This window comes from Euprymna scolopes, chromosome 8 (assembly GCF_053919585.1).
Source record: "Euprymna scolopes isolate OS-2025 chromosome 8, ASM5391958v1, whole genome shotgun sequence".
Lineage (NCBI taxonomy): Eukaryota > Metazoa > Mollusca > Cephalopoda > Sepiida > Sepiolidae > Euprymna > Euprymna scolopes.
The window spans coordinates 86,192,144-86,264,232 of record NC_136489.1 but is presented as its reverse complement, the minus strand read 5'-3'; positions in this window follow the sequence as shown (position 1 = coordinate 86,264,232).

The window sequence follows — 72,089 nt, the reverse complement described above, 5'->3', positions numbered from 1 at the left end:
ATGCTCCTGATTTTTAAGATGCATCAAAAGAGACTGGCAAGTTTCCATTGAGAATGGTGATAACTATGTAGAAAGCCAAACTCTGGAACACAAAAGGTCGCTCGTTTAAATGACACAACAGGTTTTAAATTAAAAAAAAAACAAAAAAACTGGAGATCTTATATTTGGACCAACTCTCGTATCCTGTCAAACAAATTATTTTTTTTAATTCTCTCGGGCGGTTCCGATACAAATAGAATGTTGTTCTTGGTAATGGTAGGCATTCTTTTCGAAGACGAAAAGGTTTAGGACTCATGTCAATTCATTGAATTTGGCTTCAATCAAAAGCACCGATTGTATATGCTCATTTGCCTGGTATTCAATACACTTAGCTCAGAAGAGGATTGGAAAATCGGACCATAGGAGACTATCTATTTATTAAAAGGATAATCAGTGTTTGTTGTTGATGTTTATTCTTGTGATTGATTCCTTACAGTATTTGCATACAAACGTAACAATCAGTAACGAGATTACCCCCCCCGCACTATTGGGGCAGCACATTACATACTGTTCTCTTTTTGTTTGCCCATCTAGTAAGTTCTCTACAAATGTTTTGCATCAAATATGGGGAACGAATACTTTATGCTGATCTCATGGTTGACTCTAAATTGGGCGTGATATGAATTCTTTCCAAAATCTGTGACATATGTGATAGCGTTAATAAAACCTATAAATCTTTTCTAAACCTGAAAAGAGAAATATAGATTATTATTGAATGTTACCTACGGTCTAGTTTTGCACACCGATAGACGCTATTATTGTGATGTTTTAGAAAAATATGCTGGAAAAGAAATAAATTATATCTTAAGAAAAAATAAACGATATGCTTGAATTCAGCATAGGAAAGGGGTTCTAAATCAATTGATAATCTATCGACTTTTTAGAAAGGTTAAGAAAAAATAAAAACGTTTAAACTGTCAAGATGTTTAAGCTTTTTTTGCAGATTCGCTGTTATTTTATTCGAGCAAATAATTAAAAATAACAGAAAAATGCATTTTAATTTCACAACATTAAAGTATATTACTTACTCAATTTTAATGCACTATAATTCGATGGCAACTTTCTGTCTAATGAGCCACTGGCGTTCGGAATCCAGTCTAGTGCAGTCCAGCGTCTACTGTGGCTATAAATGTTGCATAGGGGTGTTATTTTCGATGTATCAAATCTGAGACTATGTTTCGTTGTTCTTATTTAAGTGTCTTAGTGCCTTCCTGTCTGTGATCATGTGTCTTAGAATGTTCATGTTGTAAGAGATAGCATATTAGAGACATTGGTGAGATATAGACAGGTATATATAAAGAGAGAGACAGTTTTTCTATATAATAACAGGATACATATAATACAGGAGAGCTGACGGCTTGTAATACACAATGAGAGGAGATTTGATATATATAGACCGAGGGTTTCACATTTATACTTTTGACAGTTCTGGGGTGTATTTTAATGAGGTACAAAATATATGAGCGTATGTTATATACTGGTGGTATGACGTACATTCTGTATTGTTGTTGTGTTTCGTTTTAGTGTTTTATCTAGAGACAGTATTAGGAATGTTCATATCGTTGGGAGATGGAGACATTGGTGAGATACAGACAGGTATATATAAAGAGAGCTGACACTTCTGTATATATATAATCGACAGTGTACATGTTACTACACAATGAGAGGAGATTTGATATATATATATAGATAGATAGATCGAGGGTTTGACATTTAAAGTTTTGACAGTTCTGTGAACGGGAGTATCTCTATAACATTTATACTTTGACACATATACTTTATAACACATATTTTTTAGATGATGATTTTATCAAGGTTCTTATAGCATAAATGGGCTATACCTTTTCTGTTGAATAACAACACGGAAACGCAGATACAAAAACACATGTTGATGTCCTTTATTTCATGACCGGTCCTGATTTCGCTCGAGGAATTCAAAGTTTCTTTACATGGCTCTTCTTCTCTAACCATCGCTTCCAAGGTTTGGCGTCAGTAACTGTCTTTGACCTCTCTCTCTCTCTCGGCTCTCTCTCCCCACTTTTTCTCAGACTGCATCTAAAACTCTACATATATTGAGAACTCGTCACCTCATCGTATGATTAAACATGTGCTGATCGAACACGTTGCCTTGACATGCGTCACGTTGTTTAATTTGACATGACCCCGAGTTCAGTAACCTATTTTTCGAATAATCTCTTTACAAAATATGTTCATAATTGCAATTGACGATTAAATTCCTTATTTTGATTTTCACAGAAACAAATTTCATCATTACATTCCTTTCCCAATAAACAAATATCTAACTATTTTGTGTAAGCTAAACAATTGCGATTTCACAATCCTTATTTTCAATAACATTCTGTATTTATTTTAACTTACGATTGGAATTCTCAATTCCAAATCTAGCTTCGCAAGTTCGAATCCTTGACTATCCTATTTCATATTTACTCACTTACAAAAACAGGCTTCTGTTATTGTAACATAAAGTCGAAACTAAAGTTGTCTCTCTGGACGGCTGATAAGGAAACTGGGTTATCAAGATCCCCTTCTCAGCGTTGCAGACAAAGTTGGGCGGAATAGCTAGCCAATAACGGTCGGAAACAGCGCAGTTATAGGAGTTGCCGGAAAAGTGTTGCAGTTCTTCATCATCCACCTCTGGGGACTCCAAAGCAGATATTCTGTCAGGAGTTACTCTCTTAGCCTTTGCCTTTTCCAAGGCATCCACAAGGTTGTTTAGCTTTTTTCCCCCATAGCGGGTGATAATTTGCAAATATTTCTAATTTTGACGAGAAGAACGAAAATAAACCAATAAAATAATAGTTTTTTTTCTGATTTTGGGGGAATTTGTCTTTATTCTCATTGGTCAAAAAGAAAAAAAAATGAACAAATATACATGTTTTTTGTTTTTTTAACAAATGTTTGCCAAAAAAAAAGATAGAATTATTTGACAAATAGGAAATTTACAAAGAAAATGTTTTAACAAGTGACTTTTATTTTATTTTTTTAACAAAAACTGGAAACATTAAGTTAGGTATTAGTTGGTTAATATGGTTAGTAAGGTAGAGATGGTCGCAGTTTAACATCGTGCCCGGGACAATTTACAATTTTTTTGGGGGGAGGGTATTTTGACTGTTCATGCTTCTCCTTTTGGGTTTCTGAAAAGATATTTATTCATAATTAGATTCGAAAAAGTTCGGTTATAAAATATCTTAATTTTATTCCTTTTATAGGTTTAGTGAAAATGTCGGCTATATTATTTTCAGACGTCACATAAGTAAGAGTAATAGATTTTTTCCTAATTTCATCCCTTATAAAATGATATCTGATATCAATATGCTTCGACCTTGAAAACCTAGCGTGAAGAAATTATATTTTATCTGTTGGTTTTGCCACTGTTTCTTTAGTGTTATTTTCAGATATAGCTTTCAATTCGGATACCATAGCTTGTTCCCATTCTTGGTGATCATTATAACTTTCCGGTGCGCTGTTCAACGAGTAACAGTAATCCACGGCGTAATCTTGTATCTTTTCAATTTGTAAGAAGTGTGGCCTTTTTCGCTCCCTTATTGGGTATCGACGTGCCTGGTTAATATTTTCGTCAGAAGTTCTACTGTAATTGTCGTCGTTATTAATATTTTCATTGTGATCGATTAAGATGCTAGGTAATATTTCACGTTTTTCATCCAGTGGATCGCCATTTTAAAAATTTAATGTATCATTAAATTTTACACATCTAACCCTTTTTATGGCATTTTGGGTTGGAAAGTAGATTAAGTATGCCGGACTGTTTTTATCGTAACCTACGAAAATACCTTTTTCGCTTTTAGTATTTAGTTTACTGTTTTTTTCTATAAATGCAAAACAATCAGAACCAAATAGATGCATTCAGCTAATTTTAGGTTTTACACCGCAAAACGCTTCATACGGCGTTTTTCCTAGTCTCTTATTGAACGATCTATTTCTGATATATGCTGCTGCCATTAAAGCGTACGTCCAGAAATTATGCGCTAATTTCGATTCGATAAGTAGGATTCTTGTCATCTCAAAAACGGTTCGCCATGTCCTTTCAGCGGTGCCATTTTGGAAGGGGGAATACGGCGCAGATTTCTCGTGTTTAATACGGTGGTTAATCAATAGAAGTTCAAAGTCTTTACTAGTAAATTCAGTTCCATTGTCTGAGCGAATACATTTTACTGAACCGTACGGAGCAATATCAGCTAAATATTTCTTAGTGGCGAGGAGAGTGTCGGATTTGTTTTTTAGAAAATAAACTATAATTAAACCGGGAAAATCATCAATAAAGTTCAAAACGTACCTTAGATTATTTCTCTCCATCGAGCTGATCGGACCTGCTAAGTCACAATGCACAAGTGAGAGAATTGTCGTATCTTTTTTGTCTGGCGTTCGGCTTATATATTTTCTCATTTTCCCCTGTGCACACACATCACAATTTGGGAGATCGTCTGAAAGTATTATTTTTATACCTTTGATTACATTTGGTAATTTTTTAATATCAGCTGTATTGCAGTGTCCTAGAATTTTATGCCAGGTTTCCAAGTCGTGACAGGCAGTTTTTGAGGGAACCATACTTTTTAAATAATATAGTCAGCCATTTTCTTTAATGTCAACTACAGTTCCATTTGGGTATATCAATTTTGACTGTTTTTGTCAGATGTTATATTCGCGCCTTGCTTAATTGCAGCCTGCACGGAAAATATGTCTTGATCGAATGTAGGTATGAACAGATCATTTTTTAGAACACAGTTACAGATTTCGCCTTTATTATTTTTTAGGGATATTTTAGCATCGCCTATTTCAAGACTATATCATTTATTTGACTACCGTCGGCAAGATCGACAAAATGACTTTATGGATTAAAGTTTGAATCAAAATTAATAAAATCAGATTCCTTGGTGATAACGTGCGCTGTAGCACCACAGTCTACAAGGAGATTTTTACCGTTTGTGGTATTGTCAAAGTTACATTTGAATAGAAATGTATGTTCTTCCTCAAAGTTCTCAAAGTTTTTTACGGAGTCAGTTTTAGAGCGCTTATAACGACATTGGAAACTTTTGTGGTTGGTCGTCCACAATTATAGCAGAATTTTTTTTTTCTTGGGAAAATTACTTTTGGAGAATATGTTGCGGTGAGGTGTGTAATTTGGTGGTGTCTGCTTTCGAGAAGCATTTTTGAACTTCATAATATTGCTGGAATTATTATTGTCCACGAGCGTACGAGTAGTCTCTACGTAACTGCGCAATGGCACTTTAAATTCGTTGAAATTTATGGGTTTGTCTTTCTGAGTTATAACAGTTGTAAATGATTTAAAATCGGCTGAGAGTCCCTTGAGGGTCATTGATATCAACAAGCTATCGCTTATTATTTCACCTGAGAGTTTTAAGGCATTTGCGGTTGTTTCTGCCCTTATAACATAGTCGGTAATAGTTGCATCCACGTTACATTTCAGAGACGTTACTTCTGTATATAGTGATATAATTTTCGGTTTCCCTTTTGATAAATAATGTTCTCTTAATATGTTCAATGCTTTTTGTCCGTCATCCAATGCGTCTCTTATAATCAGAGACAGACTTCTATCGTCTAAGCATTGAATCAGTTCTGCAAAAACAGTCGCGTTCTTTTCGAGAAATTCAAGGTCGTTAGGATTGTATCACTTTGTGTAGTTTTCGAATCCTTAGATATCCCAGAAATTTTACCTGCCACAATTCGAATTTAGATTCCGATCTGTCAAAGAAAAGACGATGGTTGGGCGCATAACCTGTTAAGTTTTGAGACATTATGTTGAACAAAGATGGCGGCGTAATTCAGATCAGTAATTGGCAGTAACCAATGTGGCGGCAAAGAATCAAATGCGGTCCATGGCTTACTAAACAGCGAACTGATTGAATACAAAATTCGACAATTTTTATAATAATTTTTAAAGATTTGCATTGGTTGTTTAGCACAGCCAGTGGTTATAAAAATGATTGGCGAATCCATTCGTCACAGACCACATTACTCGTGATGGGGAAGGTCTCCTAGCGACTTCGGCTGCAGGGAGACAGGGTAGTCGTACCCCTCAAGAATCCGTTCTTGAATCTCAGCCCGACAGGTAAGTGGCCGAGATTCGGCCCAGCACCTGTCGGACTGAGGTACACCGCTTGGGTACTACCTAGGAGGTCCACTCTCCCAGGCCTTGCCACCGGGCTTTCCGGTGGCGCAAGTTAATTGCTTGTCGCCTGAGGCGCCCTTACCGGGGAATGCCGACGGGGGTGCCCAGGCAATTTTTGATGAGGCAAGAGTAGGGGAGCTTGCCTATTTCCACCTTCCGCCCTTGTGACATATTTTGGTGTGGTGGACACCAAATAAATAATTACCCCCATTACTTCGTCTTTTAAGACTGGGTACGTTCTTCGACTCTTGGCGAGAATCAAAGTCGAGTGTCTGTCTCACAGTACGAAACTTTTATTCTAAGCCGGTATTCAAGTGACGGGCTTTTGTTTTTTTCTTGTCCCCGCAAGGACCGGCCTCTTCTTTGGGGTTCGGACCAGAAAGGACTATTGTTTTTTGTTACCTGTATATTGTTTTCGTTATTGCCCATCCTGGGCAACTACTAATTGTTTTTTTGTTATTTTACAGATAGTCCGGGGCCCAGCTAAGACTTAAGCAGTTGGCAGGGCCAGGGGATACTCACGTGCTTTTTTAGGCGACGATACCCTTGGTTTCCGAATCGACGGGTCTTGGTTAGACTCTGGGCCACCAAATACATGGAGCAGGCCTCTGCTCCTGAAACCTTGGGGAACACCCCAGGTGTTGTGATCGGTACCCAGTCCTTGTCTGTGGAAGGGGTTGCTAAAGCGAAAGGCACACCAAGATTCGATGGTCCTGTTGAGGGGGTTGCCACCCCAGAAGGTACCCCAAGTACCGTGTCGGTCGGTCCCGTCTTAGGGATTGGCACCCAGGAAATCGCCCCAAGATTGAGCGAGTTTATTTTTGGCTCCCCAGTGCCAGAGGATCAGATGACCACATGGAGGGAACCTGGAGCTGTGGTGAGGATGAATAAGGAGGACCAGAAGAAGGTGTGTAAAAAATAAGAAGGAAGTATCTTTAAGAAAGAAGAAGGAAGTATATTTAGGAAAAACGAGGTCATTGGAGGTGATAGTCGTGGATGGGTGCTCCCCGGGGTGGAGGGTGTTACCAGAGCAATGCAAGCAGTGCCAGCGAGTGCGGAGGAATGGCCAGGCTTTACAACCGGCGACTCTCCAATATCAGCGGCACAGAAGCCAGCGGAATGTCCATCAACCCAGACCAGCAGTGAAGAGAGACAGAAGGCGGTAACAGAGACCTGGGGTCCGAAGGAAAAGAAAACACCACAATACTATAAGGACCTATTCACTTCGAAGTACCAGGAGTATGTGGACGGAAGCAATTTGAAGGTGGTCCCCGGGAGTATGGAAAGAATTAAGGAGTGGTCGTGCAGGAGACCCATTTTGTTGGGGATGAGGATTGCGATGTGCTGGTGGACGATTTTGACGTTTACTCAGCATATGCCAATTTCCGTAGTTGTGGGGTTTCTGTGCTAGTGAGTCGCACCCTATCTGCGACGGTTACCGTTGTTCACTGGGACGCTCATGGAAGGTTCGTCGTGGTCGATGTTACCGTTAAAAGCGGCGAGTTCCAGATCGTGGCAGTTTATGCGCCTAATGTTCGCAGCGAGAGGGTTTCCTTTTTTCGGCGGGTGAAGGTGTTTCTATCTTCGGATCCGGAGCGGGTAGTGTTGATGAGGGACTGGAATACCATCCTGGACCCCAACATAGATAAGATCGGGGGGTTAGCGGGTTTGAGTGGTGTGAAAGCAGCCTGTGTGATCTGATGGCCTCGTGCGATCTGGTCGACTTTCCGGGGAGGGAGATGTGCACGTGGCAGGGTAATTCGGCCGTCTATCCAAGCACATACTTGGACAGAATGTTAATTAGAAGAGGCGACATAGAATACTTATCATGTCCCACGTTCCACTGGCTAGGTCATTCGGACCACAAACTCGTGTTGGCCAGTTTGAAGTTAGGTAATAGGCCTAGGTTGGCTGACTACTGGAAGATGAATGTCTCTTTGTTGGAGTCGGACGACTTCCGGCAGCAGCTGACAACACTAATTCAGCCGGAGTTAGTGGGGGCGGTTACCGGGAGTAGCTGGTGGGTAAGGCTAGCATTAGGCACTTTTGCGTTCAATACAGCCAAAGCCTCGCGCTAACTAGGGCTCGGACCAAAAGATGATAGGCTGACCCGGGGGTGGCAGGGGTGATCCCCTTGAGCTAGCCTTAGTTAAGGATGACCTGAATCGCTTGGCTAGCGAGCGATACGAGAGTCAAGTAGTTAGAGCTAGGTTAAAAAGAGTCTCTAAAGAAGCCGTGAATGTTGACGCTGTTGAGCGTACGGCCGCCTTAAGACGCGGCTCGGATGAGTACATTCGGGAGGTGAAAAACCTGGAAGGACATACGCTCGTATTGGCTCGAGAGATTTGCAACAGGTTTCGACAACATTTGGAGGAGCGCTTCACCCAACTACCCAGACTCTGCGGCCAGGAGTTTGGCAAATATTTAGCTGGCTCGCCACGCCTTACTGCGGCCCGAGTGGATGGCTGCGAAGGGATGGTTACGGAGCGTGAGATCATTACTACGTTGAAGCAGGTTGGCTGTAACAAATCTTCGGGTCTGGATGGTCTGCCCTACGAACTCTACTTGAGGCTGTCGCCAATGTTTGTTCAGGGATCCATCCCTGGGCAGGTTACCAAAGGAGTGGTCACACTACCGAAGAAGGGAGAACGCCATGGAGGGTGGAACTTTGATGACTATAGGCCCATCACTCTGCTAAACACAGAGTTGAAGATTTTGTCCCGCGTTGTTGCAAACCGACTGCAGGTTGTTATCGATGACTTGGTAGAGCCGGATCAGAACTACGCTGTGAAGGGTCGATCGATTCAAAACAACTTGCACTTGGTGCGCATGATCATAGAGGGGTTAAAATACGACAAGGAAACCGCACTGATCAATTTAGATCAGTCCAAGGCGTTCGATAGGGTCGACCATGGTTCCTTGAAATCTGTTATAGAAACCGTCAGCTTTGGTTCGGACTTCAGCAAGTGGGTCTCTGTTCTGCATCGTGATCCCGCGGTAGTGGTGCAAGTAAATGATAGGTTGTCGGAGTCCTTTGGGGTCTCTCGGTCAGTGCGCCAGGGTTGTCCGCTGTCGCCTCTGTTATATGTCCTGGCGTTGGAGCTCTTCCTTCGCAAATTAAGGGACGAGGCGACGAGACCAATCCTGCACGGCATAGCTCTACCTGGCGGCAAATTTGGCAGGGTGTCCGCGTATGCTGATGATGTCACCGTGTTCGTTGCACGAGGTAGCGATATTATAGCGGTGAAGGAGGCGATCTCTCAGTACGAAGTTGTCACAGGGGCCGAACTCAATAGCAGCAAGTTCGTTGGCCTGCGGTTGGGTGCCTGGGGTGAGTAAACTCGCTTCCAGGTGAGTTCGGCTGGACAAATGGCCCGGCAAAGATTCTTGGTGTGTTGTTCGGGCCTGGACTCCAGCTGGACAAAAATTGGTCGGAGGTACATACGAAGGTCGAGTCGTCAGTTCAGACTTGGATTCGGAGGAAATTGTCCTTGAAGGGTCGTGCGGAGGCATGTTCAACATTTGTGTTTCCGCTGATCCTTTACCAATTGTCTGTTCTTCCCCTGCCTGCGGATCGCTGTAAGGCTTTAGAGCGACTCCTTTTCAAACTTCTTTGGAAGGGAGGAAAGTCGTTCGTCCGTAGACAGGTCTGTACGCAGAAACTTTGCGAGGGAGGCTTGGGGATGCCTGACCTATTAAGTCACAAATACGCAGAAAGGAGTCGGACACTGCTTGAGGATTTGCACTGGGTACCAGCCGTAAACCGAGCTTTTCCACAGCTCATATCCGGCCCTGCAGAAGACGTGCGGGGGAATCGCTTTTCCTCGCCGAATGCCGAGCCGCCCTTAGGGCATTGCCTGGGTCCAGTGACCTTGCACGGTCTAGGAAGAGACTATATCAGGATTTAGTGGTGGGGGAAAATGATCCGCTGGTAGAGCGGCTGCACATGTCGAGGGGGGGGAAGTTCTCTCGCTGTGGAATTGGGCGCCTGCCAGTAGCTATTTGAATAATTCTCGTTAACGTGACCGCTAGTCCGAGACGCGCTGCCACTTTTCGACAGGCTTGCAAAGGATAGCAGGAGCAAGGAGTTTTACTTTCCCTTCTGTCCGCACTGCAACGAGGAGGACGAAGATGAGACGAGGGCGCACGCGTTTTTTCTTTGCAGTGGATTATGGAACCTTTGAGAGTATGTCGGAGAGGTAACGGCTCGCATCGACCCCGAGCAGTCGGTGCCACTTAATTTGGCGTACGTTGTCGACAATGTGAACCCGCCATTTACATGGGGAGAAACGGTTGGTGTTTCTAGCGATCCTAGCAGTAGCTAAGCTATTGACGTGGGTTTCGCGTCTTAATATTGTCTATGGGTTTGGATCTGCTTCGGATCGGGATCTGGCTGTTTATTTTAAGCATCAACTTAAAATAAAGATCAGATGAGATTGGAAAAGATTACATCACATAGACTTTAATAGGAGGTGGGTGCACAACACTATGTTGTGCATCCGATGAGGCGCTAGGTTCGAGGTCGCTAGCTTCGGGGTCGGCAAAAACTATACGCAGCGGGTTTTACTGAGACACCTAATTGTGTCTGATGCGGAGAGTGGGAGGAAGACCTTGATCATGCTTTCTTCCACTGCGCAATCGTTCGACCGTTGTGTGAGTTAGTTGAAGGCTTCACGGTTCGCATGCTGAATTGGTAGGTTTTTGTGCTGGATTCGGTTTCCCCGTGCTGCAACTGGATACCGACCATGAAGAAAGAAGAACGCTACGTTTTTCTGTGTTTACTAGCAGTTATGAGAGGCGGGATTTGGACGACCCCACAGAAGGAAGTTTACGGAGGTGAGACCTTCACTGCTCCCCAGCTTGTTCACATTTTCAAATATCGACTGAAAATGCGAATTAATCTGGAGAAGGTGAAACTCGCTCCGGCAAATTTCAACGACAGGTCGGTGAAAGTTTCGCGACTGTGTAGAGTGTATGCGGCTGATCTTTTAATTTACTTAGGTTTCAAGGTTTGGGTGACCTGAAAAAAACATAGACATACATCGGACCACCTAGAATAGGATAGTTAGGCAGGTTTGTTCGATATTTAACTTAGCTAGAGTATGCATGTTGTCATCGTCCCAATCCCTTTTTAGTTTGCCCCTGTCCCATCGCCCCCGTTTCTCTCCCTCTTTTGGTTTGATAATCCCCATTAGGTAACGGATAGACTGTTTTGTCAGTGATGTAGGCCATTTTTTTGTGTTTATTCAATAAAGTCAGTTTTCAGGGGACCTACATCTTTTCGACTGAAAAAACTTTCTACCTGCCACAATTATTAGTCAGAGGGTTCTTTTTACTAACCACCATTTTGGGCATTGTAAATTTCTTTCATTCGCTATTGTATATAAGATTTTTTATCCCCAATCCCACACATCATGTATATATTTGTGTTTTCGGGTCTTAATTAGAACGCCCACAGAGTGATTCTGGTATTTTGGTGAAAGAGTCTAGTTAAGTTAACGTTATATTAGTTAGGTCAACATCAACCCCCACCCCCTTTTCGGCCTTGTGCCACATTTTTATTGTCAATTTTTATTTTTCAATAAAATAAATATTTACCCCCATTAGGAGTCAAAAATCTTTACATAAACAAACTCCAATAAAACGATAATTAAAGTATCGTTTTTGGCATCGGAAAATAGGAACACATTTTTTTCGATTCCGATATCCCCAAAAGTCCTGCTTTTTCCGATCTCAATTTTCAATTCTGACCAATCGTCCGAACACTAATATTTATATATATATATATATATATATATATATATATATATATATATATATATATATATATATATATATATATATATATATATATATATCGCGTTCAGAGCGTAGATCTGCTCTTGTATCTTAGGAACTTCAGCTTTATGACATAGACATAGTGGCGCCATCTGAGATTTGGCTGGCTGATGAGGAACCATTTTCTGAGTTCGTTGAACGCTACACCCCTTTTCTGGAGTGATAGAGCAGATGGATGTAAGAGGGAATCAGGTGTGGTTTTTGTTGTAAAGACATCAATTATTTCAAGTCTGGAAGAATTTTCCTGTGAAGTACGTGACCGAATCATGACTATGAGGTTACCTCTGATAAGTGGTCGTTTTACAACTCTGTTGATTGTCTATGCACCCACTATGGATGTAGTAGACGATAAAATAGTTGCTTTCTACCTTGCAATGTGCAGGGTAGTTAGATGCATTCCCCTGCTGACAGTATTGTCATTCTTGGAGATTTTAATTCTAGGGTGGAATGAGATTTTGAAACCTGGAGTGTGTTGGGTAAACACGGAGTTGGCAAGTATAATAGCAATGTCTGATGTTGTTGTAGTTTTGTTTAGAGATGGGTTTTAAAATCGGTAACACCATGTTTTAGCAGGAGGACAAATTCAAGACGACTTGGACGCATCCTGGTTCCAAGCAATGGTATTTGATAAACTATGTGTTCGTCAGAAAACGTGAGATGATGGACATCTGCAATGTTCGTGCCATGCTTGGTGCAGAGTACTGGACTGAGCATCGATTAATCCGTACAAAGGTTAGGTTTGTTGTGAAGCCCAAGAAAAGAGAACTTGGTGTGGCTTTTCCAAAGCGACACTGTTGATCGTCTAAAGGATAATATTGTGAGGGAGAAACTAGTCAAGGAGATGGAAGAGGTTAACTGTGAAAACTCTTGACCTGCTTTTAGTTTATGAGGTATGTGATAATGTATTAGGTTATTGTGAATGTACACATTAGAAGCTATTGAATGAGAATGATACTGAAATTCAGGTTCTGCTTGACTCAAAAGCCAAGGTACTGCATACTTATCTAGAAGAGGTTTGACGAATGGTGAACAAGATCGACTGAGGACCAATTTTAAATCAATCAAAGTTGAGATGCATAGGAGGTTACGAAACATGTAGGATGCAGAAAGCTGAGGAAATACAGTTTGCCTCAGCTTTTAACAACACCAAGGTTATATTCAGCCTACTGCGTGCGGTTTATGGACCATACAGATCACATATCACTCTATTTCGCTCAGGAAATTGTCGGGATCTTTTTCGAGACCCTACCGATATTCTTCATAGATGGAGGGAGCATTTTGATGACTTCCTGAATAGGCCTTCTTACGCTGATCAGGAGTTTGTTAGGCCCATTCCTAGCAATCCGGTCATAGATATCTTGGCAGAGGTTCCCTCTCTCCAGGAGGTTGAAGCGGCTGTCTATAAGTTGAAAAATGGAAAGTTCCCTGATATGAATCGGTTGCATACAGAAGGCTTTAAATATTCCGATCCCAAGATGATGCAACGTTTGGCGGATATGTTGCAGACTGCTGGGTGTGATGAGTGTGCACCACAGGATTGGTGGGATGGATTGATATTGGTGCTATATAAGAGAAAAGGGTACCAGAGATGACTCTGGAAACTATCGGGGGATCTCATTGCTTTCAGTAGTCGCAAAGTGCTCTGTAGGATCATGCTTGACGGAATGCTGGAGTACATTGCTGACGATGTTCTGCCTGGGTCGTAGTGTGGTTTCAGAAGTGGTCAAGGGGCAGTGGATATGATTTTTAAGCCAGGCAACTACAGAATAAATAAATAGAACAGCGAAAGGGTATTATCAAGTGTTCATCAATTTAACCAAGTAAATAGAGACGCTTTGTGGAACATTCTGAAATATCTTGGCTGTCTTGACAAGTTCTTATCCATCTTAAAGCTCTTCCATGATGATATGAAGGCTGTGATCAAAGTTGGGGGGGGGACTGGCTTATCCTATTTCAGTAGAAAATGGTGTCAAGCAAGGAGACATTCCAGCACTTACACTCTTTGCTTTGTACTTCACCTAGTCTTTCAGATGTCTATATTCGCTACCGAACTACTGGGTGGTTGTTCAACATTAGGCGTTTCAGTGCAAGCATAAAAGTACTCACTAACACGATTTGTGACTTGTTCTATTCAGATGACTGTAATCTTGAGGCTCATACGGGGGCTGATATGCAGAATCTTATGGACGCCTTTGAGGCTGCCTACAGCGCATGGGTGCTGAATATCAGTCTGAAAAAGACTTTTTTAATGTATCAGCCTGCGCCAGGCGTGCCATACTATGAACCATCAATTTATGTATATGGGCCGAAGATAGCAGTTGTCACTAAGTGTGTGTACCTAGGTAACAGGCTAAGCATTACCGGTGCCCTGGTTGTGTTAACTGCGGGCAGACATGCAAAACCGTAGGCGGTTTGAAACGGCATATGAATGTTCATAAAAGTGACCGTCCAGGACGTGCTGTTAGTAGCGTTTATCTCCGCATCATATGTTCCAAAGGAAGCCTGAGTTTAGTCGGGCTTAAAAGTAACCTTCCTGCGGCTCACCACTGAGCTGTCTTCACGCTTTAATTTTCTAAATCTATATTAAGTAATGGCTATATTTGAGAACGAATTTGCTGTCATATATATATATATATATATATATATATATATATATATACAGGAATAAAATATATTTATAGAATATAAGCTAAGTCTCATCCCCGTAGGACATCGTCAAGCTAAAATGCATGGAATTCATTTTAATATAGACGTGTTTGCTAACTAAACAGCCAGATTCATTGTTATTCCTTCTCACGGATTAATGATATTGCATATTGCAGGGTTTCTCTATAAAAAGAAAAGGTTCGGCTTACATTTATCCTTTCTTCTTTGGTTATGTATTTTAGGAGAACGGAGCACATTTTTGTAAAATTTTTTAACTAATAACTGACCTTATTTTAACACGTGAGCGCTTGGAATAGATTTTCTAGTATGCATCTTGGTATACTTTTTTATTTAATTATTTGTTTTAGTTTATTTCCACATGAATTATACTTAAAATAATATTCACTTTGTGTATACAATTCTTTGTTATTCTACTTCTACAATGATATACGTTTTGGCTGTTTAAAATTTTAAAATTCAAATTTCTCAGACATAATCTACACGAGTTGGATAAATGTATTCGTTTGTCATAATATTTTCTATTCGTTCGTTTTTTTTTTTTTTTTGGTCAACCAGCTGTGAGTCGATAATGCTGTTTTATTCGGCGTTTTATGTAATAGAATATGTATCTTTGGTTGTAAAATATGGTTTAAATCGGGGATGTCTAGCTTTAATTTTAACTGATCGAATTATTTCCTGGTTATATTAAAATTCAGTTTAAATGTTTACATTGAATATCGTTCAATGACATTTATTAGTTCTAAATGCTATTCAGGCATAATAATTCACATTTATTATCGATGTTACATCTGCTTTGAATGGGAATACATGAAATACAGGCATGCAAATATGCGGACAGATATTTTTGAACTTTTTATATATGTAAAATAAGGTGGCGACACAAATAAAGTGGTTCTTCTGCAAAAATGCTAAGGAAACAGATAATTAGATGAAGCGACATATTCATTGGGTTTCCTTTCTTTTATATACGCATAGGAATAAAAGCAAAAAATAATAGCAATTACAATTAGTGTAATTCTTGATGGAAGATCGCTGAATGAGTTAACATCGAAGTGGGTGGTTAAGAACACGTCGATAATAACTATAATCGAAAAGGCAGTAATGATCGTGCAGAAAATTATGGCTTTCCAAAGAAAACGAAGACTTATTGACGCTGTTTAAACTAGCCTGTACAATCTCTCTCTTTATATATATATATATATATATATATATATATATATATATATATATATATATATATATATATATATATATATGCGTGTGTGTGTATGTGTATATGTGTATGTGTGTGGTGGTGTGGGTGTAGGTTTGTGTCATTATTTCATGTATCCACATATAATTTCGTAAGATGTATTTTACGTATCAATTTTCACGTTTCTGCATTTTTTAGATAAGGACTGGTTATTCGGATTAGAGTTTTCATTTTAGACGAAATTTCGAATAGAACCCTTTATTTAATTCACGAGGGTAGGATGCTCTCGTTTTATCAGCCATGATTGAATAGAGGTCCTTACTATTTTGCAAGTGTCTGCTTTAGTTGATCACACTGAGAATGGAACATATATTGCTAACTCATCAATGAAACAGCTGTAATGGAAAAAAATCCAGGAAATAAACGGAGGTTATAAAAAGAAAACGTAAGTCTTTGAATCTTCAACAAAATTTTGCACTATATATATATATATATATATATATATATATATATATATATATATATATATATATATAACCGATTTGCCTGTGTGTGAATAACGGTATCTATGAAACTACCATTCTCAATTTTTGTTAAAAGAGTAATATATAAGAGATTTGGCCTAGTGAAAAAAATCGATTTGTTTTTTAGCATAAATATCTGTTAAGGGGCCAAAATTCAAAGAAAATCTGGATTTGGTAAACGTGAGTCGATTAAAAGTGCTCCTTCACGCATGCGTTAATATTTGAAGTTTCATATGCCTGTGGACTTAGTTCGAAAGGTACAGAATGACGCTGAAGAGCAATGTTTTGGTTTCGATTCTAGCTGATGGCACCCAAATCATATTCTTATAAATTTTAGTAATCACTGCTATACTTTTAGTCCAATATAATTATAATAATCAATAGAATTGGTTCTATAATAATAATAAATACGTAACATGCATGTTGAAGCGTATTTTACGACCAGACAACAGCAAGTGGCATGCTATTTTAGTATTAAATAAATAGCGTATGTAAATAATACATAGACGGTAATATATATGCAGGGATCATTCCAAAATAAACCCCACTATTTTTATCTCAAAATGTTGAAGAACTATGAAAGCAGGAGTGATACTATTAAAACGTGCGAAATTATGTCCTAGACTTTATTTTTCAACATATTCTCCACTATTCGCAATGTTTTTTGCTAACCTCTTTTGATTCCTCGGTTGTAAATGTCCAGAGTGTACTTTGTTATTAACATCTCTGTCGTCATTCTAATATTTAAAAAAAAAAATGTCTCTGAAGTGTGTTGCCAACAAATGCATCGGCTTTGTAAACGCGAACAGGTGACGTAAAAAGAGGGAACACATTAACTTGGGGAAAGAGACTTGAGGAAAGAGTAGATGTGATATTCAAAATGCTTTTGTATTTACCACGAAAGAAAATTAATATCCGTGCGTTTTTTTTTCAATGGTGATTTTTAGTTTGCTATTGTTACTCGAATTTTTTTGTGCTGCAAAACTTTTAACTAGAGATGTATTAATAATTAGAACTAGGGCAGCAGCATATTCTTTTCATTGTTTTGATTCTCGCGTGTGTATCCGTTGATATATTATATGCTTTTATATAGATTGATGTGATTCTTTGTTGATTATATGTGTCTGTGTTAGATATATACTCGAGAGTAAAAAAAATGATAAGAATATTCTGTTGGCATATACCTAGTAATAATAGATCCTAGGGAGAGGGGGCATATCTGTGTGCATGTACGATTGTGTTACTAACTTTAAAACTATATTGAAAATAAATCGTTCGCAGTCCTTGTCTCAAATTATTGTCATTTTGTTTGTTGTTATTATCATTTTAGATGCATTGCTTCATAAGACCGTGCCGTAACTTGAGACTCAACTCAAGACAAATACAAATATTTTAATGGAATGTGTTCTGATAAACTCGTTTCACTTGTAACCCGCTTAACAATAAGATCTCATCCCTTCATTGTTGATGTCCCTAAATACTAGAAAGCTTTCTATTCTAAAAGTTTCTTCCCTGGAACAGCTAGACTTTGGAATTCCCTTTTTGCTGCCTGCTTCCCTGGCTGTACTGATATGCAGAAGTTTAAATGTAAAATAAACAAATATCTTGTTCATCTTTCCTACACATGCCCCTAAATAGTAGCCCCTTACGTCCAAGTGGTGATATGCTTTGCAAAGGGGAGAACATGAAAAAAAAGACTATTAAATTATTTGTATACACTTTTTGTATCAAATTAAAACTAAATAGACGAGAAACAGCGAAGAAACATGGTTATAATGCGAACACCTAACACTGTACTTGTCAATTAGCTTTTCACTGGTTTCTATCCGACAGGGACTTCCATTACTGTATCTAACAAAGAGTTTCCAATTAGTGGACTAATTTCAACTGCCAGCGTGCACACGGCTACGCGCACTCCCAAAGTATCAGTAGTTACAATGCGAGAACCGAGGACAGAAAAGGATTGATGAAAGACCAAGGATAAGCAAACCGTTTAGCGGCGAATACTACAATTGTAAGGCTCCTCATCTGGCGATGGATTGTTACAGAACATGTATGGATACTTGTGGGTGTAGCGAACCGAGGCACTATGTGAGATACTAACCACATGGAAACAAAAACGAGGCAATTGATGAGTCGGCGGTTACCCCTTTACATAAGCAATTGCGCAAAATGGATCACTACCAACATTATGAATGTTAGTAAATGACATGAGTGAAAGCTATCATCGATAACGGTTGTACTACTGCGTCATTTGATCTGGTCTTTCAAGTGATTGTAGGGGAACAAGTACTATAAAAACAATAGAGGACAGATAGCTGCGTGCAGAGGAATTGTCACTGTAACATTGGAAATATCTGTACGACTGTTGAGTACCGAGACAATTGTGATGGAAATAATTATTGGCAGTGTTGCTATCATATTCAGAATGGATATTTTCGTCAACCGGAAGACGAAAATGAAGATCAGAGAAGATTGTGTTACATACATACGTCCAAACCGAGTGAATAGAGGGAGTCAGAAACTATGATCGATGTACGATAATTGATAATATTCATTACTAATCAATGGTTAATGGAAATGGTTAAGTAGCTGCCAATTGGATGCAGTAGTCTATTTACGTCACATATTATAAAAGAGGAATATGCCTATCTATGGAAGATTGTATCCCGCGGAGACTTGCCATTCGGAGGGATTCGAGCAAAGACAGTTAACATCACTCATTGCAAGAAAATTAGAAACAAAATGTGTGTTGGAGCATGAACCAGTCAAAGTGGGTGCGTATGAACAACGGGTGGTTACTAGTACACAGTTGCATAACATTATATAGGTGGACGTTGCACTAGGTTCTTTCATTTGGTTGATTCGGGTAGATTCAGAGAACAATACGGATAAGAAGAATAGGAAGTTCAACAAGAAATACTGTGATGATCTCACTAAACGTGAGTGATCCAGGAGATCGGGGGGGGGGCATTTAAAAGAGTGAAAAAGAAAAGAAAAAAGATGAAAAACAGACTTACCGACCGAGAGGGGGAAAAGAAAAATAACGACAGATAGAGCATAAAAATATACATGACGGCCACGGAGATCACGTGAGATATGAAAATGTGGAATAATAGAGAATGTATGAAAAGACGAACAAGGACTTCAGTGGGCAAAATTTTCGTGCAGATGACTGAAAGAAGATTGTTCTTGTTGTGAGACGGAAAGAACACCTGTGTGACATAAAAACTTAGAAAATACATTGCGTAGACGATAATGATCGCAGTAAGAAAAACCGTAAAATAAACAAGACAGAGAGCAAGGAAGCAAGAAGGGATGAGACAAGAACAGACAAATGAAAAGGAAAACAGCTTCACAGATGATTCATACGTGTGGCAAAAGGTGAAACTTATTAAAATACCTGGACATTGTTTTGAAAAGACACCTAAATACCGGCTGAATCACTAGCAGCTGCACAAGATAACACGATTAGAACAAACTTTATGAAGGCTAAATTCAGACTCTGTAGACGAAGGGATGATACAATAAATCTACATTATTAGTAAATGCAGCAAAAAAAACTTAAAAGAATATAAGAATATACATGAACAGGTGGAAAAGAAAATAGATTGGTAACTGTGCAAACAATTGCATCTTCAACACGAAGACAAATGATACAAATACAAACCAGCAGCAGTAAATTTAAACGAAAATCATAAAATCGTATATGAATGGATATAGAAACGGATAAACTCGTAAAAGGAAGACGATCGGATTTCATAATAATAAACTAGAGACAATAATTCTAGGACATCGTAGATTTCGCTGTCCCTGTTAACCACAGGTTGAACATCAAGAAGATGGAAGAAACGAAGAAAATACGCGGAAGTAGTCAGAGAGATTAAAGGGATTTGGAACATAAAAAAAAATCAAGATAACATCAATAACCTTAAGAGCACGGGAGACAGTTCCGAAAATCTTCGAGAAATGCATGAGAAAAATTGGAATCAAGGATTGGCAGAGAAGATATAATGGATAGCAATAAAACGGCTTAAAAAAGTAGAATGTGGAAATTAATCCACATGAGCTACACGCACTTATCAAACACTTGCAAAAAACAAAACAAAAAAAAAAACAGAACAGCGAACCAAGACATACTGAAAATCTGGGGAGACTTGTTGTCACCTAGACTCCAGGTGGCATTGCTGGTTATTATCAGTGAGCAATCACTGATGATTACATGTGTAAAAACCCCTAGTGGGCAAATAATAATAATAATAATGATAATAATAATAATAATAATAATAATAATAATAATAATAATAATAATAATAATAATAATAATAATAATAATACTGCGCCCCTTGTCTCCGCATCCCATTTTGTGTGTATGTCACCATAAAATTGCACCACACCAAATAAGTGAGGAGGGTCAAGGTAGATAGGAAGTCCGATGAAAAAAAGCATTAGCCAGACCTCCGCTGGATGAGTGTAAACAGAACTGGAAGCCAATGGTCGATGCCAATGAGAAATTAATGTTAAGAGACGGTTGCAATAACGCAAATTCATCTGCAAAGATTTTCGAAAGTGGTGGAGATTATTAAGGAAACTTGTTGTCACTCAGCTTACAGATAAAATCACAAGAACTCTTTGATGATGGCTTGTTTGACTACTTCCAGTGAGTAAATAATAACTGGGGAAAAAGACTAATAGAAATCGGAATCAGGAGAAAGACTCGTATTTATATTACAGAGAGTAATGCTGAAAATAGCTGAAAATCTTAAGGAAAACCATAAAATAAGGAAACTAAACAACATGAACTGTACATGCTAAGTATACATATGCAAGCTTCAACAGTTATAAAACAATAAAATAAAAAGGAACGTAAGGAAACTGAAACCTTCACAAACAAATACATGGCGGTTTCAGTATAGATACGTGTCACATGAAATAGTCGTAAAGTATAAGGAGAATGAAATGACATAAGAACAAAAGCACTGACCAACTCTTCTCTGAAGGAGAGCGGCGGAGACTAGGACCTGGAGAAGGCTTGTTGCCAACCAAATCTCAGTGAAGAACAATAATGATTGCCAATGAGAAATCAATAGTAAGCGGCCGTTGCAATAACGCAAATTCATTTGAAAAAGTTATCGAACGATAGAGAGAGTACCACTAACTGGAGAGACTTATTACTAGTCAGACTCCAGAAAACACCATCACTTAATATCAGTGGGTAATTTCTGGCGATGACGTGTATGAGAACTCCTAGTGGGTACAAATATGTACAAGATAATAGTGCTAGAAAGAACGTTTACCTTCATTCTCTAGCCTCCTGATGAGAGATTCAAAGTTCTGTTTACGCCATCGACGTCTAGGTACTGATATTTGTCTCCTTATCACTAGAGGAAGATGTGACAAAAGGTGAAAAGGAAGGGACTGAAACACCATCACCCTGGACGAATAGTGCCATAGAATACAAATCAAAATGACCCGTCCGAATTTTCCGGTAGGTTCGTCTGTTGTAATTTGCAGTAAACTACTCCTTCTCATAGTCTAAGAATAAAATTCCTGGGGATGTGGACCCGCTAGAACTGCACAGATCTATAACTCTGACCGACAGACCAGGACTAGTTTGAGTTGTCTAGGATTTATACTTGATAAATTGAAAAACACCACGGACGTGGAGCGACCATTCCATTTTTAATTCAATTTTTTTCTTCATCTCCTTACATCGACACCACTTGAATTTTTTTTTTTCATTTTCTCTTCTGGTTATTTAAAGGCATGGATCGACTATGTATTAGACGATGTTTTAACCGAAGATATTATCAAATTGAATAAGAAAAATAGAACACGTAGAAAACCAAAAAATCTAAAGAAAGACAACAAATTTAAAGTTTAGTTCGTGTAGTTCTATTTACATATTTAATCCTATTCAATATTCTTTTAGTATAATACATACGGGAAGTCGGAAGAGCTTTTACTCTCACACCCGTATCTACTAACACTGTTAGCACCCTACATCAAATGAACATTCTTGTATGATCCATGCTATTGTAGTATCGTCATTATTATTCCATAGTTAAACCTTCCAATTGTCCGTTATGAACTAAATATCTCCTAAGGGGAAAAAGACGCCCCTTAGCTTGTTACAAATATTTATTATAAATTAAAAGTTTTTTATTTTGTCTTTTAATATTATATTAATTTAATACCACACTTTAATATGCTATATATTTCAGCAAACAGGATACAGCTATTTCTAATTTATGTTGCACGAACATACGTCTTCATTTCTCTTGCATATAGTATTGCATTTCATCTGACATCTCACTCTACAAAACAAAACTTTAATACAAAAGATAGTGATTGTTTTAACCCTCACTTCATTCTATGGTCCAGGATATGATCTTAAACTATATCCGATGGTGAGACCACAGTTTGCAAGCTTTTGAGGAGTGTAGAGCCACTCTTTAATTGCAATTGCCCCAAGGTCCACTCTGACCCTGAGTGGTAGTACCTGTTAGGGTCCCAACTATGGGTTAAATAGAAACAGACTTGAAAAAAAGTATATCCTATTAAACAACTTTTCTTCAAAATAACTGGATTCGGCATTGAATAACCTGAAAAGGGTGGATATGACGTAAAACGAAAACAATCAACCAATCACTTCATTTCATCCTCTCCCGTAACTATTTGATATAATTTTTCTTTAATACAAGGAGAATTCATTTACAACACAGAAAAAAAAAACTTCCACTAGTTCATTTCAACCTCTTTATTCCTTACTTCTTATATAGATACCCAAATGAAAATAATAATGTCTTTCTACCTAAGATTAAAGTATTACCAGATTCGATAGTTTCGTTTGCGCTGTTTACTTTTATCTTATAGTTTGTAATGCTATTCCGGAATATACATGTACTTACAAACTGTTCTTTAGCACAGACTTCCATAAATAACTATCTGCATGATAAAATAAGTTCAATCAACAATAAAGCGTCTTCTTTTCAACACACACACACACACATATCTGATTAATCATAACTATGCTGAATTTATGACGTAACGCGCAAATTAAAAAAAAAGCCATTAGTTTCTTTGGATTTGCTTATTAATTTTCTGAATATATCATTTCACTTAAAAACAGTCACATCACACTTAAATAGGTTTTTACTTTGTTATTTTTTTTTGTTTGTTCGTTCTTTAATGTAATTATTTTAATTCATATAATAATTCATGAAACTGAAACGAGGTTTCTTTAACAAACAAATGCAATGATTAATTCACATAAACATTATCTTCTTTTTTATCATCGCAGTTTTAAATTCGAGTTTCTTCAATTAACTAGAGTTCGCGCATTTCATTCGCAACTAAATTAATATTCATGAAACTGCAGACACGTCCATAAAGACTTCAAACTTACAACACACACACACACACACACACACACACACACACACACACACACACACACACACACACATATATATATATATATAAATATATGTATGTATACATATATATATATATATATATATATATATATATATATATATGGCGGAGTTGTACAACCATAACCCCCCACTACATAATTTGTATACTAATAGGTTTTTTGAATTTTTTCACTTGATTATTATTGATTTGACACTAATTAACAAAATATTGATTAAAAAATTGAAAAAAAAAAAATCATTATTTCGATATTTGAAAGGGGTGCTCACTTTTTAGTTACACCGTTCTGATAAATCAGTCATCCATTTTGAAACCAATAAAAACGCGGGTATATCAAAACCATAGAAAGTAAAAATTATATGAGCCTCTACCGCATTTGTAAGTCAGAAATATTTTGTTACTCAAAGAAAAAAAACATAGAATGAACATGACTTTTTTACATTGTCTTTTTTTTATGAAAAAAAGTGTCAATGTTTTTTTGTTTTTTTTTAACTTATTTAGTTTCGGGGTTTTTATTACAGTAGACATAGATTCGAAAAAGTTGTCAAAAAACAAATATATAGCAAATAAATGTTATCAAAGGCAATATATAAGTTACTTCTATGCCATACTGGATATATTTGTAGTGTTTTTATTTAATTCAGCATGTTATTTTTTTAAGTATTTTAAATTTCACTAACATGCTGGAGTAATGTTTCATAATTTTCCATCCCGTTGTCAATTTTCATATCGTAGCTTCCCGATACATTGCTTGGTCAACATGGGACCATTTTATATTTACTGAAGACACTTCCGTATTTAGAAACACAAAAAAGAAAAATGGGTGCCCGATTTACCAGAACGTTGTAACTAAAAAGTGAGCACCCTGTTCAAATGTTGAAATGATTTTTTTTAAATTTTATTTTTCATAATCTGGTTAATTAGTGTCCAATCAATAATAACCCAGTGAAAGAAATTAACAAAAAAATAAAACTATCAGCGTGTACAACTCCGCCATATATATATATATATATATATATATGTGTGTGTGTGTGTGTGTGTGTGTGTGTGTGTGCGTGTGCGTGTGTGTTGTGAATCTGAAGGCTTAGATGGAAAATGCTAATCTAAATATATAAAAGAATGAGTTTATATTTGAGGTAATGTATACATACTAGTAGAACCCGTGGCAATTCCACAGTAGTTCAAAACATCATCACATAAGCAAACAATAGAATGTGTTTCTAATAGAATAATCATTGTAATATTAGTTCAGATCAGACCGTAAATTAAAAAATAAATATTTTTCTAGCCAAATATAGAGAACTGCTTAAGATATATTATTACAAGAAATAGAGCTATAGTAAGGCATCACATTTTTCTAGAGATTATAATTTAATCAAAGGGACTTGTAAATCAGTTATTAATAACTATGTAAAAATCTTCTCTTGATAATCTGATAATTTGGCATGTAAGTAATAAATTTGATAGAAACATGTTACATTTCAACTTTTTCATAGTGGTAAGAAAATGAAATGAATCAGTAGGGAGTGCGATTGGTGGGATTTGGTTAAAGAAAAATAAAGTGTAGGATGTTGGCAGATGATATGGAAACACTTGTAAATAATTCTTTTATAAGATAAATATTCTTAGTTCATTATGAAATTGAATTTATGAATTTATTAGATAAAATAAAGTGATTTTAGATTGTAAATTGCTTCAGCCATTCCCAGAACTGACTTCTTATAGCCCCCTGTTTTAAAATATAGATGAAATAAAATGATGTTTAGATCGTAAACTGCTTCAACCATTTGCGTGATTGATTCCTTATGGAACTCCCGTTCCTTCCACCCGTTTTCACAATAATATGAGGAGAAATAAGGTAGAGTATTCTACAAAGAAATAAGGTACTTGTACAGTATTTACCTATATGAGAAAACAATGAAAAGTTATACTACGCGATGATTTGATGTGATTTCCGGTTTTAAGTTTTATGGGTGTCACAGGTAAGATTTTCTTTGTTTTTTTCATGTGGGTATTGCACTGTACAATTACATTTTTCTTGTGTAGATTACTGTAAAAGTACCTTATTTATTATTTAAAAATGAAATTTGATTATTTTAAGTGATTTTCGGTTGTTCTAACTTTTTCGTACGTCACGGCTAAGAGTTTGTTTTTTCATATAGATATTATACTGTAGAAGCAGCTGATTTATTATTTAAAATTATACTATTTGATAGTTTTACGTGATTTTCAGTTTTAATCATGTTATGTATATAACAGGTGAGATTTCCTTTGTTTTTCGTATAAGTACTATACTGTACAAGTCCCTTTTTGGTGAGTCGATTACTGTACAAACACCCTATTTCTTATTTAAAAATGAAATCCTTCGATTTTTAATGTAATTTTTTTATTGTGCTAACATTTAACATTACGGCTAAGAGTTTGTTTTTCATATGCGTGCTATACTGTAGAAGACCCTTATTTATTATTTAAAAGTTATACTACTCGATGATTTGACGTGAGTTTCAGTTTTAATAACTGTTATGTTCGTTACAGTTAAGATTTTCTTTTCGTTACAGCTAAGAGGGGTCTTTCCGTAAAGGTACAGATATCACATGTTAATTATTACTAAACAAAAGAAAATAAATTCTAGGAATAGTTGCTTTGTGATAACAAAACGAACATCATTTCCCCTACCCCCGCCTAAACAAAGACGGTTAAGATAATGCCTGAGAGATTACCTTGTGTCTACAAAAGAGATACTACTCCCCTACCCCTGCCTAAAAAAGAAGGTTTGGTAATCACTGGAAGCCTCCAGAGCACTTAATCTTAATTCGTCCCTCACCATTACACACGTGATGTCATTTGTAGAAGATGATTCGGCAGTTTTCCAAATGTATCGATAATCCAGGAAAAATTGACACCGGCTAACAGAAATTGTCCCTCACAGAACACTAACAACTAATCGACGTTGTGGTGTTGGTGGCTGTGGAGGTAGCGGTAGCAGTAAGTCGCAGTGGTGGTTGTGGCGTGAGTGATGGCGGCGATAATAGTGGTAGTGGTGTTTTGGTAGCAGTAGTGGCGGTGATGGCGGTGAAGGTGGCAGTGGTGCTGGAGCCGGAAGTGGTAATGGTGGTAGTGTTGGTGGCAGTTGCAGTAGTGGTGGTGGTTGTGGTGGTGGCAGTGGTGACGGTGATGGTGACAGTTGCAATGGTGGTGAAGGTGGTAGTGGTTATGAAGGCTGTGGTAGTAGTTGCAGTGGAAATGGAGGCGGTGGTAGTGGCGGTGGATGTGTGACAATGGTGGCAGTAGTGATAGCAGTTAAAGTTAGGATGGAGGATTAGAAGCGGTAGTGGTTGCGATGGTGGTGGCGCTGGTTGGGCGATGGTGATGATTGTTGCGGGAATTTTCATAATTAATCAGAAGTGACTTTTCCAGGGCATGTTTGTAATCAATCAGATTTAACATTTCAAGGGCATTTTTGTAATTAATCAGAAGTTACTTTTCCGGTGAATTTTAGTAATTAATTAGAAGTGACTTTTCCAGGGCATTTTTGTAATGTTAAAATTTGTAACAATAAATATAGTATTTGAAAAGCGAAACATTTTTTCTTACAATTAATCAGAAGTGACGTTTTTAGGTCGTTTTTATAATTAATCAGAAGTGACTTTTCCGGGGCATTAAATAAATAGTCAATAAAAAAAATTCCTAACCATTAATGTTTATTATTATAAGCCATTTAGAATGTTCCACTTTCCTTTTAAGGGATGCCAGCATTATAACATTCGAAGCGACACTATAGTAGGTAATAATGTTTTCACCAGAAATGCGTTAGGATTTGTACTAATTTCAACATGACATTACCTTGTTCCAAAATTCTTGGGGTTGTTCCCCATATGTCTTAACATAATTCAAACGTGATCTAACATGTTTAAACTTCAGTAATGGAACTTTTCTTGGGGACCTTGATATAAAACTGCACGATTTAGAAATCTACTGATTGTATCCTTGCTCACATTGACATCACATTCGCTTCTATGAGGTCGGTTTGAATTTCACCACGAGTACGAAAAGTTTTGTTTTTTTTGTACCTTTCTGCTTACCCACCTTGATTTTTTTCGTTTAATTTCCTTGGCCGACCACATCTTGGAAGATTTGCAACAGCTTCACCAGGGTTTTTTAACTTTCTAATAACGTTTCCAACTGTACTAAGTGGTAGAGTAAGTTCCCTTGATATTATTTGATAACCTCTTCCTTCTTTGTGCTTATCAATGATTTTTTGACGAATGTCTATTGACAACACTTTAGTTTTAGGCATTTTTATAAATGACCTGGTCGACTTTGAAGGAGTGACCCCAAAGTGGAAGAATTATATAAAATTATTTTAATATAGAGCTCTCTGATTGGTCAGTGATAACTCGTTTGCATTATTGCAACATGCAAAGCAAAAGTCATTTAAATTTATTTCAGAAAAAATATATTTTTTTAAGTGTATCCAATACTTTTGGTGTTTGTTAATTTATATTTTTCCTTAAATATAAACTTGCTAAACTTTGATTTTGTAATTACTACTCTAAATATAATTTGAAATAGTAATAGGAATATACTGACCAAATTTTCGGTAAAATCTTGAACTCTAATTAAAGTTATGAAGAAAAATGTAATGTATCCAATACTTTTGCATAGCACTGTATACATAAGTATTACTATAATTATTTTAATATCTACAGACTATTGTTTTATCCTTTCGGGATTCATCAGTGTAGGGAGTTACAATATCCGCTTATTGAGAGATTCGAATCCAGTCACGAAGTCATTTCTAAATCCAATAACAATGAATGCACTGCTTTGGCTGACATGAACTGCGGCGAGAATTAAGTTGAAGTTAACATTTATGAAATGTAAATGGCATTCAAGTAGTTATCGAGAGATCAAATGATTTATACGCCACGATCTACGCACGTGGGCAAAGTGACCGGCTTTTACATTTCAACATAGAGTGCTCAACAATAAGATTTCAGCGCTTAAATTGGCAGACATAATTATTAATATAATTATTTTTAATACCTACTGACACTAGAGTCACATCCTTCTGTACATTATCGGTGTAGAGAATCGCGATTAGAACCCGGCCACGAAGCCATCTCAGACTTCCTTAGGCTCGGCCGGCGTGAACTACGGCTCTCATTTCTGTCTCTATTTAAATTTTTTTCTTTTCTTTTTTCTCACATTCTCTATTCACGGCATTTCAGTTAATACTATGGCCTAATAAGCAAAGGAAAAACAAAGTAAATAGAGAAAGAAACTATTCGAAACGCGAGATCATGTCTTTTTCACATACACAAATATCTATATATATATAAAAGTGAACGTGTCTGTCTGTCTGTCTGTGTGTCTGTGTGTCTGTCTGTCTGTGTACATTTCCCTACGCAATAACTCTGTCAATTTTTAGTCTGTAGACTCGAAATTTGAAATACCGGGTACTAAAATTTGGGAAAATCGATGTGACGGGTGTCAGCCAGAAATTTGGCTGTTAAGGGGTCAAATTTCAACGATTTGACCTTTAAGAACTCTACCAAACTCCTCCGACAATTTTGGATCTAGACACTTGAAATTTTAGATCTAGGTTCCTTGAACCTGGATCTAACTTAATAAAGTGATTTGAGCCCGAAACTATAAATTTTAAGGGGTCATAATAGGGGTCAAATTTAAAAAAAAAAATTGACGTCTGCGGTCTATACCAAATTACTCACACAATTTCTGGTCTAAACATTTGAAATTTTACATAAAGTGTATTCAGAGATAGGGCAAGCTTTTTTATCAGTTTGGGTCGAAAAATTTTAGTTACCAATATATAAATGTATGTATGTATGTCTGTTTGCATGTCTGCCTTAAACTTTCAATAGAGGCGACGGATTTTTTCAAGATCAGTATCGTTTTAAAGTTCGATATTTCATACGACAAATATCGAAAAATTGTCTAAAAACATTAATATCTTCCCCTTCAACTAGGCACTTTTCTACAGGGGGGGGTCACTTTTTTCGCCGATATTTTTGAAAGTTATATCTCCTTTATATTATCTAGCCTTAATTTTTAAAAATGTCGCTTCCGGTTTGGCGGTGGTCGTAACAGCATAAACGTTAGGTTTTACTCCGTTCTTTTCCTCCTTTGCGGTACGGGTTCGAGCCTGCCTTCCTACTACCACTTTTTTTTTTGCTCAGCATACACATCCAAACACCCGGGCAACGCCGGGCGCCCATGCTAGTATATATATATATAAGTGAACGTGTCTGTGTATCTGTGTGTCTGTGTACATTTCCCTACACAATAACTCTGTCAATTCTTAGACTACAGACTCGAAATTTGATATAAAGGTTGCTGATATTTGGGAAAATCGATATGATCGGTTTTCGGAAAGAAATTTGGCTGTTAAGGGGTCAAAGTTCAACGATTTGACCTTTCAGAACTCTACCAAACTCCTCCGACAATTTTGGGTCTAAACACCTGATATTTTAGATATAGGTTTCTTGGGCATGGATCTAACTTAATAACTTGATTTGAGCCCAAAACAATAAATGTTAAGGGGTAATAATAGGGGTCAAATTAAAAAAAAAATTGACCGTTTTTTATTTTATTTTATTTTATATTTTTGCTCAGCATACACCTCCAAACACACGGGCAACGCCGGGCACCCATTGCTAATATATCTATAAAAGTGAACGTGTCTGTGTGTGTGTGTGTGTGTGTGGTGTGTGTCTGTGTGTGTGTGTGTGTGTGTGTGTGTGTGTCTGTATACATTTCCCTACACAATAACTCTGTCAATTCCTAGTCTACAGACTCGAAAATTGATATACAGGTTACTGAGATTTGGGAAAATCAATATGATCGGTGTTCGGACAGAAATTTGGCTGTTAAGGGGTCAAAGTTCAACGATTTGACCTTTCAGCACTCTACTAAACTCCTCCGACAATTTTGGGTCTAAACACCTGATATTTTAGATATAGGTTCCTTGGACATGGATCTAACTTAATAACTTGATTTGAGCTCAAAACAATAAATAATAAGGGGTCATAATAGGGGTCAAAGTTAAAAAAAATTTCCGTTTTTTTTGCACAGCATACACCTCCAAACACACGGGCAACGCCGGGCACCAATTGCTAGTATATATATAAATTCGTATTCCTGTCTTTTTTTTGTTTATTCACAATTAGATTAATATATATATACAAAAGCTCCCTTACTTTACTCTCTCATGTCATTTAGTTTTATAAAAGTATTTTTATATAATGGCTTTAATTAAAGTTTAAAATGCGAAAGTCATTTATCATGGTTCAATTGTGCTCTTAGCAGAAACAATCATTCCACAGAGCCTACTATTGAAATCATACGCCCATTTGCGTGTGCGGTGATCAAACTTATATACTTATATAAAATGCACTTGTGATGTAAGGCTATTTAAGGGTGTTAATTTTCATAAAAATCGGGCTGTTCCTTCTTTAATCGGATTGTTTCGATTATCTACTTTAAATAGATGTTGGGGATATTTCGATACAAATCATTTCTACGAACACTCCCAGAAACACAGAGAGAAACAAAATGCCAAAGTATATGCACATATCTATATATCTATATATATATATATATATATATATATATATATATATATATATAGAGAGAGAGAGAGAGAGAGAGAGAGAGACACAGACAGACAGACAGACAGAGACAGAGAGACAGAGAGAGAGAGAGAGAGAGAGAAAGAGACAAACAAACAGACATACAGAAAGAAAGAGAGAGATGGAGAGAGAGAGTATAGGGGGATCTAAAGTATCTAAATGTCGGTATCTAAAGTATAAAAAATACGTTTTCTTATAATTTTGCCCAATAATAGATACATTAGGCACCGCCAAAAATGGCCGCAAAATCAAGTTGTTGTTGTTTTTTAAAACGAAATTACATTTATTAAAATCCATTATTTCTGAGTAACTTTTTTTTTTCCAGAAAGATAAAACCCTGAATTTTATCATATAGAAAACAGAATAATGTAAAACTTTTTCTACTATTTTTAATTCAATTTTAAATGTTAAATTTTCCCAAAAAGTTAACAATTGACATTTTTTGTCTTGCACAAAAAACGTACTTAAATATTAAAAAAAAAGGGTTTTTGAAATAATTAATTAATTTATTTATTGTCTAACTAAGATTTAGGATGATTTTCTAAGAGAATATGCAAAAATATTATAATATAAGTACCTGAATTTCAAATAATTCCACTTATTCATATAGGTAACCAGATATTCGCGTTGACGTAGAGTTCAGATCGACTCTGTTTACGTTTTCGTCTGATAAAAAGCAAACTATGGAAGACCAAACAGGCCAAAAAAAGCTTATTTTTCAGTGACGAAAATTTCAATGTATTATTAAGCTGAGGCTGGCCAGTACCAGATGGGTGACCATTTGCATGCGTTTGGTTTTTAATGTGTATGTGTGTGGGGGCCAGACTCCCCAAAATGGGGGGGGGGCAATTTAAAGCAGAATAAAAAAAAATTATTTCAGCGCGTTTGGTCCACCATAGTCGAAAGGCGGCAAACGTTTTCAAACGGGATCGAAAAAAAAGATGCTATTTTTAACACAAAGGGCACAATATTTATCGAATTTTTTTTTTTGGTATCGATTATTCAAAGCATGCCCTGTTTAATAATGGTCATGCATTATTCGGCTCGCTAAAAAAAAATTGTTAATTTATTTATCAAAAATTTTAAAATAGCTTTTTTCGTATAAATATTAAAAAAAAATTTTTTTTGTTTTGCTTAACTTAAATTAATTATTTTACTTAACATATTCACCGAATTTCACACTTCAAAACTCAAAAGCGGGATAATTAAACACAATCGAAGTTCTGATATTCAGACGTCAAAATAAGGTATGCAAACAATTTTTTTTTTTTTTTTTTTTTTGGAATCTATAATTCTGTCCCTTACAACACAATATGTTGATTTCAGTTTCAGATGATTATTTTAAGCATATTTGTTCCCACTTCAAAACAAGGGGGGGTTTTGTAAGCAAAAAAAAAAATATATATAAATATCGTTTATGAAAAATAAGTACACTGTTATAAAGTTCATTCTTCTCCTAATAATCGCTGAAAATTTCGTATTGATCGGATAATTACCTGATTTTTGGTAGATTTTTAAAAAGACGGTCCGTCAAAAAGTACTGACCTGCCCCCCCAGTTTTGGCGGTGCCTAAGATACATGTATTTAGATATAATACACGCTTAACGCTTAGGTATATATAAATCTATATAAATATATATTAATCTTTTAAAATATATATTCACATAATGAAAAAGTATGGGTTATGTTTCAATATTTGACGATTCTATCATGAAACCATGGCATGTAGAACCTTTTCGCAACAATTTGTCTTACCTGAGAAAGAAGAATCGATACAAATGTCTAATTCGATTTTTCAAAGATATTGATCTCGCTCGTAACATAAATAAAATAGTCTCTTAATTTCCTGTCTATTTCGGTCAGAAGCGAATAATAAAAAAAAAAGAACATGTAAGAATGAATACTTTTTTCAAATTTTATTTTCGTAGTTGATAAAAGGCCAAAACACCGGCTTGGGTTACAGCCAAACCGTAAACAAAGAACGTTTTTAATACCTCAAAACCTCGGCCAAAATAAACTTCGATTCTGACTGTGAATTAATTCCGTAAATGTACAATCAGGATGAAGACGTGAAGAGTCAATTCAACGTTAGAAGATTAACTTTTGATTTTGCTGCAGATTAAATGTTTCTTTACGGTCTTTTTTTAAACACTTAACACGCTACAGTTTTGAAAAAACAAAAAAAACAATAGTTAGGTATTAAAATTATCCAAGTTTTAATATCTAATTTATTGAAATCTTGTACAGAATGGCCGGGAAATCACTACGATATATCACTGAGTGATTTTTAACTTAATCATATAATTTATCGTTTATAGTGTCTTAATGTAATTGTAGCATAGTATGGTCAAGACAGTGGTGATAATTATTTTAAAGAAGGTGAAAAATGAGATAAAGATAGTAATATCAACTGGCCTTCACGTTATCAAGACTTGTGTAAATATATATAATACAGGATGTGCATGTTTATATATTTCTATAAATAAGATCCCCGCAACCTCCAAATCAAGAACATTGCTTTTAGAATCGGCATAATCAAGCTGAAAATCCGGTTTTTACTTGATTACCGAAGTAAAGCAACGATGAGCCTGACCAGTACCTAATAGGTGACCATTTGTGAATGCGAGACGTTGTATGTGCAGCGCTGAAACGTACAAATTTCCAGGTAGGTATCTGAAGATCTGCTTAATTCACTGGGATATATTCACCCGCAGTCTTCATTAAGACATGCATCTGACAGAAGCAAACACTTTGATGTAAAATATGAGATCTATTGTCTTTTCTATCTTATGGCAGCCATGGCACCGACTGAGATTACCAGTTGTAACAAAAGTGTTGGTTTTGCACAAAAAATTCACCACTCTGTGGATTTCCGAACAACTTAGTTGTGGTAAACCTCAAAACTGCTAAAAATCACTTGACACTGGACCTCAAACACGTCTGGGAATTAATCATATGCGAACATAAATACGAAGCTGCAGATTGGGAGGTCGATGCATTGATATTTGGAAAGTCTACGACATCTATAACTTAAAAAAAAAGTAAATGCGTTTAGTGAAAAGATGGTAAAACATTTACACCATGTGCGGCTCCCAAATCGACTATATATAGCAAGAACCTACTTGCAGCGTCACGAGTCAATAAACTTTAATACTGTGTCCTACTTTACAAACCAAATATTTGTAAGGATGTAGTGAGCTCCAATGGCTGACAAACGAACAATTTTTGAAATATTGTTCAATTAATAAAAGTATAATAAAATGTAGCCATAATATACTACATATCTACCGGGTTCACCTCTCTCTCTCTCTCCCTCTTTCTCTCTCACTCTCTTTCGTTTACATATGTATATATATATATATATATATATACATATATATATATATATATATATATATGGTTTATCTTAACATTTTATTACACTTAATAAGTTCCAACGGAGCAGAACAAATTTTAAAATACATAAAAGTTGTTTTACAAATATGTATGCCGTTACGTCCCACGCTGTTACGTTTTTATTAAAGATATCCACCTCTTCACTAAATAACAATAAGTACGAATCTTTATCCACAGTTATTTCTTAGCATCCGAAAAAAACATAGTCGATTTGAAAATATAAAGGCATTTAATTTATAGGTGCTAATATTGCTTGAAAAGCTATTACTTTTGGCTGTCCTGCAGAGTTCGATAGATTGAAACCTTTAAAAGGTCTAATATATCAGACCCAAAATGCATGGAAACACCAGTAAACACTGTTATGGTCCAGATTGTATAATAATATAGATTTCAGAACTTGAGCTATAACTTTTTTTACTTCAATGTCGTCATTGATCAAAGCCGGGAGGCGACACAAGGATCAGGGTTAAGCGTTAGGTATCTAATGAGAACTCAATGATGGTCAATAATCGTGGAACTTGGGTAAGACTTAGTTATTTAAGAGGACGGATCCACAAAACATATTAACATAGGATCTTAAAATAACCAAGTTGTAGTCAGTCAAGAAGCAGTTTCACAGTATCTTGTTCCACAGACGAACAGTTCTAAGAAAGAAACTCTGTTCGTGGAATTTACGTTCAGTTTTAGGCAGAGGTAGAGAATAAGGGAAATTACTGACGGTTGTTGTGGCTAAGCAAGTATATGTTATAAATGTTTTATAAGTGAACTCTGACTTGGAGTTCAATTGAACACCTGCTATGAAAGTAACGATAAAGCACAGATAGAATCATGAAGTCTCTTTTTGAGAAAGAGGTCGTAAGGAGGTGAAAATGTATTCGCCCACTAAATTCCGAATATGGTTTTGAACCCTCTCTAGGCATAAGAGGATAGGAGATCCTCCCCAGATATGGTAGCAGTACTTCATACTGGGTCGTATTCAATTATACATGTGGAGGATAATATCAGGAGTGAAAAACATTCTATAGCGGTAGAATGGTACTACCATTTTTTCAGTGATCCCAACAAGGGTTTTGATATAGGTTTTCCATTTCAGGTCAGCAGTAAAGGTCAGTTTTATCATCATAATCATGCAGTCCGTCAGTCTTGACGACGACTAGTTGGTGCTTCAGTGCTTTATCCCTTGGTGTTGGCGTAGTCTCACTCCATCGCCAAAGTACTTTCCACCTTGGCTCCAAACTTGCTTGCGCCGTTTAGGTGCAGTATGTGTTGCGCATCAGATAGACACCCCCTGAACCTCCAATGTTCATGTCCAGTAGAGCGAACCCACGCCGACTGGCAGCAGAGGAGGCCGCAGCTTCTGGCCGAAAGTAATCTCAATGAGGTAAACAGTCGCCCTATCGTGTCCGCTACTACACCTTTTCTTTCTGGATGAGGTTCCATAGCCTTTTAAGGAAAACTGCACGGCAGCAGTAGGATTTGAAGTCAGAGTTCCTATCTCTTAGCCTTTTGCTGTAATAAGGCCCACAGACAGTAGTGTTTGATTTTGGGGTTGGTTCCTCTAGTCTTCGTCCAACCAAGGGCACCCACAAGACAGTGGGGTAGGGGTTGGTAGTGTGCCAGGGCATTCCACACATCAGTGGGCCATAACCCACTACCTTTGGTTTTCCTACTACTTCGAGATCTCCTACAAGTTTAGCCTGGGACCACAAGGCACCCAGTTACTGTGGCCAACGTGAAGGCACTGTAGGAGTCTTGATGATGGAGAGGCTATGTACTGGCAGGGAAGACATGCGTAGCTGCTCCCTTTTAACCACGAGGTTAGTCAGCGGTGTTGGCTGGAAGCGAGAAGGCATACAAGCATGAACTTAACACTAACTTATATCTAACACACTAGACGCATCACATCCCCGTGCCGGATTAAGAATCCAAACGCACACACATCAGTCACAAAAGTTTGTCAAAGTAAGATGCTTCCTCGTAACGAGAGCCGTTCATTTCTATGGGGGCCAAGTGGGGATGTGAGACTTAGTGATGAAAAGATAAAAGTTCTGTTTTTGGTGCCTTAAATATGCCCAGACATGTTTAACCTCATTATACAACACACTTAGGGTGAGAGCCTATAGAATCTGAACATTCCTGGTCATTGCCAGCCGTTGATGTGTTGCCAGAGATGGTTGTATCATCTGCATTGATATCGACGAAAGATCTGAGAATGTTATTTGGGAGATCGTTGATGAAGATCAGGAGAAGAAGGTTGGACCCAAGATTGATGACTGAAATACGCTAGCGTTAATAATGTGAACTTTGGGAGCTTAAAGTGTTTACATTATATTAAAGTTTATTTTTAAGTTCTCATAATCATATGAGAATTATCTAAATTAATTCATTTGTTATACCCTATATAATTATATAGCTTATACATAGAGTGCTCTGATCGCTACACAATCAGTCACCTAAAATAGATTTAAGTAAAGACATCCCTTGTTTTCTCTGGTCGTCGGCTCAATGTCGACACATATTGTTAGAATGTTTTTTGAGGCCAAGTATAATTCGCCGTAATCAAAGGTCGGTTGCATTCTTAATGTAAGAATTTATCTTATACTAGCGGGGATACCCGGCGTTGCCCGGGTGTTTCGAGGTGTGTGTGGTTTGGAGTAAATCAAAACCAAAGAATAATAAAAAAATTCGTTGCCTGGGTGTTTGTGTCCGGGGTGGGGTTTGCTTCTAATATAGTCTGTCTGTTTTGCGCTACCATAAGTTCCCCATATGTGTTTATATTGGTAGGGTGAGACTGTTCTGCCTCATATGAGTCTGGGTCAAAGTAACTTGCTGATGTGACCCATAGTTCCGATTTACGTTTTCATTCAAGGAAGTACCAAAAGTGTCTTCCTGAGACTGTTCATAATGTCCCCATTGTCGACTTCTTTTTCTGGTTGCAACTGCTGTTGTATTACGACTAAGGGGAGTCTTTTTTAGTGGCAGATTGAAAAGAAAATGATATTGTGTAAAAAGTGAAAGATTGTTATATAATCAACTATATGTTCTTCTTCTTTGACTTCTGATATTTGATCGCCTTTTAAACTGGGAAAAGAATGACACAATTAAGTTTATGCTTTTAATTCCCTCCCCCTACTACTGAACAAAGAAATAATTTCAACGTTTCAAATACTGAATGAGTTTACTACTTTATGAAACGATTTAGCCAATATATGACGGGAGTAAAGTTTAAGGAAATGTAAATAGCGGACGTTATTTAGGAAACGAAATAAACCGGAAATGATTTTTATTTTTTGTTATTTTTGCGAAAAGAAATGGAAATAATCACAGTTCTTTTAGTGGTCAATTTTTTGGGGAAAAATGACATTATTGTTGATGGTTCGACTAACCCACTCTTGGCAAAGAAATGAAACTCTATTTAAACCCCCCTTGCAAACCAAAGAAACCAAATTTGTTAAAATTAAATTACGCTACAGAGCAGTGCAACTGAGTTTCATGATTGTAAGTAACATGAAAAATTGAACGGTTGTTTAATGCAATGTGATATGAAAGTGCATTTACCTGAATATCGGCTGCTAAGTATTATGCAATGAGGGTACGCTAAAAGAAATACAAACGTGTTATAAGTAAGACATGGAGACTAATTCAGTTTGTAGTAAAATATGGAATGAAAGGTTAGTACAATTCGGTTAAGTCCATGGTGCGTTTCACCAAGTAGAGAGCATAGAACGAAAAGGAAGGTTAAAATTCCATTCAAGTTTTTTTAAGCAACTACAAAACGAAATAATGAAAGGTTAGTTCGTTGCAGGTATTTTTAGTAAACGCGATTTTCTATGTGTAAACTGAAGTCATATGGCAGAACACGAATTCTGTAAGAGAGTGTTTGAAGAGCATGCGATGCAATTTGTTGAAGTAATATAAATGGTAATTAAGCAACGTAAAAGTAAGCGTGGGATAAGAATGAATGTTTGTGCGAATGTCGGTATCGGTTAAAATGAGTTCGAAAAGGCTAAAAAGGCTAAAAAGGCTAAAAAGGCTATAAGTCATTCGGCGAGTAACTCCCAAGGATGCTCTGGTAAAGTGTTGTGATGAATCAGTGAGTTTGGGATCGTGTCGAATTATTGGAGTTGGTCGGGTTTGAATCGACGGTGTTGTTCGGGATCGCGTCGTGTCGAATGAACGGATGTATTAAAATTAGAGTTGACAGAGGTGTTCAGAGTCGTATTGGGTCGCGTGCACGAAATTGTTCGGAACCGTGCTGCTGAGTGCGATATATTTTTGTTCTCTCTTTCCTTGTGAATCCACAAGAAATATGCCCAACTTATAAAAATCTGTTTAGGTAGATAGTAATTACTACTAAATATCAGGTTTTTAGACCTAACATGTTAAAAGCAGATAACTACTACAGAAGTAGATAAATAATCCAGAATGCATATGTGTTCCTATAGGTTTTTTTAAATCTGGCATTGTACAATTATTATATTCAGCGTGAACGCAACTCAGTAGTTTCTGAGAGGATACATATAAACACATCATTGTATTTACTGACCTAATCAAGCTTATCTGTCGCCAAATGTTTGGCGGAGTGGATTACTGGCAACGGCCATCTAGTTATAGGAAAGGTTTTAATCTGGGAACATTCTTTATATTTATAAGTCGTTGTGTAAATTTTTGCCTATTGACAGGTAGACGTTGCAATTATATTCAGCCAGTAACAAATATAATGAGAAAATAATACTGATAAATTCAACAAGAGTTTTATTGGGAAAAACTAAGATGTAAATACGTATTGGATCATTTATCTACTTCTGTATTAATCAAGAACTGTAGAAACACCAAAAGACATACATGCACGTATATATATATATATATATATATATATATATATATATATATATATATGCATAGATCATCGTATAACGATTAGATCACTCTCTGACTGACGTAAATGAACATTAAAAAAAATAAAAATGTTTCAATTCAACGCTATTTCACGCGGTAAATGGTAGCCGAATGGATACGGTCTCCGCTAATCGAGCCAGAGATGTCTCGTGGTGCGGGGTTCGAATAGTTCGGCTGGTGTTAATCGTGACACCCTGCACTGAAGAACCCCGAAAGGATGAAACACTAGTGTCCGTAGGTATTTAATTATTATAGCAAAAAAAGTAATTATTTATATATATATATATTTCCTTACCAGTTGATTGTTAGATATTTTTATTCTGAAGTATATATATATATGTATATATATATATATATATATATATATATATATATATATATATATATATATATACTTGAGAATAAAATTATCTAACAATCAACTGGTAAGGAAATATAATAATCATAATAATGATAATTCAAGTGTATTCTTTGTCTTACATAGAATAATAACAATCTTTTGATATGAAATTTAACCATTCACGTCATAAATTGTTTAATTTATTGAATGACTAAAATTTTATATACATATATATATATAATTATATATATATATATATATATATATATATATATATATATATATATATGTGTGTGTGTATGTGTGTGTGTGTGGATGTGTGCATGTGTGAGTTTTTTTTAAATTTTATTATTTTGCATCTTTGTGAATGTCATTATTAGGGTTATGACAGGAGAACATTCTTCTCAATGTTTTGACTCTCGAGTATATATCCGACACACTTAGATACAACTGATCAATCGAGAACCACATTGTTCTATCAAAAAACATATAAAGTATTAACTGATATATACTCGAGAGTACAAAGTAATGACAGGAATATTCTCTTGTCATAGCCCTAGTCATTATAAATACATACTTAAAAATTATTCCAGTGCATTTGAGTTTTGAAAACAAAAAAATACATTTCAAAATAATGCCTTCTTTCATATAAACTACGCTTTTGTTAAAAATTAGTTATAAAGTATACTTTGATCATAATATATTTTATTACAAAAACGTCTGTTCATCAACAACAATGTTATAACATTATTGCTCGTAAGGACAATAAAAAAAGAAATGTAAGGACAATAAAACAAAGAATGTAAGGACAATAAAACAAAGAATGTAAGGACGATAAAATAAATAATTGTAAGGACAATAAAACAAAGTAATGTAAGGACAATAATACAAATAAATGTAAGGACAATAAAACAAAGAAATGTAAGGACAATAAAACAAAGAATTGTAAAGACAATAAAACAAAGAATTGTAAGGACAAGAATACAAAGAAATGTAAGGACAATAAAACAAAGAAACGTTAGGACAATAAAACAAAGAAACGTAAGGACAATAAAACAAAGAAATGTAAGGACAATAAAACAAAAAAATGTAAGGACAATAAAACAAAGAAACGTAAGGACAATAAAACAAAGAAATGTAAGGACAATAAAACAAAGAAATGTAAGGACAATAAAACAAAGAAATGTAAGGACAATAAAACAAATAATTGTAAGGACAATAAAACAAAGAATGTAAGGACAATAAAACAAGGAAATGTAAGGACAATAAAACAAAGAATGTAAGGACAATGAAACAAATAATTGTAAGGACAATAGAACAAAGAAATGTAAGGACAATAAAATAAAGAAACGTAAGGACAATAAAACAAAGAAATGTAAGGACAATAAAACAAAGAAATGTAAGGACAACAAAACAAAGAAATGTAAGGACAATAAAACAAAGAAATGTAAGGACAATATAACAAAGAAATGTAAGGACAATAATACAAAGAAATGTAAGGACAATAAAACAAAGAAATGAAAGGACAATAAAACAAAGAAATGTAAGGAAAATAAAACAAATAATTGTAAGGACAATAAAACAAAAAATGTAAGGACAATAAAACAAAAAAATGTAAGGACAATAAAACAAAAAAATGTAAGGACAATCAAACAAAAAAATGTAAGGACAATAAAACAAAGAAACGTAAGGACAATAAAACAAAGAAACGTAAGGACAATAAAACAAAGAAATGTAAGGACAATAAAACAAATAATTGTAAGGACAATAAAACAAATAATTGTAAGGACAACAAAACAAAGAATTGTAAGGACAATAAAACAAAGAAATGTAAGGACAATAAAACAAAGAATGTAAGGACAATGAAACAAATAATTGTAAGGACTATAGAACAAAGAAATGTAAGGACAATAAAATAAAGAAACGTAAGGACAATAAAACAAAGAAATGTAAGGACAATAAAACAAAGAAATGTAAGGACAACAAAACAAAGAAATGTAAGGACAATAAAACAAAAAAATGTAAGGACAATAAAACAAAAAAATGTAAGGACAATAAAACAAAAAAATGTAAGGACAATAAAACAAAGAAACGTAAGGACAATAAAACAAAGAAACGTAAGGACAATAAAACAAAGAAATGTGAGGACAATAAAACAAAGAAATGTAAGCACAATAAAACAAAGAAATGTATGGACAATAAAACAAATAATTGTAAGGACAACAAAACAAAGAATTTAAGGACAATAAAACAAAGAAATGTAAGGACAATAAAACAAAGAATGTAAGGATAATGAAACAAATAATTGTAAGGACAATAAACCAAAGAAATGTAAGGACAATAACACAAAGCAATGTAAGGACAACAAAACAAAGAAATGTAAGGACAATAAAACAAAGAAACGTTAGGACAATATAACAAAGACATGTAAGGACAATAAAACAAAGAAATGTAAGGACAATAAAACAAAGAAATGTAAGGACAATAAAACAAAAAAATGTAAGGCCAATAAAACAAAGAAACGTAAGGACAATAAAACAAAGAAACCTAAGGACAATAAAACAAAGAAATGTAAGGACAATAAAACAAAGAAATCCAAGGACAATAAAACAAAGAAACGTATGGACAATAAAACAAATAATTGTAAGGACAATAAAACAAAGAAATGTAAGGACAACAAAACAAAGAAATGTAAGGACAATAAAACAAAGAAACGTTAGGACAATATAACAAAGAAATGTAAGGACAATAAAACAAAGAAATGTAAGGACAATAAAACAAAGAAATGTACGGACAATGAGACAAATAATTGTAAGGACACTAGAACAAAGAAATGTAAGGACAATAAAATAAAGAAACGTAAGGACAATAAAACAAATAATTGTAAGGACAATAAAACAAAGAAATGCAAGGACAACAAAACAAAGAATGTAAGGACAATAAAACAAATAATTGTAAGGACAATAAAACAAATAATTGCAAGGACAATAAAACAAAGAAATGTAAGGACAATAAAACACACGACCTTCGCATACGACCTCTTCAATTGCTTCTTTTTCATTAAAGTTTCTTTTTTTAGTAATACTAATAAAAAAATATATTTGAATTTTTAAAATCTCAACCATGGTATTTGTGAAACAATTATTACTATTACTGCGTAACATCGACAAAATCACAGAATTTAGGGAGTTTGCTTGTAACATTGTATGCTCTGGATTCGCAATTTATAGTCAAGGTTTTACAACAGAGTCACCACTTATCTATTTCTGGAGACAGTACAATGATTAGGATTAAAGAGTGTAAAGTTGAAAGGGGGTCAGCGAGACAATAACGTAGTGATCCGTAGTAGTGGAGACTGGAAAGAATTTGATTATATTATGGATTTTAAGGGGGGGGGCGTAACAAGAACTTGTTTGTATTAGTTGGATTCATTGGACTACTGTTCTCATCTTGAGTGTCATTTTCACCACTTTTCCGTCGATGTAATCCCCGTCTTTCTTTAAGTGTATCATATCGAACTGGGAAATGTGTTGTCGAACTCGGTAATTTTGACGGAATTTCGGACGGAACTCTTTATTTACTTCCGCAAAAACTCGTGGTGCAGCAGTTAGAGTGCTTAGAAAAATGAATTGTAAAACGTGATATTCTCCTGAAGGTTGACGGTTCAATTCTCGGCGTGGACGACCGAAAAATACAATTGCGAATTACTTAGGACCTCTCTATCCAGTCATGGCTTAGAGAACGAGAACATGCTACTCCTGTGAATTGAATAAAGGTTCCCGTTTGAAATTCGGTTCAAATTCCCGATTTCGACAGAAACATTCCCGAGTTCGATAAGATACACTTGAAGAAGATCGGAGGTTTCATCGACTGAAACGTTGTGAAAATCACACTCAAGATGAGAACAGTAGTTCGAAGAATCCAAATAATATGAATAATATATCCTCATCTCAAAAATTAAGAAACGTAAGAAATTGTTTACATTGGAGTTGAAAATGGCCATGTTGTAGTCAGTTTGAAGGCAGACCCGCAGTACAGAGTTCCACAGGCAATTATTCTAGGATTAATGCTTTTTTCATGCAGGTTTCATATTTATTATTACAGAGCCAATTTAGGCATGGATAGACAACGAGCATGATTGTTGATAGTGATTGTAAGTAGAGTGCTTTTTTTTATAAAGGTTTTTCAAAGATAGGGGGGGGGGGGCTTAGATTGAAGTTCACCCGACAACGCTGCAACTTATGCAGCAAGTTTTTTTTTCTTTTTAAATAAAACAAAGGATTAATCTTTTCTATAAGTAACAACGCTGATTTCACTTTAAACGATTAGTAATTGTATGTGGAATAATAAGTTTAAAAGCTATAAGCACTTTGGCATAGATAACGACATCAGCTCAAATGTGATGATGCGCTGAATCGTTTTAAAAAGATATCGTGACACATAGACACATGAGTTTGTTTATGTATGGAGTGAAATAATAAGTAATATTTTCATTGAATGTTGCAAATTCATCACTTATATCTTTTGTCAATATTTGGGATCAAGTAAACACTTTTTGTTTCGTGTGAGTTCAAATGAACGTATTTCAATCTAGAATCAACAAGTAATGACTAATCAGATATGAATGAAATAGAGACTGTTCTAAGATCCAACCGCATTTTTTTCGCTAAAAACGTAATCTAGGACAGTTTTGAGGGAGGAGGACAAAGTGTAGTTTAACGTGTGAAACTTCCTTGTCATAGAAACACCCTGTAACTCCTATCTAATTATTAAGAAAAGATTAACAAATCATAATTTAATAGCTTTTGTTAAGCAATTCTTTTTAAATTTGATATGTGTGAAATGTGAAAAAAAAAGGTGCGGCACTAGAGGTAGCCCGACGTTGCTCGGTCGTAAAATACGCTTAAATAATTTATAATTTACTTTTTTTTACACAGACATCACCACTTATCATGTCGCAGAAGCCACTCGAGGATAATGGTTAAAGAGTGTACAGTAATCAATTGGACACTATATTAATCGTTAGTAATGGAAATTCGGTAAATTTGTTGACTTAAGTGGAACGGCTCATCAAGAACTTATTGGGCTTGAAGACGACCATATTGTAGTCAGCTGAAAAGCAGGCAAACGGAAGCTAGTTCCATAGGCGTGCAGTTGTAAGAAAGAAGCTTTGTTCATGGAATCTACGTTTGGGTTTAGATACAGATAAAGAGTGGGAGAAATTATTGATAGTGTTTTCAGCTAGACAAGTGTTTCTCGTGAAAGTTTGGCGAGAGGGGACCATAGAGTGGAGCTCAGACGAGCACTTGGAATGAAAATAACGATACAACAGAGAGAGACTCACAATATCTCGTTTGTTGTGCAAATTTCGTATTTAATATTATAGAGCCAATTCTTTATTGATTATTATATTGTACCCAATATATATCATAATAAAGACGTATTCCTGTTAGTTTGGTTGTTCACAATTTAACTAATATATACAAAGATAGACTGTTTCACAAATTAATTTCATCACTCCCCCACAATTTCTATATATAATATTTATTCAAAGAAAATCTGCACTCAAGTGGTTGCTTGATATGCATATTACATTAAGGGAAATCTGTTCAATAATAAGCTTGATGTTATTACTTGTTTTAGTAATAGCATTTTTAAACTGTTGGGTTTAGGAATATTATTTAAAGTTGATTTATTTAATTTATTTTTAATTGTATATATTTTAATTGTGTACTAAAATCGACATAAACACGCGTATTTCCATTGAAAACGGAAGTAATCTGTATGTATTTAAAAATAAACAAAGATTTATTAATGCATTTCGAACTCAATTCAGTAGAACACGGTTCACAACTATTTACAGAGAGAAACACTTAACGAGGATCAAAGGAGTCACTTTAGCATAATGGGTAGGAGACTTGACTGTGTTACAGGCGGCCGGGTTTCAATCCTGGCTTGAGGTAGTTGCCTGTCTAGCCGCACTGATGAGCTGTGAAACAGCGAAACAGTACTGTATGTGGATGACTATAATGCTCCTCATCTTGAGTTAAGCATATTGAGAAGTGATACATGAATTACCATTAGTGTATAAAGCGATGTAAACAAATCGAGCTTAGGTATTTCGGACGATGTCAAAACATCGTTAATACGCGCCTCGCCCAGCAGCCTCCGATTAACATGCTTAAAGCAATCATTGAGTGTTGTTAAACTCAAGTTTGGCTAAAGTAAATATCATCGACAATTGTTATTTAACCGGCTATATACTATTCCAGGCACGCAAATGTTTAGAGCTATCATTTTCAAAAATCTTACGAAGTTTTAAAAATTTGAATTGTAAATATTAAATGACTTCAAACTATGAATGTATATTTGCGCATTAGTTGCAGATTTAGTCGACCTTCTCCTGCCAAGGTCAACTTTTTTTTCAATTTTGACTCATTAGCAGCTAAGTTTGCTATATATCAAGTTTCAGTGTTATAGACCAAAAATCCAAACAGGAGTTCGGTAGAGACATTCCACGCGCACACAAACAAGGTCATATATATATATATATATATATATATATATATATATATATATATATATATATATATATATATATAATATATCTTTCTTTAGACAATCATAACATATGACATTTACTTAGGGTTAATACGAAGGTTTAATTACAAATGGAATACAAGGCAAGAGTCTGTCTCTCTCGGTGTCTTGGAACTCTCTCATTCCTGGAGGAGTATATCTACATTCTATGTATATTATTGTAAGGAGGGGTGCTAGGTGATTCCATTATAACACCTTCCACCAAGCTAAATCTTCCCTAGAATATTGCTTTACCATTTAGTTCTTTTTGAGCTTGAACCAAAGCGTTTTGCCCTTTCTCTTTTTCTTTCACTTCTTCTTACAGTTTTCATTTGTGAATTCTCCAGTTTTGTAGAGTGACTAGTGTCCGGAGTTATTGATACTTCCCTTGGTATGTCCTTGTTGTTTATAGGTTCAGTTTGGAAAGTGTCGTACAATGACCGTTTCCATGTATCTTGGTCTCAATTCATTTATATGTCTTTTATGTGAGAATTTGCGGTCTTTCATGATATAGACCAATCCACTGATTATTTTTTAGACTATTCCATCTTCACAAAAACTCTTCCCTGACTGATAGTTTTTAAAGTAATTTTTATAACTAGCTTTATACGTCCTGTATTTTGCATTATCTTTAATAAGTTTTCTCTTTTTTTATCGGAATTAATCGGTTGAACGCAGAACGTACTTTTCTAGAAAACATTATTTCAGCTGGTGATAGAGTTGCATTAGTGTTCTGGTTTGGCGTTATCCTGTAAATTATTAGGAATTTTTAAATACGCTTTTCTTTAGTGTCGATGTTCTCATTCTTTTTCAATGCTCTCTTGAAGGTATCGATAAACCTTTATGCTTACCCATTAGACCGAAGATTATAAATTGCTGTTGTGATATGTTCCATGGCCAGTGACTCACAGTAGTCCTTCAATTCCTGCCCGGTTAACATGGATCTATTGTCACTAAAAATCGTGTTTAGTACTTCAAAACGCCTTTATAGTGTTTGCAGCTGCGGGTTATTTGTATTTACACATTTCCGGCCATTTTTGAAAAACTATCGAGGATTACCAGGTAATAATATCCTTTCAGTAGTCTTGCATAATCTATATGGATGTGTGTCCAGGGTAAATTTGTTTAGGATCTTACTACATTGTCCTGTCTAGGAATATTTTTAATTGCTTCTGTCCTATTTGACTTAGGTCGTCTACCTTTCTGATCACTTATTTGCCCTAAATATTCAAGTTTTTTCATACAAAATTTACATTTTTCGAGAGCTACATTTAGTCCGTAGTTTGCTATTCTCTCAAATACTTCACAAGAATGGATTTTATGTTCGTCAACATGCTAGCGTCTTATTAGAATGTCGTCTAAGTAAGCCATTGCAAAATTTAGGCCGGCTATGTTATCTATAAATTGTTGGAATAAATTTGGGGCTACGTTCAACCTAAAAGTTTTAAGGCAAATAATCCTTAATAGGTATTTATTATCCGGTATTTTGAACAATCTTCCTGGACTTTGACATGCAAATATATCTCTGATAAATCAATTTTTGAAAAGATTTCTCCTCAATTCAACCTAGAAAAAATTTTCTCGCGTGTTGGGAGAAAATAGTTATGACCTTCTAAACAATCATTTAGTCCAGTTGAGAAATATGCACATACCTTGATCTTTTAATTTTTCTCTTTTACATATACTATGAGTGATGCCCACTCAGAGTAGTCCACTTTTTAATTACTCTATTTTCTTCTAGTCGCTTTAGTTCTTCAACTATTGTTTCCAGTGAAGAAAATGAAACCTTCCTTTTAGGTGTGAACACCAGTTTATCTCTTTCAGGCTTACGGACATTTTTCTTTTTGCATACTGTTAATTTGTGACCTTTATGTTATGTCTGCACTCATAGCATATTTTATCTTTAATGTAACACCCTTTTGTGAAGTGATATCTTCCTCTACAGTTTTTTTCATAGTAGACACGTTGTTTAACCTTTTGTACTTGGGCAATATTTTTTCGTCAATCTTGTATTGTCATGCTTTAAATTCAATAGCTTTTGACACTCTTTTGTAACTTTTTGTAAAGTTATATCAGTATCTAAATTCATGATTGATAATAACCCTGAACAAATATTAAGCATTTAAACATATCTTCTCTGAGGTCTTTTATCCTGAATAATTCACACTAGGCATTCACTTTTCCTGCATAAACAATAAAATCCTTCTCCTCTTGTTACACAATATTTGACACTTATCACGCGTATAAAATAAGCTGACCCTCTCCCGGAAAATTCTCGATAATATATCTACCGTTTCTGTAAAACAAATATGTTTAGGTTTCTTTGGGAGAACGACATTTGTATACTTGGTATTTTCCTGAGTACCGAGTTTTGTAATAGCAGAATAATTTTTTCATCGTCAGAGGACGATTGAAATCTTCGAGAAAAATGTTTTCATATCTTCTACAATACGTTGGAAAAGTCAGACCATTTGTTGGTTCATACAAAAATACGGATAGAGACTTTGCAATTCCTTCAGGTGTAAACCGACACTATTTTTTTTCTCATTGCTTCATTAATATAGTTTGTAATAATTCACTTTGTTTTAATAGTTGTTCTTGTAAATATTCCATTTGCTTTTGTTGCGTTTGCAGGGCCAACTGAATGTTTTTTTTGAGTTCAGTTATTTGCCCCATGTGAAACTTTTAAGCACAGAATAAAACAAAAAAAATAATTTTTTCAAAAAGTGCTAAATAAATTCAATTAATTTTGTTTAAAAAGACACATATTATTTTGTAATAATTTAGAGATTTGGGAGAAGAAATTAAACGAGCGACATGGACCGACCTTCCGCACACACACACACACACACACACACACACACACACACACACACACACACACACACACACACACACACACGCGCGCACACACACACACACACACACAGCAGTATAGAACGCGTTCCTTTTTCGCAGTCTTATTTATTCTTATTTATTTTTTCTTGTTAGAAGAAAATAAATTGGAAACGTATTAACAATAGAACAAATGTTTTTATTTCCTTTTCTTTTTCAGTATGAAACTAAACAGGCAGAATTACATTTTTTCTTTTGACAAAAAAAAATACTTAGTTTTTTTGTGTGTCTTAGTTTATCTTTTTGTATCGTATTCTTTTAAAAATTTTCTTTTTAAGTTTGTTGAATTATTTTATCAGTTAAGTTGTTAGAACTTATTTCCGTTTTTCGTTCAAACCCAATGGTGTTTTTTTTTCCTTCGACCATGTGCGTTCTTGAATTCATTTTTCCTTTTTTTCCTTTTGAGTTCTTCTTAGAAAGAATGTTTTTTTCTCCCAAAATATTATAAGCTCATCTTTCGTCGCCAAATTATATACCTTTCTTTAGATAATCATAACACAGGACATTCATTTAGGGTTGCTACAAAAGTTTATTTACAAAGAAAATACAAGGCGAGAGTCTGTCTCTCTCGGCGTCTTGGAACTCTCTCATTCCCGGAGGAGGACATCTACATTGTCTGTATATAATTGTACGGAGGGATGCTAGGTCATTCCTTTATAACAGTATATATATATATATATATATATATATATATATATATATATATATATATATATATATATATATATATATATATTAGCAAAAGTACCTGTCGTTGACTGGGTTCAAAAACAGCCTACAGTAACTGGACTCTGATTTATGAAAGTATGATAGGTTATGAAAAGGAAGGGTTGTAAATTTGGGTTGAATTTGGGGGTATCAAAACCAAAGCAAAATATGATGAAAGTAAAAATAAAATAGATAAACCCTATAATTTATTATACCATACCTGTTCAAACTGAAACACTTATCACAATATTCTGTGAATCTATATTAAAAAACCTTCTTAAACTTTGTGACATATTTCCATTCTATGGAGGTCAGGTGCGAACGAACACCCCATAATTTTATTATACCATATTTCTTCAAACTGAAGCATAATTATCAAAGTATACTTACGCAGATAGATATGAAAAGTCTTTATTAAAGTTTGTGCCTATTTCCATTCCATGGAGGCCAGGCGCGAACGCAGATACCACAATTTTATTATACCATCCCTATTTAAGTTAAAACATACTTATCAAAGTCTTATTGTGTACATCTATATCAAAAACACTTTTAAAAGTTTTTTTTTATTTTTTATTTCCATACTTTGTGGACTAGGTGCGAACGCAGACCCCACAATTTTAATGAACCAGCGTTCTGCCAGATCAAACATACCCATTCCTGTGTCTCGATACATCTTCTATCATTAAATGTAATCAGTTTTTTTTAAATTAGTCAACCATATAAGAGCCTATTCGTGACCACACACACACACACACACACGCGCGCGCAAACACACACATTCAGCTTTATATTATAGATATATATTTAGATATATAGATATAGATATAGATATATAGATAGATAGCTATGGACGGATAGATAGATAGATATAGATAAACACACACACAAACACACACACATATATATACATATATATATATATATATATATATATATATATATATAAGCGTTTGCTAGGACCTTTTTTCCTAAATGCTATGCAATTATGCACAATGTAGAAACTATGAACGAATTGAATTGAGCGTAATAGTTAAATGACACCAATAACACACTTAAAACATGAATAATAAATTAATTAACGCTCGACAATCAACCTAACAATTTCCAACGGAAACTACACAAAATAGTTAGAAACATAAACAAGTCTAACAAAATCTTTGTAAAAGCAGATAAAACTAGAAACTTTTATAAAATAGATAAGCAAGAATATAGCAAACTAATCACAGAAAACATAAAAAAACTACATAAAACTAGACAAAAACGAATGCGACTACATAGATATAATAAATACTGAAAGTAAACAAATTACCGATAAATTAAAAATTAGCGATAAAGTTGGCAAATTGAAACCTAGAGAGGCATATATTCTGCTTAAAGACCACAAATGGGACTTTAATAATAATCCCAGCACCCGTCTGATAAACCCAACTAAACTAGAAATAGGTAGAATTAGCAAAACAATACTTTTTAGAGTAAATAAACAAATCAAGCAAGACCTAGAATTAAACCAGTGGGCAAATACTACCGAAGCAATCACCTGGTTTAAAAATATAGAAAAAAAAGATAAATGTACGTTTATACAGTTTGACATCATAGAATTTTATCCCTCGATATCCGAAGAACTTTTTAACATTGCCCTAGAATTTGCCGATGCATACACTGATATATCCTTGCAAGAAATCAACATCATTAAAAAATGTAGAAAATCAGTTCTAATAAATAACAATAACCAATGGATAAAAACTAAAATGAAAAATTCGTTTGATTTGGCGATGGGTGCCAGGGATTCTGCAGAGGCATCAGATCTTGTGGGATTATTCATTCTATATACCCTCACAAGCATATTCGATACTAAGGATATCGGACTATATAGAGATGACGGACTAGCTATAATAAAAAACACTCCAACAAAATCAAGGGAGAAAACTTTAAGAAAATCATACACAAGGAAATGTAAAAATTAGCCTAAAAGCAGACGTATCAGCTTACATAAAAGTAACAAACTTCCTGGACATCAAGTTAAATTTAGATAAAAACACATATGAACCCTACTTAAAAGATAACGCTACTCCAATTTACGTAAACCCTAAGTCCAATCACCCACCATCAATTATAAAACACATTCCCAACTCGATCGTAAGTAGACTCAGTAATAACGCAAGCGATGAAAATGCATTTAACAGGTCAACCAATATCTACGAAACAGCCCTAAAAAAAGTGGATACAAAAATATCGATATCAAATATAAGCAACAAAACACCAATAACTATAATAAAATTAAAAATAGAAGAAAAATAACTATAATTTGGTATACGGCCCCATACAATCAAATGTTAAAAACAAAACTTGGCAAGAAATTTCTAGATCTTATTGAAAAACACTTTCCCGCCACCAACCCCTTACACAATATCTTCAATAATAATATCTTAATGTTATCCTACAGTTGTTGCGAAAATTTAGAGATGATAATTAAAGCACATAATAACAAAATACTAAATAAAAACAATGTAAACAACAACAAAATAAACAATCAAAAAGTAAACACCATGACAAAAATAAAACTAACACTAGCAGAAATAATAATAATAATAATAATAATAATAATAATAATAATAATAATAATAATAATAATACATCAACCACGGACGAGAACAATCATACTATAAATAAAAATATTAATAACGAACAAGATAAATGCAACTGTAGACACCGCACACTTTGTCCAGTTCAAAATAAATGTCTAACTAAATGCGTAGTTTATCAGGCAACAATATTTGCGAAAGAAACCCCGAATAACAAGAAATATTACGTAGGCATGACTTCTTTAGATTTCAAAACCCGATACTATGACCACAAAGGTACATTCAACAATAAAAAACACCGTATAAAAACAACACTAGCGAATAAATACTGGGAACTCAAAGAAAGCGGACATTCGCCGGTAGTCGAATGGAAAATAATAAGACAAGCTACCACGTGTAGGCATCTAGACGACCCATGTAGATTATGTCTTCATGAAAAATTTGCTATCCTGTACTTTAAAGAACCCCAACATCTATTAAACTGTAGAAGAGAAATAGCAAATAACTGTGTTCACAAAATAAAGTTTACTCTAGGATAGCGATGCAAAATAGTTTTAGAACTAACTAAAACAATAGAAAATAAACAAATAAATAAATTAAATAAACATGAATATCCATAAACGATCACACATATATGTATGTATATATATGTATATATATGTACATATATGTGTGTACATATATATATATATATATATATTTATATATAAACTAACAATAAAAAACACTAACCTAGATTTAAAACAGATCCTTTGTCCGATAAAATGCATGCCCATTGGCTTATAGAAAGGGGCGCGGTGGATACTAGAAAGCTGATTGGCTAACTAAATCCTCAATAGAAGAGGACCATATAAAAACGATAAACAACGACAGAATTCGCGCATAAGCCTGAAGAATCCTAGAGTGGATGAAACGCCGAATATTCAGTGTAGCTTAATCGCCATATATATTTTATAAATTACTATACATACATACATATATATATATATATATATATATATATATATATATATATATATATATATATATATATATATATATATATGCATGCAACAAATCCTACATAGGCGCCACCAAAAATTGCAGCAATAGAGTGGCCTTACATAAGAGCAACATCAAAATTGACGATAACAGACACCTCCATGTTTCAAAACACGTACACACATGCAGTAGAAACAGCTTCAAAATAATACCAATCTTCCAAACAGACAATTATTTTTATTTACTTATACAGGAAAAAAAGCTTCATCAAAAGATTCACTCCTGAACTGAACAGAGCCTAATATCAACACAGAAAACATGAAATGCAAGGCAAACTCGCATGCACATCTATATGCATATACACACCCACACATACATCAGAACCGACACATTAACACACACACACGTGCGCGCATATAACCATACACAGACATAACCCCCTATCTCTAATACAACATACTGAACAATACCAACCCTACTTAACCTCGAAACCCACAACACATGGAAACATCTAGAACCATAGTATAATATCTGTTCCAACGCCTCGCCCCCCCTCAGTTAGTGGAGGAGAAGTCCCTCATGACTGAGACAACTATCATCCCTTCTATCATCTCCCTCCCATACCTATACCCCTCCAACTGGCCCCTCCCCTCTGGGGAACAAAATCTTCCCCACACTAGAAACCGATCTTGGGTCTGGCCATGGGGAGACAAATAAATAGAAACATTAAAAAATCCCCTATACATATTTTTAAATACATCCCTCTATCTAAACAAACATAATATAAAGAATACCCGAAAAGACTGAAACGAAAATTGCAATAATAAAATCCAAGAATTTCTGGCTCATTACTTTGTTTACATTTCAAGAGCCGTCGCGTTTGGCATGTGTGTTTCTGTCTGCGTGTGTTTGCATCAGCGTGCGTTACAAAATGAAACCACAACTTTTGCTTTTAAATACTTTGCAAAAACACTAATTGCATGTCATTAAACATTTAAAACTGCTAATTCTATTAAGATGATTGAATATCTAATCAGTAAATTTGAAGTAATTTTTTTCCAATTTCTTTCTTGCCATTCTTTTCCCGTTACTTTCTGGGTCAAATTATATGGGGTGTTCATTGTACGGGTCGGTTGATACAAACTGGTGCTTCTTCGTTATTGTAGCGATATCAGACAGCAAAGAGGTTGATTTTATTTAAAAACACAATTATACCTACTTACATTTTTGTCTATTTAAAGTCTTGATCCAATAAAACACGGTGCTTCTTCGTTATTGTAAAAAGTTGATTTTTACAAACACCATTATAACAAATTACATTTTTTGTCAATTGATATATTCCATGATTCAAATAAACAAATGCTTTCGGTGACTATTTCTATTTTATCACGTGACATTTGCTATAAGTACATAAGAAACAGCTTACATTCCTATGTCCTGCAAAAACTATTCCATTGGATTATTAACTTATACATTATCGTTTTGCGTGCATTTTGGTTATTTTCAGTACTGTGACATGGCAATACATTAAATACTGCTGATTTCGCTTGAACAGCAATATTTCTATTTAGTACACCTTAAACATGTAACTAGAATGGTAAACATAATAATAGTTATCTTAGAGCCTATCAAGATAAGATACGACTCGATACACTAGATCAGGGGTGCCCATTACATCGATCACAAAGATATTATGGGTAGATCGCATAGTATTGAAAAAAAAAAAACAGTTGGCGCTGGCAAACTTTCAGAACCTCACAGCAGAACTGGAGACACAAGAACAGTCATGTTTGGGAGTGAACACTAGATAAAGCAAATTGCAATTGTCTTTCAGAGTTCGGTAAATGCTCTTAAGATTTTGTTTTACTCGAATTTATCGCTATTTTCCAGAAAGAAGCTGCGTTTTTTTTTTCCACCGCATCGAAAATTGCAACACTGTCTCACGTGGCCAATTCTGGAGTGCCGGATGAGATTCTGACACTATAAAACGACATTCAACTGATGCAGAACTCATGGACAATTATGAAACTTACAAAGGTTCTCAACATCAGTAAATGTGCTACCTTCTTAACTGCATTATTTGGGTGCAATTTTTTATGTGAGTCAGACTTTTCCCACATAAAGATTATTAAGTCCAAATAACGCTCCAGCATGACTAATGAGCATCTATGTCTGCTTGAGGCTGGCCATTAGCAGCTACTGTTCGGACTATGCGTCCCGGACTGACTCCATCTAATGCAAGTCATCAGAATAAGGTCATGACAAAAAATATACAGAGCTGTACAATGCAATATGGCTTCCCCAAGACAAGACTATTCATTTCAATTGGTGCCAGACGGGGATCAGAGCATCGATGATGTAAAGATATAAACTTGGTTTTAAATGCATTAAAATTAATCAGATACCTCTTTTCCCATTGCACCACGTGATCCAGATCAGAAGAGAGAGAATTAGAGAGAACTTGAAATTGAAAGATGATAGAACAAAGACTGTTGAGAATTCATAGTATAACCTTGGTGGATAAGTCAGACTAAAGTGTATTTGCATCAAATTTGGCTGGATTTTGCAAAGCATTGTGAATTTTATTAACAAAAGATTCCATGTGTGGTTGATGTAGTAATGCAAGGTACACATGCATGTGCTGTACATATAAAAATAATTTACAATATATTATAAATAATGTGTTTTGCATTTTTAATAGAGGTAGACCATTAAGATTAGTCATGTCTTAATGTAATGAAATTTTGTGTTGTATCTTATAAGGAGGGGGCTCTTTTACCGCCCTGTATAATCTCTTATCTATTTACGAGAGAAATGTCAGTATTTCTTTTAACAACATATCAAGCCGTATTTATCAGGGTTGTGATCGTAAGCTTGCTGTTTCTTAGTGTCTCTGTGATCGTTCATGTCTATGGACGTGTGTGTTTGAACATAGAATAATACCCATATCTAACGAACATACCTGCATCCTGCCTCTTCATCGTAAGGGAGCTGATTCTGCTAACCGAAAACGCATGCGAGATACACTCAATTCGATGGTTGGATTTATATATATATATTTATATTCACTCCACAGGCGTTTCTTCATAGCAGGCTGGAGGGAATGGTGAACTTCGGCTTGCTCTCTTCTTCTGGTAATCGATCATAGAGTTTGATCTGTGTCAAATCATGACACCCTAACCCTTCATTGCGCCAGCGAAGTTCGCTCAACTATCGTTTCCCACGATTCAACTATAGTCATTTTGTCAGCTAGAGAAAATAGATATTGAACAACTAGATAGATAGATAGATAGATAGATAGATAGATAGATAGATAGATAGATAGATCCAATTCTGAATAATTATTTGCTAACCGGCGTTGCCCGGCTATCACATAACATTAAGTAGATTTCATGCTGAAAATGTGTGTGTACTCCTGCACTAGATAGAAAAAAACGTCAAATAATAAATGATGAAAATAACAATTGAGGTTATTGAAAATTTATTAGTTTAGTAAATATTTAAAGCAGGAAATAAAACATCTTAATCCTGAACCTATGAATTTTCCAAAATAAACTTTTTATTAGTTGGAAAAATCAGTAAAATTGTATTACTATTTAGTATAAATTTGAGCACACACACACACACACACACACACACACACACACACACACACACACACACACACACACACACACACACATATATATACATATATATGTGTGTGTGTGTGTGTGTGCGTGTGCGTGTGCGTGTGTATGTATATTAATAAAATATAAAACCTTACATATTTTTCACATAAATTATATATATATGTATATATATATATGTATATATATATATATCAATATATATATATATATATATATATATATATATATATATATATATATATATGCGAGTGTGTGTGTGTGTGTGTGTGTTACGTATATATTCATGTTTATCTATTCGCACATATTGGATTTATAAACTAATTAATCGATTGTTATGAATTTTGGAATCTACTTTATGTTAGAAATGATAATGTGGGCTATTTTTATACTAAATTTTGTATGAAAATACGTACTTAGATTCAATCGTGAAATTCGGACAATAGGTATTAAATATCAATAAATATTCATCAAATGTAAATTTCTTTGAAATATGCTAATGTTTTATTCAGAACTTAATCACAAATTTGAAAATCTAAAGTACAAAATCGTTTCTATTGAATTTTCTCCATCCTCCTTATACAAAAATTTCCTTGATTTAATTTTGTCTTTTTTTTTTTTTTTTTTTTTTTTTTTTTTTTTACATTTTCACCCCAAACAAGGCACATTGCCACTTTGGTGTAGGGGGCTACTATCAGGGGAAACATCTACTGGGGTACTATGTAGGGATTAGGGCAGCGAGATGTTGGTTCACGTTGCACTTGAACTTATGCATGTCAGTACAGTTGGGGAAGCAGTGACCCGGAATGAAATTCCAAAGTCTAGCAGTTCTGGGGAAGAAACTACTGGAGTAGAAGGATCTTTTACATCTAGGGATCTCTACAGTGTGGGGGTGGGATTTTGCAGCTTGTCGGGTCTGTCGAGGGTGTTCACGTCGTGGGGGCACAAGTGCTTGCAGTTCTTCAGAGCATTCACCATTATAGTACTTGTAGAACAGGCAGAGGGATGCAACGTTTCGACGATGGGACAGAGGCTGAAGTTTTGATGCCAGTTTAGGGCCTATCAGATTTGCGACTCTCTTTTGAACCCTGTCAAGGAGCGAGAGACTAGTAGCTGATGCACCGGCCCAAATATGACAGCAATACTCCATACATGGGCGAATAGTGGCCTTATAGAGGTACAGGATACTTTCGGGTGTTAAAAGTTTTCTAGCACGGTAGAGAGAGCCCACCTTCCTTGCAGCGGCTCTGGCAATGCCTTCGATGTAACTGTTCCAACTCATGTTTCCAGTGAACGTTAGGCCAAGGAGCTTGAGAGACGTACTCTCAGATAAAGAGTCGTTGGCCATTGCTATAGGTGGTAGAGAAGGTTTCTTGTAATTATTGAATGAAACCAGTTTTGTCTTGGTGGCATTGAACGTTACCATCCATTTTTGTCCCCATTCCACTACTGATTGGAGGTCATCCTCTAGTGTTTCTGCCATTACTTTAGATATATGTTCGTTTGTTTTCCTGTCGTGCCTGCTATAGAGTGTGGTGTCATCAGCATATATCCCCATCTCAGAGGCAATCTTGTCGGGGAGGTCATTTATGAATATCAGGAACAGCAGAGGTCCCAGGATAGATCCTTGGGGCACTCCCGCATTTATATCATATTGTTTAGATGTACGACCGTCTAGGACAACCTGGATTTTTCTCTTATCTAAGAAGGATTTAATTACGTTAAGTATTCTACCAGTGATACCGTAAGATCTAATCTTCCTGAGGAGACCCTCATGCCATACCCTGTCAAAAGCCTTAGATATATCTAGAGCTACCGCCTATGCTTAACTTTAAACTCCAGACATTTTATAAAATAAAAACTTTGAATTAAGGACCCTAGACAAGGTGTGGTATCAATATATATTGATTTAAATCTACACAAGAGGACATCAAATAAATAATTTTGTTCCTCCTGCGACGTGATTTCTTCTAATACACTAAAACATTTTGGAAAATTATACATTTTGAATTTTGGGATTTAAGTATAGATGATATGATTTTATAATATTGAAATATAATTTTTTCATGATTGAAGATAATTGAACGTGAGATAGATAGAGTTGTGGTCAAATAAGATCACATTTTCAGTTAGGGGGTGGATTTGATACCGATAGAAATACAGTGATTAGTGCGAAACAGCACGAAAATGTTCCTTTTCCTGTCTACCTAGAAAAGAAAATGGTGCAAAAAGTTTTGAGGAAATCATAAAAGTACTCGACTGGTGATTGTTTGTTAAATTAAAAAAATAATAATATTAAAAATATTCTAAATTGTTTCAAATCATTCATGTAGTACAGTCAGTATCTGGAATGAAATTAACAACAGGTGTATTAGCTATTGATTATAGATGGTCGCTTAAGATGACAGCAAAATGAAAATATAACACTGCCTTTTAAAATATTATGATTGCACGACTGACTTAACAAATTCAAAAATATTTAATCTTCTGCGCTTTGACTCCAATAATTTAGAAATATAAAATATTTTTAATTTTTTCAGAACTTTAGAACCATTTTATTATGTGTTTGTATGCTAATTCAGATTAGAAGTAAACACATTTTCCGTGTAGTATAGTTTAAGCCATCCAAATTGTCACCCAACTGTCAACCATGAATAAATTTCGTAATCTGGTCTTCAACCTAAGTACATTTGGTAAAAATAATTTTCAGTTCATTCCTAATTGGTTCATCAAGTTTGCAGTCGAAAATGTCTAACAATATTTCTTTAAATTTATTTAGTCTTTTACTCATTTTCACCCCAACCAAGGCACACTGCTACTTGAATGTTAGGGCCTTTTGGTCAAGATCAAAGTGTAGTATCTGTTCCGGCAGATGCTGCAAGCAAAGACCAGATGTGGAGGCAACCCAACATGCCTGACCTTTAACCAGCTCCCATTTCCCACCTCTCGGGAGCTGGTCCCCTTTTTCCCTTCCCCCTCCCTTCACTCCTCACATTAAAAATTGGCCTTGTGCCTAATTTGCTCGGTGGGGGAGCAAATAAATACCATCTGTTCTTCAGATGCTGCACTTCTATTTCTTGTTCTCTTTCGGTGGAGGAGAAATCCTTCACGACTGAGACAATTTTTATTTTTGTACCTTTTCTCCACGTTAAAAAACGACCCTGGTGTCTAACTCTGTCCCGTGGGGAGGCATAGTAAATATGTACTTGAATGTTAGGGATACTATTTGGGACTGTGTCTAGCGTGGGGACTGGGTGAAGTTGAGCAGCTAAACATAAATGAGATTTAACATTATTAAATTATAAGCACACCAGGATACCACTCGTAAAATAATCAATAACTCTGACAGATTCATCTCTTTGTATGGCCCTGATTTTGACGTGAGTTAACAGCTACAGTTCAAAATACATTATGGTGGACATTGTGTTTGAAATAATAACACACAATATGGGGTGTTAATGTCTAGTTATAGTGAAAGTCATTCAATGCTACATCAAGACAATAAATTAACTATCTTGGCATATTATTAAAAAAAAATACAAAGGAGTCATGACTTATCAAGGTCCGGAGGCCACTCGAGGATGGGTTAATGAGCGTACGGTAGTCAATTGGAAAACATTGTAGTAATCGTTAGAAGGGTAAATTTGGTAAATTTGATTGCTTAATGGGATGACTCGTTAAGAACGTTTTCATGTTGAACTTGTAGACAACGATATTGTATCCAGTTGGACAGCAGGAAAACGGAACAGTGTTCCACAGGTGTGCAGTTCTAAAAAAAAAAAAAGCTTTGTTCATGGAATCTACTTTTAAGTTTTTGGAACAGATAATAAGTTAGGGAAATTCTTGATAGTGGGTTCAACTAGACGAGTGTTTTTCATGAAAGTCAGGTCAGAGAAGACCATAGATTGGACCTCAGATGAGCACTTGCCATGAAAACAATGATAAATCAGAGACAGACGCGCAACGTCTCTTCTGTGAGAAAGAGTTTGCAGGGAAGAAAAAGGGCATCCCCACTAGGTGACGCAGGGCAGGAGAAGATCTTTCTAGCAGCTCCATCCCAGCAACAGTATTTTTCTCTTATCTAAGAAGGATTTAATTACGTTAAGTATTCTACCAGTGATACCGTAAGATCTAATCTTCCTGAGGAGACCCTCATGCCATACCCTGTCAAAAGCCTTAGATATATCTAGAGCTACCGCCTATGCTTAACTACCGCCTATGCTTAGATATATCTAGAGCTACCGCCTATGCTTAAATCCCTTTAACGTATTTGGCTATCATACAGGTAGAGAATTACATCAGCAGTGAGATATCTACTGGAACGGTAGAACGACCTCACAAGTTTTCCAGCAGTTTTGGCAACAGATTTGATCTATGTGATGTCAGCCGGGGAACAGAGCGTTGATGATGTAAAGATAGAAACTTGGTTTTAGAGGCATTAAAATTAATCAGCCACCTCTTTTCCCATTGTACCACGTTATCAAGATCAGAAGAGATAGAATTAGAGAGAACTTGAAATTGAAATATAATAGAACAAAGACTGTTGAGAATTCATTGTATAACTTTGGTGGATAAATCTTAAGTTTATTTGATGGAAGTTTATTTGTAGCAAATATGGTTGGATTTTGCAAAGCATTGTGGATTTTACTAATTAACGATTCCAAGGGTGATATTTTAAAGCACCCTATAATTATTATAAACACCTATATACACAAAAAAGAATAATGGTTATTTTGGCCTTTTGGCCAAGATGAAAGTGTAGTATCTGTTCTTCAGATGCGGCACTTCCATTTCTCGTTCTCTTTCAGTGGAGGAGAAATCCTTCGCGACTGAGACAATTTTTATTTTTGTACCTTTTCTCCACGTTAAAAAAAACCCCTGGTGTCTAACTCTGTCCCGTGGGGAGACATTGTAACGTGCATCCGGGAGATAAGCAAACTTTTTTATGGAGTAAAAGGGAGAGAACAAAAGTACGAAATCTAAGGGAAATAATTCACGCTTTATGACAGTAAAATGACAAAATCTTTCAACAAATCTACGCTAAAAAAGTGTAATAATAAATGATATTGCATTTTTAACACATATACGTCACAAATGAGTAAATAAAGCATGATAAATAGTTTTTACTACTTTGTTAATGTCGTTTTCTTTTAAAATAGTTCATATCAGTAATAGTAACGTTTAATGATTTTAACTATTTTATATAAAATATAATTGAGAACCGATGCTTCTTTACAATCAACTCGTCATTACAAAACGTCATACTTTTTTTTTCAAAAGTATAACTTTGGTCATGAACATTATAATAATCATAAAGTTTAAAATGTTCGATATTAAACAAGTAATTTATCATTAATTTGATTATTATGAAAAGAATTATTAAATGATTTCTTCTGAGTATTATCATAGGTCAAATTTTTTAATTTTATTTTCAATATCGACAATTAAATTAGAGAAATAGAAGAAACATAATTTTTTTTTAATAACTAATATGACATTGAAGTTACCTCTATAATTCAAGACAGCAGCTAAAATGTCTCTGATTTTGAAATACGTAATATTAGGAAATGAGGACGCACTCATATGAAAATGGCAGAGTTGAAGATCATTTTTTTATTAAGTTTAATGATGAATTGATTTAAATTCTAATAAAAGTTAATAAAAAATAAAAACAGTGTAATAAGCATGCGGAATAAAGGGAAATAACTCTTAATAAGTAAGGGAGATAACACTATATACAATCTAAGGGAGATAACTTCGGCTTTAACGAAATTGAACAAAAGAACGCGTAGCGACTCATTAAGTAACCGTGTCAAAAACTGGACTAAAAAGATAAATAAATAAATAAATAAATAAATAAATAACTACTACTACTACTACTACTACTACTACTACTACTACTACTACTACTACTACTACTACTACTACTACTACTACTACTACTACTAATAATAATAATAATAATAATGTGTGTTTTTTTTAATTTCATGAGCATGTGCGTTACATGTAAGCAATTAGCTGTGATTTACCAAAAAACGAAATGGAAAATGAATGCCTTTAAAATTTTCTAATAAAAAAAAGAAAAGGAAAATGCATATTTCCAATTATTAGTTTGTTTTCTGAATTTTTTAAGATTATTTTACACATACACATTTATTTCTTTGTTTTCGTTTATTGAATTGTATTTAAAAAAAAATTTTTTCGACAAGATTTTATATTGGATAAACAATTACTCTGATGCTATCTTCGTAAAATATTTCATTTTCATTATTTTTTAAATACAGACTGATTGATTATATGATGTACTGATGAAACACACACAATTATACCGCCTTACTACTACTAATGATGTTGCTACTGCTGCTGCTGCTGTTGCTACTACTGCTGCTGTTCCTCCTCCTCCTCCTCCTCCTCCTCCCACACATCCTCCTCCTCTTCCTCCTCCTCATACTACTACTACTACTACTACTACTACTACTACTACTACTACTACTACTACTACTACTACTACTACTACTACTACTACTACTAATAATAATAATAATAATAATAATAATAATAATAATACACTCTGTATAGTTATATTTTGATAAACTGCTTGACTGTTTTCTTTTACGCTTTTTTTTCACCCCAAACCCAAAGAGTTGTTTGCAAGGCTTAACGCAGAGTTTGAAGTGAACCGCTGAGGGAGCAGGCCAGTCTTATCGGTTGCTGTGCAAGCAACCTCATGGTTTCAAGACAATTGATAGAATTGTCTATTGGCACTATTAATTAATTAATTAATTAATGTTTAATTAATTAATTAATGTTTAAAAATTAAAATTAATTAATTAATGTTTTAAAAAAATTGTTAAAGAACGAAATAAAAATCACAAAAAATCACAAATAAATTCGCGCAACAATCTGTAAAAATACAGTTAATCTGCAAAAAAGTAATTAATAAACAAAACAAATTATACGTTCTATTAATCCGCCTTTAAACTGCTTGACAAATAAGAACAAGCAATTTTAAGAGCTAATTGATTCAATATAATCACAATATGACGGTAAAGAGCCACTGGAGTTCGACATTGCTCGCCTCCAAACCCAATTTATTCTTTACTGTTTGTTCTACTTTCAAAAAAGGTAGTAGCCTACTTCAAGCTAATCGTAACTATGATATTAAAAAATATACATCAGATAGGTAAACGGAAGTTAGGAGCTTTCGAGAATTTGTAATCCTTATTTACCTGCTTCCCCACAAATGCAAAGTTCGACAAATGTTTGATTTTATTATGTGGGGAAATGCCTACAATTTTCTGGATAAAAATAAGATGAGAAGAATTCGCATATAAACCCACCATATTATTTCAATGTATTTCAATGGAGAAATAAGATTAGATATAGAAAACATAGACAATTTATATATAAATTTGCAAGTAAATAGGAATCATTCTGGTGTAAATTTCTGCCAATGATAAAGTTCGTTAATCATTCTTGGTGAAAGTAGGTACGATAAATATGAATATGTATGTGTATGGCTATCTATAGCAATTTTAATATGACCTTGCTATAGCCGAAGATATAAGTACTTTTTACAATTAGGTATGAAAAGCTAAATTGCAGTTACACATAATACACGTAAGGGGTGATTAAACCGTTTAACAATTTGTTGAAGAATGATGCCTGGTTTGTGAGCAAATAAAATAAGCATGATGGGGGTAAGCGAAACACACGGCTTTGCATTTATAGTTATAGTAATAGGAAAGAACATGAATGCCTAGTGACACTATTCCCGAGTGTCTAATTTCTCTCTGTATATTGGTTTGACAGGACAACTTCGCATGAGGATACTTCACCCTAAAATCACATAGCATTCGCTGCCTAAATAAGATCCCCTAGGTATTGCTAACCCACACTGGATTTTACCATGAATAATGCATCTTTCACCGATGTTGTCTGTAGTAATGGCCTGAAGCTCGATAATTAATCAAACTAGCTGAATTCTTGTCCTTAAATCGAGTAAAACAAAGAGACCACAAGAAATACTATAACATATTTAAACAGTCAATTGAGAGAGGAAAATACTGTTCTTAACTTCTTTACTAAATCAGTGTTTGGGACGCAAAGAAAAACTTTAATAAAATATTCGAATATCTATGTATCGCATATAGAGATGAAGTGTTCGCTTCAGGAAGGGGGATCCTTGATTTTCGAAAACTTCAATCGAAATTAAATAATAATAATAAAAAAAGAATGAAGTAAAACATAAGCGTTTTTTTTTTTTTTTTACTTATTGGTTTTGGCAGAAATACTGATTGAACTTGAAATAATGCGTACGGATTATCTAAAAATATATTTTATTTGGGCGTTGCAGCGTGAATATACTTATCTATATTTTAATGAATAGCTTCTGTCTAGCGGTAAGAGATGATATTTTCTTTTTTCCTTTTTTTTTCTTTTTTCTTACTATTTGTTATTTGTAACAATACTTTCTTTTAATTGTGTAATTTTGTTATTTAAACAATCCTGTGAAGTGTGTTGTGCAACGTCTCTCTCTCTCTCTCTCTCTCTCTCTCTCTCTCTCTCTCTCTCTCTCTCTCTCTCTCTCTCTCTTGTCATTTTCTTGTCTGGAAATATACCTTTTTTGTTTTGCAATCTACTAAAAAGCACGGAAAATACATTTTTTTAAATTAAAGGGACATAACTTTCGTAAAACCAAGGAAAGTATAATTCAAATCTAAGGGAGATAATTTTCGTTTTGATACATCAGAAATGAATTGTTTCTAAATGATATTTGACTAAATAAATAATAAAAAAAAAACATAGTCGTTATAATTTTTGTTAGTTTTAGCTTCGTTGACTCATATTAGTTAATTTATGTCTGAAGTAGATTCAAGGGTTTTTTTCACATTTTATGTTAAAAAATATATTTGCGCCCGTGAGATCAACAGAAATAGAGTTACGTAGCTAAAAGCTAAATTAATTCAACTCGTTGAAATTAAATAATTTTTCCAAAATTTTCTTATGCTGATTTGAAAATTAATAGGACTTAATCGATAATTAATCTTAATAAATAATAATACTACCTTCAATATGCTGCCATTTGGATTAGAACAGCAGATGAGAAAACCTTGTTTGTAAAGGCTATATTTGTAAAGGCTATATATTTTTTTCTATTCAAAGTGCTCACCTCCATAGATTAAAATCCGACCATGCGTGTATGGTTATATTCAATGCTGCTAAGACACAGCCCATTTCCGTTAAAACTTATGAGAAACTTTCCAACCACCGATTGTCATGAGTAATCGCACGCAACACAGCCGCCGAGCATTCAAACTCCCCAACCTATTATTCAGGTAACATAGACGATACTGACAAATCTGTTGCAAAAAAGTAGGCTCCTTTTCCAGACTAGACAACTTCTCACTTCTGTAAGTATCTTAAATCGCTACAAAGCGACCATTCGGTCATTCATAAAATATAGTTGTCACATCTGGGGCCGTGCATCAACCTCTAGTGCAGGGGTTGGCAACGCTCTGGTCAAATCCGGCTCTCAAGTGAATTTTGTTTGGCCTATAACTTTACTTAGGACTGAATATAAATAAAGATTTTTTTGGTAAGATATGTTCGTAATTTTTCTGTTTTTTTTTCTTATAGTAAAATAAGTGATATCACTTAAATATAGTCATATTACATTTAATAGTTGTTTTCTTCAAACGCACAGAACAATTATTCACATATTTAATAATATTGTTGTCTTCCATGGCAATGCAACCGAAGCTGGTTGGCCTTCCTCCTACAATCAGTATAGCGTTTTGGCACTCACACTCGAAAAGGATTTCGATCCCTGCTCTAGTGTCCCGTTTAGACAAAGTGCACAAAAGCCTCTAATTTAATAGGTTCCACACTGTTTAATAAACTTCATCTCCTGTCCCATCATCGCAATATTTTTTCCCTGTGGTTGTTTGAGAATACTTCAATAAAAAATGCTCTGACGAATTTGATGCACTTTTCCCCTCAATATAACTACTGCCGACTAATTCGACAATCAGAAAAAATCCCACCTCAACTCTATAGAGGTTTCTAGATGCCAGAGCATTTTTTACTCTAATACCTTCTCTTCTAGAACTGCTTCTCTGATCCCTTTTTTACAGACTGTATCAATATGCAGACATTTAAATGTAACGTGAACAAGCATTTAACTTCACAAATCTACCTTGGCACCTCAGTAGCGATTTGCATTGTTTGCTGTAAAAAATAAAATAAAATAGTAATGCAAATAAGGAAACGACACCAGAAAAAAACAATTAGAAAACATTTAATAACTTCTTACCGCAACAAGTTAAGACATTTACGTGGCGTAGAGGAACGGTCTACCACCCACCCTACGAGGCACTCTGGAATCTTATAAAATAACCGAGAACAGACCCGTTGGAATTCCTCTGTAAGGCGATTTTCAATAAACTAATTTCACTCCAGAAGGAGGTGGTTACACCTGGGAGGCTGCTTTGTTAGTATAGGACCAAACTATACCTCATTGAAACAGAAAGTTCGGTCAATTAAAATCTGTACACTTTTGTCCAATTGCAAATTTTATAATTATTTGTTAAACTCTTTAATGATGCCATTAATATTGCAGTAATAATATAAAATATATTTTCTACTTTTAACTCGATGTAGCATTTTTGAATTTATATACTAAAATGAAAACCATCTAAAGTACACTATAAAAGTGAAAGGGGCATAACTCGTATTTAAATGTTAGAGTTATCTTCTCTTACTATCACATTATCACATTATCACATTACAAAATCGACATTTAAAAACAGAGAATAGCAATGTCAGAGCAAGAAAAAAAACTTTATATGTATAGATAGACAATTTTTGGAATTATGTAATGTTGTCTGACTCATCTTGTTTTTTTTTTTAGTCTCATCATAGTTTAATAGACACTGACTTATGTTATGGTTTTTTTTTTTTAGTAAATTCTCTTTACATACATGTGTATATTCAAAATGACTAAAGACAATGGTTTATAATGAGAAATTTCTTTTGTGATCAACAAGTTATATACTATGATGAATAATTAGGTTTCATATAAAACCTTGGTTCGAATTTATATATTACTACTATTATACGAAAGTAACTTTGTCTGTGTGTGTGAGTTCGTTTCATATAGACTCGAAAATGGCTGGCTCGATTTCACACGAAGCTACATTATATACCTAACAGTTTTCTGGGTTTTAAATTGGAATGTTTTCGATAAATATCTACAATCGATAATCGAAATAATCCGATGAAAGAAGGAACAGGCGATTTTAACTAAAGTGAACGTCTTATACAGCCTAATATCACAAGTGCCTTTAAGAAGTTTTATTATCACACAAGCCGAAAGGCCTGACATATAAAATCGACAGTAGATCCGTCGATATGACAGGGCCGCGTTCGAAATGAATGTTTCTGTTTAAAGCACAGTTCAACCATGATAACTGACTTTTTCATTTTAAACTTAAATTCAAGTCATTATCACCGCAAGTCCAGCATATGAAGTCAACAGAAGTTTTTTTTTTTATATGATAGTAACGCGTTCGAAATGAATGTTTCTGTTTAGAGCACAATTGCATCATGGACCTGGGCTTTTGCATTTTACAATTTAATTCAAGCTATTGTAATAAAGAATAATTTCATATAATTAACATTAGCTTCTCTACCGTGCAATGTAGAATCCGAAGTACTGCGGACTAAGTCACTGCGGAGATGAATATGAAGTTTTTCTATCGGTGCACCATAATGGGTCTCCAACATAAACAGACAATCAATCGATTTGATCGAAAAAAATGGGGTTTTGTCACCGATTTTGATAATAAAAATATTGGAGTGTGAAATATTCATTGATACTCATTCAATCACGGGTACTTTCACCTCCACCGGTGATAATATATATATATACACTTGTGCCCGATATTATTCATACCCCTCCTTGAAAATTGAGTTTATTAGGTGTAACTTTGTAAGAATTTATTGTTTACGTCCATATTGATACATATTCTTAATAAACCTCTTCTGATCATTTTCGTCATTTTAAAATCTCGGGATACTTGTAATAAAAGAAATATACAGCTATTTATAAAATCTGCAATGTTCAAAAATAATCATACCCCCTTATTTTTTCAGTATTAATCGAGTTTCTGACTGTTTGTTTCCTGTTTGATTCTTATTTTGAATGCTTTTATACAACCTTTGATTAATTTCATTTCGTTATTTGCATTTTTCAGAAATTAAATGATATCAACTGAAAACCAATAAAAGAATAAAAATTATTAGAATGGGGAAGAAAAAAGAGCTTAGTAATGATCTTAGGACTAAAATTGTGAATTCACATAAGGATGGTTTAGGTTACAAGTCAATTTCCAAGAAATTTGAGGTCCCTACAGCAACAGTACAGAGCATCATCAAAAAATTCCAGAGCCACCACACAACAAACAACTTGATTGGTAGAGGAAGGAAAAGGAAACTGTCTGCTAGAGCCACCAGGGATATTGTAAGCAGTGTTAATGCAAATCCAACCACCACTACTAAGGACATTTTAGAAAATCTGGAGTCTTCTGGCATAAAAATATCAAGGCAAACATTGCAAAGGACTCTGCATGAAAATGGTCTGAAAGGAAGAAGACCAAGAAGGACTCCATTGCACACCGGAAAACACCTTGCAGCACGTCTAAAGTTTGCTAGGACCCATGTGAATTCTTCAGAGTCCGTTTTCTCAAGTATTTTGTGGACTGACGAAACAAAAATTGAATTGTTTGGCCATATGGATGCTTCTTACGTTTGGAGGAAGAAAGGAGAAGCTTACAACCCAAAGAACACCATACCCATGGTGAAACATGGTGGTGGTAGCCTAATGTTTTGGGGCTCCTTTTTGGCTAGTGGTCCAGGTAGTTTGGTCAAGATAGATGGAACCATGAAGAAGGAGCAATATTTGGAGATACTCCAGAAAAACATTAGACAGGATGCGGAGAAGCTCCATTTAGGACCAAACTGGGTCCTTCAACAGGATAATGATCCAAAACATACTGCCAAAATAGTCAAGAAATGGTTTGAGGATAATCAAATTAATATTTTGGAATGGCCTAGCCAGAGTCCCGACCTGAACCCTATCGAAAACCTCTGGCACATATTGAAAACTAAGGTTAAAAAGCGGAAACCTAGAAATTTGAGGGATTTGGAGAACTACTGCATTGAAGAATGGTAAAAAATCAGTGTTGATGCTTGTAAAAACCTTGTTGATAAATATCCAAAACGGTTACAGGCAGTTATTAAGAATAAAGGGCATGCTATTGACTATTAGTAAGAGAGGTATGAATAATTTTGAACTAGTGCCATTATTGTTTTTCTTTGTATACTGTTTCAAACTTGCATAATTTATTTATTTGTTGAGTTTAAATTAAATGCTTATGCTTGATTTATTGTTTGAAATCCCTTTAATATTGTCTACCTTCTGGTTTGAGCAATATTCTTATAGAAATCTCAAAGATCCGAGGGGTATGAATAATATCGGGCACAAGTGTATATATATATATATATATATATATATATATATATATATATATATATATATATATATATATATATAATTATATATATAATTATATATATAATTATTAAAAAAAAATGTTTTTTACTATAATAATAATTAAATACCTACAGACACTAGTGTTTCATCCTTTCGGGAATCTTCAGTGCAGGGTGTCACGACTAATACCAGTCGAACGATTCGAACCCCGCATCACGAGACATCTCTGGCTCGGTTTAGCGAAGACCTAATCCATTCGGCTACCATTTACCGCGTGAAATAACGTCGAATTTAAACATTTTAATTTTAAATGTTCATTTACGTCAGTCAGAGAGTGATCTAATCGTTATACGACGATCTATGCATAAGAGTTAAGTTGACCGACTTTTAATTTTCATTAGTTATATTTAAATTCTGAAAAAACAGCATATAGACGCATATATTCGAATTAAGAATTTATTGTTTGACAAAAGGAATATATAGAAGGGTTATGTTGATTTCCTTCATCCATGGATTTTCAATAAAGTCTCATTCCTGAACTCATACTCATGGATTAAGGAAATCAGTATAACCCTTCTATTTTTTCCTTTTGTCAAACAATGAATTCTTAATTCGAATATATGTGTCTATATGTTGTTTTTTCAGAATTTAAATATAACTACTAAACTTATATATTGCTCTATGCTTAAATATTGAGCTTATCCATTTTAGTTAGGATTGCCCTGAAAGTTTCAAGTAATATCTATCAGGATCTTTCATCTGATTTCTAATCAGTGTCTTATCTCGTTTACATAACACACACACACACACACACACACACACACACACACACACACACACACGCGCACGCACGCACGCACGCACACATATATAAATATATATATATATATATATAATTTCAACAAGAAAACAAGAAACCGTCTAGTCAGATTAACTCTTCTGTGTTTAATGCGTGGGCGTTATACGTGTGTTAGTCTTCGCCTCCGCCTTATATTTGTGCCTATTTA